At 37.4% G+C, this 71,260-nt stretch overlaps 7 protein-coding genes across 7 annotated transcripts in view; 5 read left to right on the top strand and 2 right to left on the bottom strand.

Annotated features, from left to right (window-relative positions):
- LOC133738968 (probable arabinosyltransferase ARAD1) overlaps positions 1-494 on the bottom strand; it is a 2,904-nt gene extending 2,410 nt beyond the window's left edge. Inside the window, exon 1 of the mRNA XM_062166671.1 lies at positions 1-494. This exon is cut by the window's left edge and continues 265 nt beyond it. Coding sequence (XP_062022655.1) covers positions 1-354 — 354 coding nt within the window. The 5' untranslated portion in view covers positions 355-494.
- A 13,689-nt stretch (positions 495-14,183) lies between these two features.
- LOC133739017 (GDSL esterase/lipase At1g71250-like) lies at positions 14,184-19,603 on the top strand. The gene is made up of 4 exons (XM_062166725.1): positions 14,184-14,634; positions 15,978-16,220; positions 18,759-19,023; positions 19,132-19,603. Exons 1-4 carry the CDS (start codon positions 14,224-14,226, stop codon positions 19,368-19,370), a joined length of 1,158 nt encoding a protein of 385 aa, XP_062022709.1. The 5' UTR covers positions 14,184-14,223; the 3' UTR covers positions 19,371-19,603.
- A 9,814-nt stretch (positions 19,604-29,417) lies between these two features.
- LOC133739638 (GDSL esterase/lipase At4g16230-like) lies at positions 29,418-31,868 on the top strand. The gene is made up of 6 exons (XM_062167422.1): positions 29,418-29,877; positions 30,476-30,709; positions 30,802-31,051; positions 31,153-31,200; positions 31,338-31,495; positions 31,618-31,868. Exons 1-6 carry the CDS (start codon positions 29,470-29,472, stop codon positions 31,660-31,662), a joined length of 1,143 nt encoding a protein of 380 aa, XP_062023406.1. The 5' UTR covers positions 29,418-29,469; the 3' UTR covers positions 31,663-31,868.
- Positions 31,869-32,423: 555 nt separating this feature from the next.
- Positions 32,424-39,968, bottom strand: LOC133738282 (ferrochelatase-1, chloroplastic/mitochondrial-like). The gene is made up of 14 exons (XM_062165788.1): positions 39,718-39,968; positions 38,130-38,235; positions 37,844-38,012; positions 37,650-37,740; positions 35,778-36,044; positions 35,481-35,678; positions 35,006-35,336; positions 34,768-34,911; positions 34,493-34,594; positions 34,254-34,357; positions 34,044-34,170; positions 33,747-33,899; positions 33,485-33,585; positions 32,424-33,365 (listed from the first exon to the last, which is right to left on the bottom strand). The coding sequence occupies exons 6-14, from the start codon at positions 35,567-35,569 to the stop codon at positions 33,053-33,055; spliced, it is 1,464 nt and encodes a 487-aa protein (XP_062021772.1). The 5' UTR covers positions 35,570-35,678; positions 35,778-36,044; positions 37,650-37,740; positions 37,844-38,012; positions 38,130-38,235; positions 39,718-39,968; the 3' UTR covers positions 32,424-33,052.
- A 3,394-nt stretch (positions 39,969-43,362) lies between these two features.
- LOC133737483 (uncharacterized) lies at positions 43,363-44,436 on the top strand. The gene has a single exon (XM_062165023.1). It carries the CDS (start codon positions 43,363-43,365, stop codon positions 44,434-44,436), a length of 1,074 nt encoding a protein of 357 aa, XP_062021007.1.
- A 2,398-nt stretch (positions 44,437-46,834) lies between these two features.
- On the top strand, positions 46,835-47,941 carry LOC133737482 (uncharacterized). The gene has a single exon (XM_062165022.1). The coding sequence runs from the start codon at positions 46,835-46,837 to the stop codon at positions 47,939-47,941; it is 1,107 nt and encodes a 368-aa protein (XP_062021006.1).
- Positions 47,942-62,677: 14,736 nt separating this feature from the next.
- On the top strand, positions 62,678-65,631 carry LOC133738485 (G-type lectin S-receptor-like serine/threonine-protein kinase At1g34300). Its single transcript, XM_062166042.1, has one exon. It carries the CDS (start codon positions 62,862-62,864, stop codon positions 65,358-65,360), a length of 2,499 nt encoding a protein of 832 aa, XP_062022026.1. The 5' UTR covers positions 62,678-62,861; the 3' UTR covers positions 65,361-65,631.
- Positions 65,632-71,260: the final 5,629 nt, after the last annotated feature.

The raw sequence follows: 71,260 nt of genomic DNA, 5'->3' as shown, positions 1-71,260 counted from the left end.
CCAGTACTCGGCGCTGTATTGCTTAATCAATGGATTCTCAGGATAGGACGGAAATTCAAGGTTTCTGGGCAGATGGGTCTTTTGGAAATCGTGGTCAGCGTCGCTAGCGAGGCGGGAATCGGGCCCGGAAGCCCAGTACTTGTGGAGGAGGCCGTAGTTGAGGGATCTCGGGAGGTCTGCGACGTAGACTTTGATGGAATTATGTTGGGAAGAGACGGATGAGGAATAAGGAGAAGGAGGAGGTGGGGGATTGTAGAGGAAGAAGAGAGAGAGAGAGAGAGCGCAGAGGAGAGTGAATGCGAAGAAGAGAGCGGGAACGGAGCACAGTGTTATCGATGTGGTCTTCAGTGCCATGGTGCTTGCTTTGTTTCTCTTATCGATACACGGTGGTGACACCGCTCTCTACATATTAGCCAACATATGATGCCATGGAAAAACCAAGAGAGTAAAGAGCGGCGGTGGATTGTGGAATTGATTATTTCTTATAAAAACGATAAATAATAGTTGGTTATTATTATGTGAGTATCTTTTTTATTGTTGTTTTTATTATAACGAGGTGGATTCATGTGAGATTAAAGTCAGATTAACACCGTGGTGCCAGAGGAGAACCTTCTAGCTCCCACCTCCCCTAGAAGGTTCTACACCGTGTATTGGAAACAATTTCCTTCTTTCCCTCGCCCAAATGGGCCTTTGTTTTTTGTTTCCCACTGGATCTGCTCTCTACAACTTTGGGTCTATCTGTTGAGTTTTCGGTTTCTCTTTCTTCTTTAATTTGCATGGTTACTGTTGTTAACCTTTAGTCTTCTGAGCAATCAATTATCTTGGTCGGATCGAAAGCTGTGTCATTGTGTAAAGTGGACTTTTTCAGTGTTACCTTAGTAATTTGATTCTGAACCTAGCCGTTATTTTGTTCTATTGGAAATTTGTAATATCGCAAAATGGTGGAGTTGGGATTTCTAAGCAGGTAGGGAAAATTTCGGAAATTTTCTCTAATGACAATTTGAAAACATATTGTAATTGTGAAGCACAATAAAAAATGCTAATCAACTTGGCCTGTTACAATTGTGAAGCACAATAAAAAGTGTTTATCAACTTGGCTAGTTCCGTTTTCAGAGACAGTCTAGGCATCTTTGTGCATCTAGTTTTTGCATTATGTCTGGTCTTGTCGACTTAATTCTCAGTGGATCTAATTCTACACCAGTTGAGGTCTAGGCAACTAGATTTATTATTGGTTAAGAGTAGGTTGGGAGGGCAGGATTTTTCTAGCTCCTCCGGCGTAGTACCAAAGGGGGATCCCGCTATGTCTACGTATTGATTGTACAATGAGTTGGTCTATTTTCTATGTACCATTGTGGGTACTACCACTATCTTATTGTCTGTCTAAATGGCAGCGGAAGGCTATGTAATGGTCTATTCTGGCTTTTGATGAATATATATTCGCCCTACTGGCTCCATTATCAAAAAAACATAATATTTGTTTTCACCTCAAACTACGACGTGTTTCTATGTTTATTTTGTGTCAGCATAGGTGTTCTCCATAAGAATCACATACCAATTATTAGTACCGAAAGAAATAAAGTTACTTTTCCTCAATTATCAAGACAACTAAATAAACATGTTTATGGGCAAACCTGGATTTGGATATAATATACATATATGTACTAAAACAAGTTGAAAAATCCAGGTAAGGCAAGTGTATTACCTCACCCATGTGTGGCTCCGCCTCCGCCTCCGCCAGTGTCGCACGCTGACACTCTAACTTCTTGTAGCATTGCCCATCATTTCATTTATCTTGCCATTTGGCGTCCCCTTCTTTCTTCACAACTTCTGAGAAGTCAATTAGTTGCCTATTTATCTTTTCTAGTATCTTCGTTCAGAGTGTTTATTAATGATTCTCGGCTTTCTATGATGGTAGTGCATGTTGGTGAACAAGCTTTACTTTACACTAATGGCACGTTTACTTACTTGGAATGGAAAATAATCATGAATCGGAGACAAGTGGAATGGGAGAAGAAAGGAATCGGTATTGATTCCGGAGGAATGATTCCTAAACCCATCTCCCCCCTTCGTAATCGAATTCCTGAGTATTCAGGAATCGATTCCTGATAAGGAGGTGGGACCTACATCCATTCCGATTCCTTCATGTGTTAGTAAACGCATGAATTCTTTTACCCGGAATCATTCCGATTCCTTTATGTCAACTCTTGATGCACTGTAAAGTAGAGCTTGTTTTACTCTCTCCAGATGGATTCCAATCCAAACTCTTGTCAACTTTCTACCATCTCACCCTTTGCCTGATCGTTCCTTACTGGTCCCTTTCGGTGAAGGATCGAGCAATACAAATTGCCCCGATAGAGTTTATCATATTGCTCCCAACCTTCCTACAACACCACCTTCTCAATTTACCATCAATAGAGGTCCTTATAGTATTCCCTTAACGGCCTCTCCACAAAAGTTTGTGTGATCGATGATATTAATTCTGATGAAGTGCTAGATAATAATCGCCTTTGGCTTGTTGGCCACGTATCCGGTGAAAGGGTCTCTCTCAAAAGTGTCTAGCTGGAGCAGATGTATTAATAGCTGGGTTGGCCTTCTTGGTACATTTCAAATCTATCTGTTTGGTCCAGATTGATTTAAGGTGGTTTTTGTAGAGGAACATCTCATCTATATTCTTAACAATAAGCCTTGGTTAATGCAAGGGCCGATTTTTGAGCTCAAAAGATGTACCCTTAACTTCTGTCCTATTCAACATTCCTTTACTTCATTGGTGGTTTAGGTTCAGTTCCCACTCTTACCTCCCCATTGTTGGAAGGAAGTTGTTGTGGCTAAGATGGCTAATGTTGTTAGTCGCTGCTTGTGGATGGATTAGAGTTCCTTGGATCAGAACTAATCATTCTTTGCGAGAGCCTGTGTGGAGCTAGATCTAATAAAGACTCAGCCTCAAGCCATCTAACTGCATATTTATCATTTTCGTCCAATGTACATCTCATTTATCTCAACTATGAAACTTTGTTTGAATGTTGTTTTCTCTGTGGTAGATTAGACCAGCCTTAAGGTTTCTGTCCAGAGAAGTCTCCAAAGAAACTTATGTTTCCTCGAAATAATAATGAACCAAGTTACTTGCCTACTTTTGCCAATGCTGCTGGTAATTTTCCAAGTCGAATTCATGGGGATACTCTTTTTGTCTATCCATATCTTCGAGGTCCAAATTCTCCTCAACAAGGAAACATGCACCGTAAATCTCCAAATCATGAAGCTGTTTCTTTATCTCAAGCCACCTCTGGTAGACCAGCACCTGAATATGGCCTTGATACTAATCATGCTAAACCAATGAACACTTCATCTACTTGGGGTGTGTTCTTTAGTGATGCTTTAAGATCTATACCTGAAGATGCTAATGTTGTCAGACATGCAGCTGAAGTTGCTGTTCCTTTAGTTGTTGTCCCTCCTATTGAAGAACCCATTCCCCTGTCATACCTCCTGCGTGAGACAATGAAAATTTTCATGTTGTTTCTGATGAGGAAGATGATGTTAATCAAGAAAATGTAGTTGAAAATCAAGACGATGAAGAAGATGAGATGGTTGATATTGGTGGAGTAAGTTACTCTTCTTACTCTTCTCAATTAATTAATCTTCCGACGATATTAGTACGGGATCCTTAAAAAACTCTTCTTCTATTTATTCTGAAGTATCTACCTGATGATGCTATTCCTCTATGGGTTCAGATACTTTTTATGATCCTGCTAAGACTCCATATAATAGCTTCTTAAGAACTCTTAAGAATCCAGTTTATATTGACTTGAATCTCCCTGTGAATACATTGAATCAGGAGAATGATGTCCTTAATTCAGATATTCATGCTAAAGCTCACTCTGCCTCTGATAACGAAGTCTTTGCACCTGCACTTTCTCACTCTACCCTAGTCAAGATATTGGTGATTACTTTGTTATGCATGATGTGACCCTGTTTTTAGAAGCCCCAGAAGAGGTGAAGAGACTCCTTGGAGAATACCAATGAAGAACCTACTACTTCTATGATGTCTAAATAAGTATTTTGTGTTGGAATTGTCAGGGTGTTCTCGACAAGGTTTAATTTTTTTTTTCCCCTCAAGTCACCTTTCTGAGCAATTTGCTCTCTTTTCATGTGTTATGACTTTTGGCTACTAAGATTGATGTTAATGCATCTAGTGATCAAGTTAACAAACTTCCTTTTTATAATTTTAGCTACATACCAACTAATGGACATAGTGTGGTGGCTTGATCCATTTATGGAATAATAATGTTTATAAAATTTCAATTCTTGTTCCATATGCTTGTTTTATTCATTGTTTTTTTTACTCATAATGTGAATGATACTACTTAGTTTATGACCTTCTTATAAACGTATCACCAGAAACAATATCAAGTTAAAGTGGCCCACTAAATGTGTTTTTGGGTTTTAAGTGTTGATGATCAATATGTATGAAATATGGTGCAACTCCTTGTTAGATGTTTAAGGGTTTTAAATATGTTTTGGGTACCGGAGATGGTGCAGCTCCTTGTTAGATGTATGAAAGATATATTTAGGCTTGATGACCTGAATTGTGTTATAAGTTGTGGATAATGGCTTCGGTTTGTACTGTTTCAATCTACTTGTAACACTTCTTGTCATGAATGAATTTCATATTATGATAAAAAGAATGACTAAATTCTGCTTACTGCCATGTACTTTCAAGAGTTCATCAGTTCATTCTCTGCACTTCTAATTTAATCAGAAAAGTCATTGTACTTTCTAATTTCATCAAATCGATCCAATCCGTCACCACTCCGTCAATTTTCGGGAAAATTTTCCAAACTACCCATCTGCATTCACAACACTAACGCGTCGGCAGGCTGCCTAGTGATGGGCAGTTTAGGAATTTTCCTTGTGAGAAGGTCCCACGTCAGCATTTTAACAACGAAAATTGACGGAATAGTGACAGATTGGATCGATTTGATGAAATTGGAGAGTGCAAGGACTTTTCTGATTAAATTAGAAGTGTAGGGACTAAACTGATGAATCCTTAAAAGTACAAGGTAGTAAGTAGAATTTAATCCTAAAAAGAAATAGTAATGGCTCAATACTTGAGGTTGCATTTGGGGTTAAAAAAAAAAATTTAGGTACCGAAAAATACATTTTGCAATAGTTTAAGTACCATTTGGAGTTTTTACCCAAAATCTTAATACAGGCCATGTAAGCGACTTTAATGGGAAATCTAACTGAAATACTATATTTGTTAACAAAGCAATATTTGAGGTACCATTTGGGCTAAAAAAAAAAATCGTATGTACCAAAAAATACCTTTCACAATAGTTCAGGTACTATTTGGAGCTTTTACCTTAAAAATAATTGTTGGGTTTTTGTCCATTTACCTCATTTCTAGGGATTTTTTTCCCACTTACCCTATGAAGTTTTTTTTAACTCTCCCTTACCCAAAACACTCTAAGGGGGGTGTATTGTATATGGAATTAGTGGAACTTTTTAAGAAATCTATGGAATTTAAAAGTTTAGGTGTATTCAATATAGACTTTCAGCAGTCCATGAAAGTCTTGAGGTATTCGATTAGGATTTTTAAAGACTTTATGAATTCCACAAAAATCTAGGGGTATTCAATTAGGACATTTAAAAATGAATAAAAGTTCAGAGGTATTCAAAATTTCATTCATACTCATGGAATTAGAAAATCAAGGATAATCATGGACTTTGTAGTATTAACTATACATACCAAATTCTAATAATTTTCTAGCCACCAGACCAAAGATTTGAAAAAGTCTATCAAAGATTTTTTTTTTTTTTTTTTTTAAATCTATCAAAGTTTTCTCTCTGCGTGCAAAGAGGTTGGTTATCTATCTCTTTCTTGTTTCTTCTTATCTTTTCTCTAATTTTTCATGATATCAATATTTTTTTATACCCAACATGTTCATTGTAGTTGTTGAATGTGATTTTTTTTTTTGTTCAATTGTGATACTTGGAACCCTAATAGCAATAAAAAATGATTTATGAAACCCTAAGACCCAAATATTGTGGTCTACCCCTAAAACCTTGAATAGTGTTGCTATGAAATACTGCGTTTTGTCTTATTAATTATTCTCATAGATTTGAATTTATATGGATTAAATTATGTTTAGTCCATGTATTATGACTTTTTTTTAGTTTCAGTCCCTGACATTTTCAATTAATCTGAAAAGTCCCTAACGTCAAAATTTCCGTCTGATTGGTCCCTCCCGCGTCAAATTAGGAGTTGGCCTTTGGTGAAATGTCCAATATACCCCTCTGTTATTTCTTTTTCCTTTTTAATTTCTTTTTCTCCTTTTTTTTTTCCTTTTTAATTTCTTTTTTTCTTTTTCCTTTTTAATTTCTTTTTTCCCTTTTCTTCTTTTTTTCTTGTTCCTTTTAAATTTTTTTTCCTTTTTAATTTCTTTTTTGTATTTTTCTTCTTTTTTTTCTTGTTCCTTTTTAATTTCTTTTTTTCCTTTTTTTTCTTTTCGTTTTGCCTACTTTCTCCTTCCTCAACCCACCAATCTCATTCCGATCAAACTCCACAACCCATCTATTACTCTCCCCAAATTGAAACCAAACCCAGCAAAGACCTAGCTTGGCGGTGCAAAGATGGACATCGAGCAAAAGCAAGAGGCTAGGAGCTGATCGATCACTTCTTCACCTTCTCTGAAGCCATCTCCCAAACACAAGCAGATCCCAATCAGCTCGGAAATTCGCCTCTAAACCACTCATCTCTTGTTTTCACAGCCTTCTTTTCTCTCTCCCACTTAAATCTCACTTTCTCTCTCCACATCAAGCCTCAATTTGGAAACTTTTCACTGAAAACTACCATTTTTTCAGACCCTGAGGTTTTTGGGTCTTGCTCAAAATGGTGATTTGGATTTTGGGTCTGGTTGAAATGATGGTTTTTGATGGCTAAGTTTACCAAAACCAGAAGTGAAGAAGAAGAACAGTGATGGAAAAGAAAAATGGCCGCCGGTGTGGAGAACAATAATTGGGGTTTCGGGTCGATCTGGATTTGTTCGCTGACGTGGCGCTACCGATGCAGCAGGATATGATGGTCATTAAAAAGGAAAAAGCAAAAAGCAAAAAGGAAAAAGAAAAAAGAAAAAAGAAAAGAAAAAGGAAAGCTTGAACAATTGAATTTCGATTGATTGATTATAGATCAAGACATTGATAAATATTTTTATGATATATGTTAATAGGTGAAAACAAAATTGATGAGAATAATTAACCATAAACATCAAGTGATCTATATTGTATCTTTAAGTTGATTGAGAGATTAGAAATGAGAACAAACTAGCTAGACAGAGTAATAATCATTCATTTGAGTCAAGTTCTACTAGAAGATACTTGACCATTGAAGAGGCAACGAGTTATTATCTTGCTTTGCATTTGGACTGCATTGGTTGTGTTTTTTGTTTTTTACTTTTATTTACTAGAAAATCTATAGAAGTCATTCATAATAAAGTATATAGATTTTCAAGAATCAATAAAAAGTCTGTTGCTAAAATCAATGGTTTTAAGAAATCAATAGCAGTCTATCAACTTTTTAAAGAGTCTGTGGACTTTTCAAAAAGTCTGTCATTTAAAAAAAGTCTACACAAATTCAAATACAATACACCCCCCTAAGGAAGTCTTCCCTAATACCCCATTAATTTTTTTTTTTTGTTTATTTTTGAGACTGTTTTACCCTCACCCCTTTGTTACTTAGAGAGAGAGAAAATGGAAGAGAGAAAAACCATAAGAGACTTCGCCGGAGCCTCGTCACCGACTGCCGGATTCCCGTCAACTTCGCCGGATTCCCGTCAACTTCGCCGGATTCCGGCCAACTTGGCCGGAATTCGGTCACCGGTCTCCACCTGCCGGACTTTTATGAAAACCTCGACAAAGGTCCCCAAAGAGATCGCCGGAAAGGTTTATTGCTCCCAAATAGACGTCTATTCTCCCCAATAGAGGGGCAATAAACCTCTATTGCTCCCCAATAGACGTCTATTTCCCCCCAATAGAAACTTTCGATAGCCGGAATGGGAACTAATCTTCCTAAAATTAGACAAATAAGACTTTGTTTAAAGAAAAAAACGAAGAGATTATATCAATTTAAAAACGTCTATTGCCCTCTAATAGACGTCTATTGCCCCCAATAGACATTCAAAACTTTTTTCTTTCTTTCCTTCTGTCCCATTACTTAAAAAAAAAAATGATATGGGCACCCATGTCCTCTTTCCCTTCTTTCTGGTTGCAGACGGTGGCTAGAGACAGTTGGTGAAGAGAAGCATGTACTGATCGGCGTCAGTCTTGGAGAACACGATGGAGCGCACAGCCGATCTCGTCCACCTCGAGCTGCTGGAAGACATGGATCCATGAGTCCCGGGTGCACAGAAAGAAGCCGACTCGGGAGAGATCCGGATTCGGGCCGGGTTGCTGGGACAGGGCGATCTTGGAGAATTTGAGCTCGAGGCGGCTTTGTGTGTGAACCGGATGATCGGACACCAATCGTCGCGGAGCGGCGAGGTCAGGATCTCGACGGAGGAGAGAGAGGTCCGGCGTGCTGAAGAGAGAGAGAGGAGAGAGAGTTCCGGCGAGAGGAGAGAGAGCTTCAGCGTGCTGGATAGAGAGAGTGGTAGTTATTGTAGTTTTTAAATTTGGTTGAAGGCAAAAATGTTAATTTAGTTTAAATTGGATAAGGGGGAATAAAAATCTGTTGCTGGGGTAAGTGGGATAATTTTAGCCAATTTTAGTGCTTTGGGTCAAAGACCCTAAAAATAAATGTAAGCAAGGTTGTTTGGCTTTGAAATTAGACCTTGAAAAAGCTTATGATTTTCTTAATTGAGATTATTTGTTTGCTTGTCTTCGGGCTTTTGGTTTCCATATTTCTTGAATTCATCTTATCAAAACCTGCATAACCTCTACTTCTTTTTTTATTCTCATTAATAGTACTCTATATGGCAAGTTTAAACCTTCTAGAGATATTTGACAAGGTGATCATCTTTCTTCTTATTTGTTTATTCTAGCTATGGAGCCTTTTACTAGAAAACTTAATATTCTTGCTAACAAATCTAAAACACATATTGGTATGCTATTACTCAATGCATGGTTTTATCCAACTTAGTGAACGCACTCAAGATAAAAATATTCTAAGCATGTGATCTCAAAACGCAAAACGTATTGTGAAAGCACATAACGTGTTTATTTAATGGACGCATAGATCATTAAGAACAATAGAAGTTTGATTGTTGATTAAGTTCATCCTAGTACACAAAGCATGTCTAGTCAATAACTTAAGCACATATTGATTTACTATTGTCCTATAGTAGTTGCTACTTGTGAAATAAGATGTAGAAAGATGCTCTCTTAATTCCAGCTACAGATACATGCAAAACAAAAAACATAAAACAAGTAAGAGTTTTCTATGAAACAAATCAATAAGGCCAATCAGATAGCATAGCGTTGAAATTAAGGAGAAAAATACTCATATTTTGCATATAATTGGAGCTTCAAAACAACCCCTAACTATAAGAAAGTTAGTTACTCATGACTACGAAGTTCACTTATCAAAAACATATTAAAGAATTCAAGTTTTAATGAAGTATGATGAAGGGCAGCCACGGCAGTAGGTCTTCAAAGCTCCAAGGATGTAAGGAGATTTCTAGGTAGCTCACGGTGGTGATTGAAGGGACGACAACTATCCTCCTTTGCTTTGATGAGAAAACGTAGAAATTTAGAACTAAGGGAGTTGTGGACGAATTGTAGAGAGAGAATGGATCGTGGTGTTTCTGAGTTGGGTGTTCAATTTTTTATTCATAGTATAGGTTCAACCCTTCTTTTCTTCTCAAACTATGTTTGCAAATCTTCCCTAGTTGCTTGAGGTTTCCTTTGCTTGGTGCACAAATTAATTAATTACAAACCATTGTAATCTTGCCGTAATCTTGTAGGATTCTTCTAGGACTTCTCCTTGATGATTATGGAGTCATTAACCTTCCAAAACTGCAGAGCAAAGTTGCCACAAAGATTCACTGCTAGACTTCCTTATTTGAATAGGATTCAATTTTTGCTTCTGAAGCTTCCTTCTTGGACTATGATTGCTTGCTATTGCCATGTTTCTGGACAGTTCTCGACTTCTCTATGTTCTATGACATTATATCTTCTAGAATGATAAATAACATTCGAGAAAAACTCCAAGTAAGTTGCCAGAAAAGATTTCCCAGTGCAAAATGCTTTGTGAAAAGCTGCTAGTTCCTGCTTTCTCAGGAAGTTTTCTTCAAGCCTGACTTCCTGCTGACTTATTGACTGTTCTGACCAGTCTTTTGACTCATGTTGCAGTAAAACATCATGTCTTTAAAGAATTTTCTCCCAGAGTCCACTTGGAAGAATGCAAGAAAAGCTCTCCAAAACTCAATCTGAGAAGCTGATTCTGAACTGCAGCTTTCAGCTTTGCACGACAATTTATGTGAGCTTCCTTTGTAATTTCCGGCCATATGAATGATCAAACTTCGTCCTTAACATCAAGATTTCATGGTTAATGCCTTCAGTGCTCCATTTAAGCTCCTATTTCTCTTGAATTGCTTCACAAAGTACCTAAAAAAATAACAAAGTTAAAACAAATTTTTTAAAGGAAATAGCTAAGAAAAATGTAAAGGATTACACGTTATAATTGTCGCATTTTATGCACCTATCAACATGGTTAGTCAGCAGTTTCATCTAGGCATCGCCTCCTAGTATTCCGGTCGACAATACTGTCTGATGCATCATCTGGTCGGTAGTACCCTTTAGATGACATGAGATGGTTAGTCGGCAGCACCCTCTACCCATCGCATCCTAGTTTTTCAGTTGGCAATACCCTCTGATGCATCATATGATCGTTAGTACCCTCCAGATGGCATGAAATGACTAGTCGGCAGTACCCTCTAGTCATTGCCTATTTTGTATGTGTTATTTCAGATGTTTTAGATAGAATGAGAAGTGTATTTCAGTCGGTAGTACCCTCTGATGCGTCATCTAGTAGGCAGTATCCTCTAGATGGTATGAGACGACTAGTTAGTAGTACCATCTAGTCATATCATATTTCTTATGAGTTAGTCAATAGTAGAATGTAGATATATCTTTTTAGGATAGTGATTATATTGTGTAATCCACCCTTTACAACATCTTTCTTTTAGTGGCCGCCTAATGGGTACTACTAGTGAGTTGATTCTAGTGGCCACCTGGTGAGCGCTACTGGTGAGTTGATCCTAGCGGCCGCCTGGTGAGCGTTATTGGTGAAGTGATCCTAGTGGCCGCGGGGTGAATGTTACTGGCGATACGACCCTAGTAACCGCATGGTGAGAGCTATGAGTGAGTTAGTAGTCGTCATTTGCAATATTTTCTGTTAGTGGCCGTATGGTGAGTGCTACGGGTGAGTTAATCCTAATAGCTGCCTGGTGGGTGCTACTAGTGAGATTATCCTAGTGGTCACTTGGTGAGATGATCCTAATAGCCGCTTGGTGAGAGCTACGTTGAAGTGCTAGTAAGTTAATTTGTATTATTGATTTCCGGTTTGAAAACAGATTATCTTGAATAGTAGTATTGAGTTTGCATCATAATGTAGTGATTGAGATCTAAGTTGAATAGTATTCTAGTTGGAAGTTGGTTGTTTTTATGAGAGCAGGTAGACCCTAGAAGTTGAGGTTGGATTTATGTTATTATAAGTGATTAGTTTACTATGAAGGTTTAGGTAGTTCATTTTTAGGGGAAATTCTGTGAAATTTTCAGTAGAATTTCTTTTAAGATGGGCCTCGCATGACCACTTTAGATTTAAGGGTGAAATCTGGGGTAGATCCTATCAACACGTTACCCGTTTTAATGCCCTAGAAGGAAAGAGAAAGGTGCCATAAGTCCCAAATTTTTTATTTCCCAATTAGGATGCCATTTTTTATTTAAAAAAAAATTAATTTCAGTTTACCCCCTTGAGGTTTGGGGGTGTCATCATGTCACCCCCTCTACTCTCAATTTTGAATTTTTACCCCCCAAGCTTTCCAATTTCAGTCAGCCGTGTCCAATTTCAAAATTCAAAATTGAACACGGCTGAGAAATATCCTGAAATTGGAAACCTTAGGAGGTAAAAATTCAAAATTGAGAGTAGAAGGGGTGACATGATGACACCTCCAAACCTCAGGGGGGTAAACTGAAATTAATCAAAAAAAAAAAAATTGTCATTATGGACAAACAATTTTATTGAGAGTCAATAAAATATTTACCCAAAATAAATCTCAAACCTTAATCACTTTACAGACCTACAATAAATACATTATTAACACCCGGTAAAACCCTAAACTCCATACACTTAACCAATAACTTCCATTAAAACCCTTAATATTTTATAGAAGGACAATAAAATGTTATTGTGGGTCAATAAAGTGTTGAGGTTTGAGGTTCAAGGTTTACATTTTTATGGGCGTTAATTACACGTGTGAGGTTTGCTGAGAGTTAGTTACACGTGTTTGGGTTTTAGAATTTGAGGTTTAGGGTTTAGAGTTTTGAGTTTTACTGGGGTCCATGAATTGCTTATTGAGAGTCAATAAAATGTTTATTAAAGGTCAGTAAGGTGTTTGGGTTTAGACTGTAGAAGGTTTACTGAAGGTCAACAAAAGAGTTTATTGTGAGTCATTAGAGTGTTTGAGGTTTAGCGATTATGATTTTAAAAAAAGTGTAATACTGACGGGGAATAAAATCCTCAATTTTGTCTTTGTGGGTCAAGGACCCTTGAAGGAAAGCATAAACGAGTTAGGGTTGATCCTAGTTTCCAAGAGGACCAATCTTCTCAAACTAATGCTCTAATTAATGAGCCCTCAGGAAAATATCTTTGTGCCATGTTCAAAAACAGTTTGGGACTTTGGGTTGAAGCAATAAATTGACCCTCCAACTTTACTTAATGGAGATAACTTTACTTAATGGAGATAAGCCTCCAAATGCAAAGAGCAAACCAAAGGGCTCCAGTGGTGGGACTAGAAAGAAGAAACCTCATAGGTGCTTTTTTCAGTAAAGTGACAATAATAATATTAGAGCCATGAGTTCAAATTTTTTTGGTTTGTAAAGTTCCAGGTGCTTGTACTGGGCTTAATTGCAAATAAATAGAATTTTTAGGTACTGCCGACCTATTATTGTTATGCTCCAAAAACAGGCATCATATTTTCAGTTATTGATTTATTGTCGTCTTTTCATAAAAAAATAATTATAAATACATGACTGAGAAAACAAAACTTGTTACAAAACTAGGCTTCAAGTAACCATGTTTGTTTTTATGTCTAGTCTAGCATTAATTGTCAAGTTACTTGAGTAACTTTGTGTTTACTTAGCTATTTACATATTAAAAAAAGATTTATTTAAGCAATAACTCTTTAGGAAATTTTAGGACAAATACATATATTGCATATACACATTTACAAGTGTGACGACAAATTTGTTATCATTGTGGTAATATGAGTTACACAAAATCTATACTATTATTAAGATAAGAGAGCTTGCTCTTTATAACTGAATTTTTTTACCAATTATCATTTATATAATAAAATACTTTTGAGTTAGAAATAATCAATTGGGATAATAAAGTCAATTTACAAAATAAAAAATAAACTTGATAGTGGTTTTTTTTTTTTTTTTTCGATACAAAATGTGGTGTGGTTTCTATGAGATAGTGAGAGTTTTTTTTAACTACTTCCTCACATACTGACACATTCTTAAAAAAAATATAAAAAATAATAACACACGGTGTGTGTAGGCCCATGCTAGTTTTAGTTTATTAGAGGTGATTACTCCACCTACAACCTTATTATAAATTGTGAACAAATTTGTTTTTAATATATAACGTAGTTCAATTATAAGTAAATAGTATAAAAAGATTATAATAAATTTATTGTCAATTTAATAATATTGATTCCTATAAAATGAGTGTAGAATAAATATCCCAGTACCAATTCAACCTTGTAATTCTTTCTTTTATGTCCAAACGGCTTGATTACTATGTGTATTGTTCCTTAGGTTAATTTTAAAATAAATAATTGTTTTTTACTTGAGATTTTCTAACAGCTAAGTAAGGTGGGATACTAGGCAGCAAGTTTTGACGTCAACAACCGTAGCTAGCAATTATTGTATTACTGGTTTCTAGTATATATAGACAGCTCTAATGATAAAAATGACATACCACCACGGCACAACTTCAACTTAAAAATGGCTGGAGGCTCATCTCTGAGACTTTTCATCTTAGGTGTCTCCCTCCTCTCTTTCTCGTTCCAATGCTTCTGCCATTGTAATGTGAACAGAAAAGGTGAGACTAGAAGTGTTGGGATCAAGGGGATGTTTGTGTTTGGAAGCTCCCTGGTTGACAATGGGAACAATAACTTCCTACAAAACTCACTGGCCAGAGCTGATTACTTGCCATATGGAGTTGATTTTCCTCTTGGCCCTTCTGGGAGATTCACAAATGGGAAGAACGTTCTCGATCTTCTTGGAGAGCAGCTTAAGATACCTTCCTTCATTCCAGTATTCGCTGACCCCCAAACTAAAGGAAGCAAAATTGTTCATGGTGTCAACTTCGCTTCTGGTGCTTCTGGTATACTCGATGATACTGGCTCCTTAGCGGTAACAATACCAACACGTACTTGCTTCATTAATTTCGTCTTTATATATTCATCATCTCAACGGTTTTTAGTTAGTTTTTTTTTTAAGCTTTCAAGCTCTTAAAAAGTTGTAGCTTGTAGTCCTCAGCTCATTCGAAATGCTCATATATAGTCTAGAATTACGAAGGCATATTAGTCAAAAAACGAAAGAAACTAAGATAATTCCTTCATCATCAGCGATACCATTTGTTACCGATTAAGCTAATCATCCAACCAACAATAATCACCTGTATGTAGTAAGTACTCCCATGAAGTTCAATTGTCAACTTTTTAGCAAACAAAAGAAAAAACAAAGTCATTTTCAACAAAAAAAAAAAGAAAAACCAAAGTTTATTGCCTATTACTTGTTATAGTGGGTACCAAAAATACTAATAATTAGGGTATGTACTTTATTAAGTATTAAGAACATCTCTAACACAGTAGTTAAATTCAATTTTTATCTATATATAATTATTTTTAAAGCAAATTAAACTCAACTCCAACAGGTTAGCTATAGCTAAGTTAAATTTAACTTTAGCTAAAATGCCTAGCTATATTTAGCTAGTAAGCATCTTTAGCAGACTCTCAATTTTAGCTCCTTAACTATTTTAGAGAGCATGTTTAGTTTTTTTATCTATTTTAATAGAACTTTTAGCAATCACACTCCTAAATATAGAGAGCGAGATGAGACTCTCTATAATTTAAAAAAATGTCTTTTGAGTTATTTTATATAATTTATAAATATATTTAAACTATTTAATCTTCATTTAAAAAATAATATAAATTCAAAATTAGCTAAAATAGAGAGCATTGATATAGATGTAATTCTAAAGTGGCCAGCCAAAATGACTTTGTAGCTACTTTGGCTAAAATTTGACTCAAAAATGGCTAGCATTGCTAAAGATGCTCTTCATGAATAGCCAAAACAAAAATTATATTTCTCTATCATCTTTTTGTCCATGTGTCAATTTATGATTCAATAAAACATATTATATCACTCACAAATAGCTGCTACTGCTAGACCAAAATTGTTAGTTTAATAGTTATATTTCACAACTTTAGTTAAATTTGTAATTAATATAATAAAATAAGGTGTTGTGAGTAATAAATATAAGGAAAGAAGGGGGGAAAGTGATTCATTTGGAATAAGGAATGAATCATTTTCCTTCCTATTTTCCTTTGCTTCAGGACAGTATTTCATTTCCTTTAATCCTTTTGCGTTCATTTCCTGATGTTTACTTTCCGCGAACCAAACGGTGCCAGAATTAAGTTTAATTAATTCGTACGTTCTAATGCTGGGTTGTTTGCATTATTAATTTCTTACAGGGACGTGTAATGAGTCTAAATGAGCAAATTAGAAACTTCGAGGAGGTAACTTTGCCAGAGTTAAAAACCCAATTAGGGTTGGGGTGCAGTACAAGCTTTGAATCGTCAATTGATAAGTACTTGTTTGTGGTGGGAACTGGTGGAAACGATTACTCCTTCAACTACTTCCTGGCCAACCCCCATAATGTCAGTCTTCAAGTCTTCACCGCCAATCTCACATCATCACTCTCCACAAAACTAAAGGTACATGCTAGTAGCTGCACACGCAATTTTTCATTATCGTTCCGTATTCCATCTACCAATTAATAATTGACTGATCGATGAACGAAAATTCTAAAATATCCAGTACAGAACGGACAGGCTAGGGGTTCTTCAATGAAACACATACATGAATGTAAAATATCCACACCAGTACTAAAGTTGGTCCGAGTTCCAAACAGAACGGACACGATAGGGGCTCTTATTCATAGATTCATAGTGCAGTGATGGAGTAAATTAAATGATAGGATAACTACAGCAGATATACAGTATTAATTATTGCCATGACTGGTATCTGTTGCAATGTCGGGAACAGAGACTGTTTTGATTAATATTTACAACCTGCGCCTCCATCTGTCCTGTATTTTATCTCATGGAAATATTCATTATGTTGTAAGATGTAATTTTCTCTTGCTTATTTTAGCTAGCTAGCTAGCTGACGCTGACTGAAGGGGCGGAACTACCTTATATCATGAAGGGGTCCGAACCCCCCCCCCCCCCCCACCAAAAAAAACCAATGGCAGCCAAGAAGTAACAAAAAAAATAAAGAAATAATTTAAAACTAACAATACTTAATGTGTATTAATTACTCAATTTATGATAAGAAGTATAGAAATGTTGCTTAGGTTTATATATTTTGTAATAAATTATCATTGATGTCTAATTTGTTCAATTGTTTTATTATTATGAAATTTAACAATGTGCGTCGGATTTGCTAAAATTAACATTATTATTCTCTATACCTCATGTTTTATATATGGACCCCCCCAAGATTAGATGAAAATACCTAGCGCTCTGCTAGGGTTGGGAGAGCGCCGCTTTTGGCCTCTCTGTACCTTCCTCCATCATCGGTGGAGCACCTTTCCGGCACTGTCCTCTGCGTCGTTACCTTTGCGCACGACTTCTATCGTGCCTACTTATCAACCGCGGCAAGCATGCTTCCCGGCAAATACTTTTTGCTCCCAACCTCTATCTAATCATGGTTGGAGGAGAGAAGATGGGGTTGTGCCGCCTTGCTGGGTTGGCACGGCACCGGCTGTGAACAGACTCTGACCGTGCCGGGCACGTCTGAAGCTGGGTTTGTTCGATAGATCTGGTCCAGGGGCAGTGAAGCTAGGCGCGATTCGATGCTCGCCCATGATTACAGGTGCTGGGATTCCAACTCTGGATTCGTCAACACCATCTGCCCCGTCTGATATAAAGCCCTCAACCCCGTCTCCGAGGAGTCGCAAGGCGATTGAGGCAGGCAGGCCACTGGGGCTAGCGGCGACGCTTTGATTCGAGAGAACAGGTCTGGGAAGGGGGCTCTCCGGCGAGGACCGACGGCGCAGCGACTGGGATTGACGGCAGAACAGGGCTGGGTGCTCAGAGAAATTTTGGGTGACCAACTGTGGGCCTGGGCTCCTCTCTGTTTGGGCTACTCAAGCTGGGCCTGTGTTTGGGCCTTGTTTTCTGGTTGGATTCGCATTTGGGATCCAGGAGATTTTTTGTGGATTTCTTTTTCTGCTACACTCTGGAATTGGAATTTCGTCTACTTAGGTAGAAGATTGCTCTCTACTCGACGTATTAATTTGCGTGGAGTGGGCAAGGTCGGTCACACTACCGCTGGTTACTTTGATAGAAGGTTACCCTCTATTCGACACATATTTTTGTGTGAAAGCATGGTTGACCATACTATTGGTACCGGTTTACATGGCCCGGGATCTGCCCGGTGTCTCATCAAATGCTTTTTAGCATCCCTTCCTATCCTTACTAGGTTTCACTTCCGATGCCTTAATTGTTGCATCTAGTTTTGTTTCTATTATTTTTGATTTTGATGTAGTCTCTACATCTATAAGTTGTAATCGTTCTTATTCTTATTTTTATTATTAATAAAATGATTGACTATTACTCTAAAAAAAATATATATATATATATGTATATGGACCCCCCGGGCGAGTTTCAAATCCTGATTCCGCCCCTGCTAAGGGTACATATATAGTCATATAGAGATGATGTGGGGTGCCATCGATCAGCTAGCTAGCTAAGTAGATAGTCGGCCATTATTTTCTATTGGCCCCCCAGGCTCTCTAATCAAATAAATGACCCATCTACCTACGTCAGATCGATTAATCAAATCTGTTGGTAGATATATAGACATGCATAAAATGCACCATGAAAACCCAATCTACTCACTTGTATCACGAGAAACACTCATATATGGGCGGGTTAGATGGTTTCATTCCAGCCATTTCCTACTAGACGTTATTCGGTTAAAAAAAGGAAATCATCGAAATGTAGATATGACGATTTTTCTGATTTTAACTGTATTATAAATATACAGTCAGTTTGGTTTAATTCTACCCTATCATTCTAATTTAACACATTCTAATTATTTGTTGAAAAATTATGAGAACTACGAACCTCAGTCACTTTGAGGATCAGTTTAATGTATATGTACTGATATTTTGATCGTTAATTTTAGTTTATTTTTTATTTTACAATTCTATTAATTCTATTGGATGGAACATTTAAAACGTACAGAAGTTGCACAGTTTGGGAGCAAGAAAATTTGTGGTGATGTCAATAAACCCACTTGGGTGCAGTCCTATGGCTATGAACATGATGAAGCTGCCAACCGTGACGCGTAATCGTTGCGTACAAGGTATGAACCGAGCAGTTCACCTTTTCAATTCTCGGTTCAAGTCCATGGTTGATGCCATAAGGGCTGAAATGCCCGGTTCAGCACTTGTATTCGTCAACTCCTACAAGATTATCAGGGATATTATCAAGAGTCCCATCTCCAAAGGTAAAATACATCCATCTCTTCTTGCTTCTACATGGGTTTGAAACTTCAAAAGGCACTTGCCATAATATATAGTCTATACTTATCATCCAAATTTGATGGGGGTTATAGGATTCAAAGATTCGAGCGGTACATGTTGTGAAGTGGCATCAATAAGTGAAGGAGGAAATGGAATCTTATGCAAAAGGGGAGGGCAAGTGTGCCTGAACAGAAGCAGTCATGTCTTCTTTGATGGCTTGCATCCAACGGAAGCTGTGAACGTTCAAATAGCAACCAAGGCATTCGTCTCCACTCTCAAAACTGAAGTTTATCCAACTAATATCCAACAAATGACCCAAATCCAAATATAGGCTGGTGCATGGCAAGTCATCTTTGTTTCTCATATGCCTACACTACCAATAAGTTTCATGGTTCTTTCTTTGTCACCTACAATGGTACTCTAATATATAGTGTGTAGCTATATATTATGGTACTCTAATAGAAGTTTGGTAGGAGTGAATAAGTCCATCAGAGGACATCGTAATATATGTATAGTCGACTGGTATATATGGTATATATTATGGCTTTCTATTAGTTTCTTGAATCGGCTCTTCCCTCTTTTACATGTAACTACCAAGTTGTACGTGCATCTTGCGTGTGCAAATTGTGCATACCAATAACTTTATTCAAAACTCTGGGAGGTGGGAATGAGTTGTGATGGTCAAGAAAGAGGTTCTTTTGGATATTAGTGGAAGCGTAAATATTGAAAACCTTATATTGGTTAGGGAGGTGGGAATGAGTTGTGATGGTCAAGAAAGAGGTTCTTTTGGATATTAGCGGAAGCGTAAATATTGAAAACCTTATATTGGTTAGGGAGATGTGATGCATGAATGACACACATTATGAGAGATGTACTATCCAAAGACATGCATATAGTTCTTAGAGAGACATGAAAGAGAATCTCAAAATAACTGATAATAAGAATTAGACTCTAATAAAACTTCTATAAAAATACTCTTTTACATACCTTACTCAACTAGACTAGCCTACTTATATAGGCCTACATTAGACAATGTCATAAGAGCAAGTTCACTTGTTAGGTCAATAGGTCAAGGTCACTGGGTCAGTATACTAGTCACTGCTACTAGACATCTGTTTCCACCCGTTGTGTCTTGGTCACATGATTAGTTACTGTTCATTGAATATTTTATTAATTTATTTTGGGTGGTGTTATTGACACACCCATTTTCTCTATTCACACACCCTCTTTATTTTTTTATTACTTTAATTCAATTTTTTTTACAAATTAACCTAATTACCCTCCTTTGTGATTCTGGGTTTTTTTTTTTTTTTTTTTTTCTTTTTCTATTTGGTGAGTCAATCATTTCTAGTCTTATTTGCCCGCCTCCAATTGTGAGCTCTGTCATCAAAACTCTTTTTTCCTCTTTTCTTTTCTATCAAAAACTAGTAAAAAAGAAAATCACCATCCAACCGAAAGACAATTCTTCAAAATACAGAGACTCATTTAGAAGCAAAAAAGTACCTAATTTCTCATGAATAAAAGGGTAAAGCTATGGTATGTTAACATTTCTCATACATAAACTATTTTTACCCCTCTAAGGACTCATGTTATCACTTTGAGGACTAATATTACTATTTTCAGGACTCATATGGTAAACTAAGAAAATTTACCACTTTAAGGACTCATGTTACCACTTTGAGGACTAATATTACTATTTTGAGGACTCATGTGGTAACTAAGAAAATTTACCACTTTAAGGACTCATGTTACTACTTTGAGGACTAATATTACTATTTTGAGGACTCATTTTACCACTTTTAAGGCAATTGTATGCATGTCATACGTTAACACATTGTAGAATTTTCCTGAATAAAACACATACAGAAATAAATTAATATGATGAAATTATTCAAGCAGTGATATCAATTATAAGTTAAAACCCAAAATGAACAAACCCATAAAACTACCAAGCCGAAGGAAATCAAAACCTTAATATTAAAATTGTACTTAACAAATACACCAAATAATTTCAATTAGCATCACATTAGAGAGATAAAATGACTATATTAGAGAAGTTTTTGATGGAAAAGAAAAGAGGGAAAAAGCGTTTTGAAGACCGAGCTCACAGAAGGAGGTGGGTAAAGACGCGCGACTCGTATTCATGCACCTTCCTCATCGCGTCTGTGTAGCTTTGCCTCATTTGGGCCATGCTAGAGTCCCAGGTTAGTTTGGGTCAAGACATGGGTCAGTAGCTTTACTTGGGAAGAGGCCTGGGTCTTCTATTGTTGGCTTGCCTCAAGCCCCGTGGAAGCAAGAAAACTACATTTTCTGACAGGACCTGCCCTGAATTTCACCCTGAAATCCGAGGTGCCCTGTGGGGCCCACCTTAGGAATAACTCTACCGAAAATTCAGCAGAGTCACCACTAAAAATGGACTACCCAAAACCTGTTGAAAACACATCCACACTTAATAAACCAACCTTATTCTCCTGGAGCCACCCTGCTCCCCAAGTTCCAACAACTCCACAAAATTTAACTAAAATCTGAAATAACAATCTCAAATACACAAGTAACTCCCAAGCTTTGACAATTGTCCCATAGGTTTTCAGAGCAATCTAAAAGAAGAGAAATAAATCAAAATACAAGTAGGTTAAGTAACCTACAATATAGGAAACAACTGCAGCAGATGCTATGCCCCGAATCCTACTATGCCGAACCAGCTACTCTGCAAACTGGCATTTGAAACTGAAGGGCCCAGAGGGAAAGCACATAAAAATGTTAGCGTGAGTCTACAAAAATAAATAATTGAAAAGAAAAAGAATTTCACACTTTCCCACAAATATTCCTTTATAAAATCCAATGCATGCAACATTTTGAAAACATATTTCTTTAAACTCAAAATCTCGTGAAAACATATCAACCCTGCTAGTTAAGAGACATCGGACTAGCCCTGCTAGTCAAGTAACAGTAAAGTATGGAGAAGAAGTTATCACCATCCACGTAAGGGAGCCTCCCAGACTCTTTGCTCAACTCACCCGCAAACACAGAGTAAGTGGGGAGGAGTACTAATAGGCTAGCTAGCAATAAAATAAACGACCCAGGCATGGTTGAGTAAAATCATACGAAAACCAAAAACCAATAAAATTTCCCCAAAATCTCGCAAAGGAAAGCACGAGTACAGTTCCCAACCGTACTCGGTAAATTTCAAGAGAAAAACACATAAATCACCGGCGTGTTCCACAGGTCAAGATAATACTCTCCAATTCATAACAATTAAACGAGAAATAATAGGTAAACATAATTCCCTCAAAAATCCCATTTTCGAAACCCTTTCAGAAATCTCAAATTTGATGAATAAAAATGTTATTAAATTCCGGAAATCACCTTGGAAATTAACTCGTCAAAAATCATCATACATCATAAATTCAAAATCGAGCATAACAAACTCATATCCGAAATTCGTAACGGAAATCCAATCAATGCCAAAATTATAATCCAAAAACCAAATAATGTGCTCGCTAAATAAAACGATTATTAAATAAATCAGTAATTCAGAAAAAATTTGCATGCATCATTTAAAATCAAAGGTCCACCTACAATATACAGCTACGTGGCACCCAAGCGTATGGATTCTCGTCCAGCGATGGGTCGGTACCTTGTCCTATACAAAATTACAATTTGTAAACAACGATTCGAAAGTTAAGTACGATTCTAAAACGAAACCTCTTGTAAACCAACATTTCCATTTCTTTTTGGATTCAACCCAAACTTCACTACTACGATCGATTCGTCGATTTCAGTATTCTATAATAGAAACGAGGATATCCAACGGTCAGATTCCCATAAATTGACAACCCAAACTCCATACTTTGGAAAATCACAATCAACACTAAACCTCCTCCAATCTTTACAAAACACACACCAACATGCTCCACAAGTTACAAGGAATGCAACCAACAAATTTAGGAGTGCCAAAATCAACCCCCACGCGCCCCCACGCACCACCAACAGTCCACACGCCATTGGCCAACACCCAAATTGGGTGAAACCACTTATGCCAAAATCTTCCTTACAACATCCCCAAAAACTTTCTCAACTACAACATTGATCAATTTTAAGTCTAAAGGCCGGAATTTACCTCGAAAGCAAAAGGGGGGATTTTGAAACCCTAGAATTTCAATCATTCGATTCGTGCTCCACACTTAAAATTGGACCAAGAGATTTTGAGAGATTGTTCTATGATCCAATACCTAAAAGTCCCAACAAGAATCGTCGCTGGAGGTGGCCGGAAACTTGAGTTCCGACCAAAAACTTGGAGCAACGACGCTGCCCTTTTTTCTCCTCCTTGCTGTGCCTTCCATGGCTCAAACCAAGCCACCAAATGCCCCAGACTAGAAGAGAATAAAGAGAGCTTTCCAATGGTACCTGTGGCATCGAAATCTGTCGCCGGATGGAGGAGATATTGTCAGAGGAAGTTGACGGGGTCGGGGAGAGAGAGAGAGAGAGAGAGAGAGAGAGAGAGGAGAGATAAAATCGCGGGTAAGTTTCTGAAAATGAAAACTTACCACAGTAACTCTTCCTTTTATATAAAATTTATCATGAACAGTAACTTTCACATTTTAGACCATAACTTTAGTATACGAACTCCGATTTGAACGTGTCACGTGTCCACGAACTCGGTTTGACGTACTCTACAATTTCCCTGAAGAAAATTTTCTCAAATAACGAACGAAACAAAAGGTCAACTTTTTGGTCCACTAAAAGTACCAAAACAAAGTAAAAAGTCAAAGTAATTGTACGTTGTTTACCGTCCAAATGACTAGTAAACCGGTAAATTGTGATACGGGACATAACATTTTCTCTGACCAAGTGCCATGGCATTATTAGGTCCGGTGGCCGGACTTGCTCTAAGTATGACAATTACAACAGACATAAGTATTAGACCGTTACAATAACAATAAACCTTCCTAACTTCCATAACCTATGAAACTACTAACTCTCACCATTGTAGATTCTCATCATAATTTTCACAATAACTCTCAACATAATTCTAGATTAATTTTATTTCCAACATCCTCCCATAATTTAGAATTATTCTTAACTTCAAGTTCTTCAAAAATTTCATGCCTTCACATCTTCATTGTCACCGTCAATGACTCAATCCCTTTTCTTCTTTTCTTCAACTTGCTTCATTGTTTCTTTGACATGCATCGCCGACATTCTTGTACTTGTCTTCACACAACAAGAAAATTGCCAAAATCTTCTTCACACAATACCAGCACCTTGATTTGCTTGGCTTTAGTGACACTTTTCTAGTCACTTTTGGTCTTGGCACCTTTTCCTCCCTCACTACTTAGAGAACTTTCTTCTCTCCTTTCCATGTGAGATCAATTTATACCTTACAATTGTCTTCGTCTTCATCGACTTCATTGGAAAAACAAGTATCTTCATGTTGTGCCTTGAGGGAAAAAATTTCTTCTGCCTACCTTTGGCCACCAAGGAGTACTTTTCTTTGAAACTTTCAGCCAATCTTTGTTGCACGTTCTGCCTTTAGAGAGTCTTATCTATTTGACACCATTGTGTCATCTTTATCTTCATCTTGGGATCGACTTCTGCCACTTTCAGGGAGTATTTTCCTCTTGGCACCTTTGTGCCTCTTTTTCGTGGCACCATTTGTGCCATGCTTCATTCAGGGACATATAATATTCATTATTTCTTTCAGTGACTTTAACCTGTGATTCCTTCTCAGGGACGTTAACCCTTCACCATCTTTCAAATTTTGACCCGATATGAGAGAGCTTCTTGTCTCTCAATTTTTCACAATTTTCTTCTTCACAAATACTATGGTGGAAATGAACAAGACACCATCTTGTGATTTTTCTTGTTGGACTATTTCTCTCTATTCATTCTCTTTTCTTTTACTTCATCTTTATTAGTTCCTTCCTTCCTTTGCTCATCTCTCTCTCTCTCTCTCTCTCATTTTCCTTTCACCTTTTGCCCATTAGCAACGGTTGATACACAACAATTTTTTTCTCCACCACCTGGCACCAACATGAACAAGTCTTGGTATTGGGGGTTGTCTAGAGTACTTGGATGTTTATCATACACTCATTTACATCTAATTGAACCAAAATTACAACATTAACAACAAAGTTATCACATTTGTTTTACACATGTACATATAATTGAACCAAGTTACTACATCGACAACAATTTGTTCATAAACTTATAAAAATATCGTAGGTGGAGTAATTACCTGTAATAGAACTAAGATTACCCAAAAAATAACTCTATTTACCATAATGACAACAAAATTGTTATCAGATCTGTAAATGAGTGTATCACATACATATAGGTACCGTAGAATTTCCCCTTGGTATTGTTGGTCAGTCTAGCTCTTCAACCTCTTCGCAACCTTTAAATTTCAATGTTGATCTTCATTGAGAATTTTGATTCTCTTTTCTTTCAATAGTTTTTAAAGCAAATATTTTACTCCAACTATCTCACCGAGACATCATCATTTCTCATTGCTTATGATCAGCACCTAAGCCAGCACACTTGATGCCATAATACTATTGCATGAACAATTTTTTACCGTACCCAAAAGATCCAGCCTAGGGCTCTGATACCACTTTGTTGGACATTAGCAGAAGCGTAAATATTAAAAACCTTATTTTGGTTAGGGAGATATGATGCATGAATGACACACATTATGGGAGGTGTACAGTCTAAAGACATGTGCACAGCTCCTAGAGAAATATGGAGGAGACTTTCAAAATAACTGATAGTAAGAATTAGACTCTAATAAAACTTCTACAAAGATACTCCACTACACACCTTACTCAACTAGACTAGCCTACTTATATTGGCCTACATTAGACAATGCCGACAATGCCATAAGTATCACAATTACGACGGACATAAGTATTAGACTATAATAACCATAAACCTTCCTAACTCCCATAACCTATGAAGCCACTAACTCTCACCATTATATATTCTCATCATGATTTTCACCATAACTCTCAACTCTCAACATAATTCTAAATTAATTTTATTTCCAAAATGTTCAGTATTGAGTAAAACAAACAAGTACGTTTAATACATCATTTGTTTTGTATTTATCTCACAAAAATATGTACAATATTGAAAGTACAATCCCGCTCAGGTGGTCAGTTGTTTAAATGTAACATGATGAGTTTTGTGACTCAATAGTACAAAATGAATTGTATGAGTTTTAGTTTCTGAGGGTCAGTAGCCTTAGCTTCATGATTTCACTAACCCTATGTTTATTGTACTCAAACTTGTGTTAGAAGAATAGCTATTGGTCTTGGTTTTCGTAATTGAGAGTTTCGAATTTGTATGATGATGTTGTTGGAGCTTTGTAGAATAGAGAGGCTGATTCATTCTATTTTTTTTTGTGATCTTCACAAATGACATGCTCTATTGGAGAATGTTGTTGTAAGCCGGTATGGTGTTGCTTAGATAGGTCTTAAAATGTTTGGATACATAATGGTCCCGAATTGTATCGAGTTTATATTCCATAATGATTACTTTATTAACATGTCAAGACCATTCTCTGAGTGACATCTTTGAGTTTCTGATATGCAGTGATGACATATGTGCCTTTTTGTATGTGATGGTTGATTTAAGAGGTTTGATATTGTGAATGGTGTAATTGAAGTTAGAGAACCATGTGTATTGCTATTGAGGGTTAGTAACCCTATGTGTATTGCAACCTAATTAATTTGATGTTTATTTATGAGGATCAATAGTTTTAGCTTCATGATTGCATTTGCTTGATTGCATGAGGTATTCAACTCAAATCTATTATCAGTTTAGTTGAGCTTGCAATTTTAGACAGATTTCTTAGCTTTACTTTATGGGAGGGTCATTGAAATTATGTCTACCCATAGGCTCTGTGGATATTTGATCTTATTACTGCTGTTAGTCTTTTTCTTCTTCTTGAAATTCTGGTCATTGATCTGCTGCAATTGTGAGGATGTTTTGATTAGGTCATTTGCATTCTTATAAGCTATAATGGTTTCTTAATCAAATTGAGGATCGATACTCATATATTTTCATTTATCATATACACAGATTAATTGCAAATGGCAAAGAGGAAAGCTGCTGTAATAGACAAAGAGGATGTACCAATTGAGAACATGAGAAGAACCATGGTGGAGAGATTTTTTCACCATGACGAGAGCTGGTATTCGAAAGTAGGTGATAATTGAAGGCAAGCAAAGACCATATTAGGTTGGATTGGATTAGGATTAGGATTTGCATTTGATCAATTTGAATCATTTTATTTTGTTAAGTGAGATTAATAGCGAAAGGTTGATCTTTTGCCGATGTGGATTTGTGTTTATGAGTTGATAGGATTTGGACGAAAGTAAATTGACATAGATACATGCTTTTTTAAGTCTTCTTTATTTTTTTTGAAATAAAGGGCTGGTGCGGCTGCCCTCAAGCCTTGATTAATGAAACTGTCGAATACAAGAGGGGGACATTGAGCCTTAACCCCTGATTACAATAAGCATCTAGAGTATTTCCCGAAATAGTATCAAGAATCTCTACATAACACATGCATGTATTCTAACAAGCACCAACTAGCAAAGAGTGCTCTACTGGTTACTCCATTTGTTTTGACATGACGGTGACATAACAGAAAGATAACTCGATATGTAACCCGATTACAACGTAGCATAATTACCATAAGCACAGTTTTCCTACTATGTTGCCGCCGAAGAATAGATCCGACAACACTTAGTCTCACCCTGCCACTAGGCGGTAGCGACCATTTGACAAAGCAAGGAACTCGCCGCCTACCTAGAGCAGACAAGGCACTTAGAGTGCATACACAGGCACAAAGCCCGACTAGCCCTACATAACTACTGTAGGGACTTATTACTCGCAAAAAGCGCAAATAAACTAAGCAACATAAGTAAATAACAACTAAATATAAAATAAAAACTGAGGCAGGGCCCACAAAGGGAACCCAACCCCAAACTCCAGCCCAGATTGGGCCCATAGGCAGAATCCCAGCCCGAGAAGCCAAACCAGCAAGTGGGTCTTTGCCAACCCTCTCGGCCCAAATCAACATCTGCATCGCCCCGCCCCTCCCGATGGTCGGCCGCGCCAATCGCCGTGATCCTCACCTGACACCAACCGAGCAAGAGAAGATCTGCATCTGGCGACTAATTATCGCCGTCAAACGACACACCAAGCCGTCGATCTACACCAGCCAGCCAACGAACCCAGCTTTCCGACCATGAACAGCCACCAAACGCCGCTCTGACCAGCCCCCGATCCTATCCGACCCCGATCTTGGCCCACCACCAAGACACAGCCGCCCCATTCGACCGAAACAGCAGGAAAAACTCACCACCTCCCGACCCTAGCTCTCAAGATCAAGACACGCCCATGAAACAGGACACCCGTCCGGCCGCACCCATCGTGCTCAGATTAGGCCAGAGGCCATCACCAGCGCAAAGGGGCAGCCGGACAGGGACGAAAGCAGGCGACCGCGTTCTCTACTTTTCCAGTGCGTGGAGCGCGTTCTCTAGGAGATTTTAATATGTTTTTTAATGTTTTAAGTCTTCTTTATTGGTAAATGTTAATGGATCGATTTAATTACTAAGTTTCAACCTGTTAATCATTCAGAATTGCCTCTAGAAACTGGAAAGAACTGCAAGTTGTGTATGTCAGAATGATACTGAAGCTCAGTACATTAAATCTGCAATCCCTCAGAATGATACTGAAGCCTAGTACATTAAGTCTGTAGAGGTTATTTTGGTAATTTACTAGTTAACAGAATCAATTCAAAAAATGGAAGGAAAATGGCCGCATGGGCTTGGACCTTGCGCAAGGTTCAACTACAGTACCGCAAGGGATTTGGAAAAAAAAAAGGCCAGCTATTGGAAAAAAAAAAAAAAAAAACCCTACTATTGGAAATAAATAATCTATTAGTAATTTGCTATTCTTTGTTTTTGTTTGTTTGTTTATATAAAAAAAATGTATAAATATTTTATGTCTTTGTATTGCAAAATTTGGTTGTAGTCTTCTAGATGGCTAAGAATGAACACCGTGCCCAATCCCAAGAACTGTATGAACAAAAAAGTCATAAATAAGTTAAAACAAACAGTACCTGAAGAAGAGGGAATCCTTCCCTCCACTAACTATAAATGCATACCGGTTTTACCCGGAAATAAGCCACATTCGGACATTCCATATCTGTTTCCATCATCCCCAGAATTAAAAATAATTTAAACAGTTAGGCAGACGATGGCAAGCTTATGATCGTTACGCAATTACGCGCTAAGGTTGTTCAGATTGGGTTGCATTGTTTTAGACCGGATTCTTATAAATATCATGTATTTGATCATACATATGCATATATTTCCATTATTATTTCTCCAACAAACTTCTTCTTCTTCTGGGTCAATATGACAAAAGAAGCTTCAAAACTGGTGTGTTTGTATCTCTCTCTGATATTTGCTTCTGTATCTTCAGCTTCCGCAAGCACTGTTACTTGTAGCTTCAAACAAGATGGTAGTGGGAATACGATCCAAGGGATGTTTGTATTCGGAAGCTCTCTGGTGGACAATGGCAACAATAACTTCTTGGAAACCAAGTCCAAAGCCGATTACTTGCCGTATGGAATCGACTTCCCAAATGGAACTTCTGGGAGATTCACAAATGGTAAAAATGTTATTGATCTCCTCGGTGATCAGCTTAAGCTTCCCTTCATTCCACCATTTCAAGACCCCTCCACTAAGGGAAGTAAAATTGTTCGTGGTGTCAATCATGCCTCTGGCTCTTCTGGTATCTTAGATGATACAGGATTAGTTGCGGTACGTATTTCAAAACACCTCATTTTCAGTCATCATCAGCTCATAACACGATTTTCGTCTTCATCCCTATATGTTCCTTTTAATTAGCTAGGTTCATTTCAAAACACGGTTTTGGTTTTGGTTTCTCTTCTCAAATCAGGCGCTTCTTCGATCTTTTTCTTCTTCTTCTTCTTCTTCTTCCCTCTACTATCCCAACTAATCTAGCTTTCTTCTTGTTAATAAATAACTTGTACTTTGTGAATTTTCCGAATCATATATGTTAATATGGAGACGAATAGTGACGGTTTTCACATGAAGCCTGTGCTTGCTTGTGTTCAACAATCACATGCCTGCATGGTGAGCTAGCAGATATATAGCATACATCCATATGACACAATTATGATCTATATATATATCCATAAAAACTAATTAGTTTCATTAACTTTGTTATAAACAATTAAGTATCGTGTCTCACTAGCTTAGATTTGTATCACATCAAGTTTCTTTAATTTTCCACGTAAAAAATTTAAACTAGTTAGTTTTAGCTTGCTCGATTTCCATTCAAATATATATACTTGTGAAATGTCTGACAGGTCTAAAATCCTGAAATAAATTTCAGGGTAATGCAACGAGCTTGAGTCAACAAGTTAAGGACTTTGAGGCGGTGACACTGGCAGGGTTAGAAGCAGAGCTAGGGTGCAGTAGCTCTCAATCGCTACCAAGTTACTTGATTGTTGTAGGAGTTGGTGGGAATGATTACATGCTCAACTATTTCCTTAGGAGATTGTACCTCCGAATCAGTATTGAAACCTTCACTGCAAATCTCATAGCCTCTCTAGCTCAGAAACTCCAGGTAACCACGTACATATTTACATACAGACATATATCAAATGATCGAAACGATCAAAGATAAATTTGGACTTTGTTATCTTGTTGTTGTTGCAGGAATTGTACATTTTGGGAGGTCGTAAATTTGTGTTAACGTCGCTAATGCCATTAGGCTACAGTCCTGTGATTAACAGGCCAAATCTTATTGGCACCCCATCAGCTCTGAATTACGCAGCTCAGCTCTACAACGCTCACTTAAAGACATTGCTCGACTCTCTCAAAACTCACTTATCCGACTTCAATTTCGTTTTGGTTGACCAATATAACATTATATCTAATCTCACTTATTCTCCTCCTTCCACTACAGGTACTTTTAGTATCATTAGTATTAGTTCTTTAAAATTTTGATGCATATGTGCATATTATGTTTTCTAATTTATGTCTTGTGGTGCCTTATATTCATTACAGGCTTTAAAGACATAAGCAACCCTTGTTGTACAGTTTCCCTCTCTCAAGGTGCTTACCTTTCAGTTTTTTTTCCCCCCCTTAAACAAAGACAAAAAATGCCGGGATTCTAGTTTGCCGTAATTTTTTTTTTCTTTCATTATCTCAATCATCGTCGTGGTGATCGTCATCGTCATATGCATATGCAGGTGGAATTGGAATATCATGCGATAGAGGTGGGAAGGCATGTGAAGATAGGACGGCTTATATGTATTTTGATGGGTTACATCCAACAGAAGCTGTGAACGTTCAAATAGCAACCAAGGCATATGCTTCTACTCACCAGGGCGACGCTTACCCAATCAATGTCAGCCAACTTGCCCAGCTTCAAATTTAATCATGCTTCTTATTTCCCCTCTAGTTTTGTAACAGCTTATATATGTAAGAGGCTTCCCTCTAAATTTGTACTTTTCTTGCTGTAATTGCCAGAGAGTTGGAGCTAGAGGTTCAAAAACTGGGATTGGCCGGGTTTGAGGTGCTGAACTTCTGATCAAATAAGAAGCAAATTAAACTTAAGTAGATATTTAAATGAATAACCAATAAGGTATACAATATATGATGTTGATCTTAATTCTTGTCAAACAACTATATAATCAGATGGTTAAATTTAAGATCAACATCATAGAGTTGTAATCAGACTTATATTTAATTGGAGGGATAATTATCTAATTAGCAGAGCTACAGAAGGTCTAGAAAAAATAGTAAGAGAGACTATATATTATGCTTTAATTTGCACCTCATCAAATTAATCACGTTAATTTGGGCCGGCCCTAACATTTTAAGGCTTGTGGAACTTGCAGAGATAGTTGTCAAATTCATGGAGGAAGAAAATGAAGTTCATAGATCTTTTCTCATATCTACCAAATCAATAGAAGAAGAAAAATATAGCCTCCATAGCTTTTTCAGATTAATAGATCTGAGTTTCAATTGTTTTCATAACACATAAACACATATACGAATGCAAGGATTTATTTTTTACTTCCACAAAAACCATAATAATTTGCCATCAAACTCATGAAGCCAGCATTTGCTGCTTGCTGTTGGAAGTGAAGGAAATGAATAAGGAATTGGTTTAATTCTCTACGGCTTGAGAAAAGAAAGATGGAGAGATAAGTTTGAAAAGGATAAGGTTAGTAAGACCTTGTAGGTGCAAGCATAGGATATAGAAAATAAAAAGTTTCTACAATTAGAATGTGAGAAAGAGTAAAGTAAAAATAAAATGTAATCAGAGCAACTATAAAACAGAAGGAAAATCGAATAAAACTTAATTTACAAATGAATGTACAAGTTACATTTATACACAAAAAAAAAAGTTACATTTATACACAAAGTCTCTTCGGCTTCTATGGAACAAAAGCTTAACTTAAAACACAAAAGCTCTAACCAAAATGCGCTGAAACTACATTAACATTCACAACAATAAAAGGAAAAAGACTGCAATGTGATGCGCGTAGCTCCTACAATAACAATCACATTCGCAACAATAAAAGTTTCCTGCATCATGAAATGCCAATTACACATCTATAGAAAATTATATAGATATGGCAAGGACTGTATACACGTATGATTTTCGGAGACTCAGCGAAAGAAGCTAATTTCCACAAAACCAGGCTCAATATTGTCAAGCACCGTCCCTACTAAAATCAGTTTAAAATTATTTGAAAAAGGAAAAAAAAAAAAAAAAAAAAAAAAAACACATTTCCGAAAGAAGGCCTAAATACAAAACTTCTCTCTCTATAACTGCAATCTTGTACCGTGTATGAAGGTCAACCGGTCAACTGAAAAAGGAAGCAGTGTTCTTTAGTGTACTGTAATCCGTAGGAGCAGCTTCAATGACGTGGTAGTAAACCATTGCAATATTCCCTCAAATCAGGTGGTTCCTGAATGCCATTAGCATTTTTGGCGAAAAGAACAAAAAGAATGCTAGAAATGAACCAAAGAACATTTTGATAACCCATGTCATAGGGTCGTGATCAACTGCTGAGGTAATCTTTGGGGTTGAAGTGGCTGCTGCCAGTGGTAGAGCCTCTATAACTGCATCTGCCAGATCTGTTATAAATGAAGGGGTAAGGCCGAGGGCAGGGACTCGGCCCCAATTCTCAATGCCGGATTCGAGGGCCAATTCCTTGTACTCCATATCTATCTCTTCAAGAGTTTCTATGTGCTCACTCACAAAGCTGGTTTAGAAAGAAAGACAGACAATGCAGAATTGTAAGAAACTAGAAACTGTTCTACATACTGCATAGCTCTATAACAGACTTGGACATAGCAGACTTTTTATATGACAGTGAAATACCTGACTGGAACAGCTAGGAGACTTTTTACTCCTTTCTGGCCAAGCTCAACAAGAACTTCATCAGTGTATGGCTTCAACCATTGTACAGGACCAACTCGGCTCTGTTCACCAGCCAAACAGAAATGAAGCAAAAAACATTTCAGAAACCTATTATATAAAAGTCAGAGCCACAAGAACTAAACAGCAACCAAAGTTGGTTCCGGGAGCCAAGAAAAGCAAAAAATTAATAGCTAAAGCTTATAAAGTATAGTTTTTCACTAACCTGGTAGGCAAGAGTATGTTCATTATTGATTCCTCTAGCTTTCAACTCTTTCATTATTAAGAAGATACACTCCTCCATTTGATCTTTGTATGGATCTCCAGAGTCCTTCACATAACTTAGTGGTACCCCGTGGGCACTGAAGAATATCATGACCTAATGTGCATACAATATATATGTCAAGTTCATTGAGTTACCATACCAACAGATTTGAAATTACATATGTATCAGACCAAACAGGACGATTCAAATGCATCAAAATATCATTTCCAGATTAGTCCATGAATTAATCAAACACACCTGTGCAGGCTCAGAAAAACTCTCTAGCTCTTTTGAGATCAAGTCAGCCATTGACTTAATATAACCTTCACGTTGATACCATGAGTTTATAACTGAAACAGGCAACCTTGATAAATATGGATCGTTCCTGCAAGATGCACTCACGTTCAGAACAATTGACCTATGCATACAAAACACAAGCATTTACATGAACTTGCAACAAACTGTAACCTGAAAATCTTCTGGAGCACACGAACGCTTGATCCAGTTGTAGAGATAGAGAATTGAGGATATAGAGGCAGGACAACTAGCCTGGTTATTCTGTCCCTCTTAATCTGGCACAGATAATTGAGAAAAAATAAAAATCAATTATTTGAATCATTCAATTAGACAAAATACACAATGACAGGACCAACCAGTCAACCAACCTAGTCATTACACATCATTTCTACAAGACTTAGAACACTCACTTGATGAACTGCTTCCTCAGTGAACGGGAACCAGTACCGCATTCCCACATAGACATTCACCGGCATGTCCTTCGATTCCAAAGCCATTTTCAGTGCATTTGCCTGTATATCACGTAGTAAACAAACTTTTTAGCACAAAAATTCATGAACAGAATAGAACTTGAATACCAGCAAACACTCTACACAAATAGATTCATTCTTGCAGAACAATACAGACTATGCAAACAAAAGTTAAATAAAGAATTTCAACAAAAATTAAGCTGCATTATATCTACCTGCTCATCTGTCATCTTACGCAAGGGTGAACCACCTCCTATAGAAGCATACCCTTCCTTGCTCTTAGGAGCTCGAAGCACAGAAATCAATTTCGCCAGTGGCTTCTGAAGAAACCGAAACACCCTTGGTAAACGTATGATATCCTATCACACGGCATTGCAATTCATCATCAGGTAACTACACTAAACAACAGAATTTGACATGGCTGAACAGACATAGACAAGGCAGAACGAGTACCGGATCAGCAAATAGATTAAACAGAAACGGTTGAACATCATCAAGCGTCTCGGGTCCTCCAAGATTCAGGAGCAGCACTCCAACCTTCTCTTCCACAGTGTGGGAGTGATGAGACTCCACAGCAGTCCCACCATAAGTGCATACACCCGCAGCAACACACAATGTCTCCCCAACAGGGCTTTTCTTCTCCCAATGTGATGCCCCAAACACCATTTCATTCCTCTCATCATCTCTCGATGCAGCAGAACACAAGAATTCGAGCTTTTTCGGAACAATTTGCAATCCTTTATTGCAAGAGAGAACTTCAATTGACCTCGCGTAAGACCTACCACTAACAACTCAATCAAATCAAAATTCAATTGCTCAAAATTTCAAGAATTTTCACCAATTGAAAATAAAAGAGTGGACCTTTATTACATAAAAGAGTCAGCTTTACTGATCAGAAATTCCAAGATTGATGGATCGGAGGACTTACATCTGGAATTTATGATCAGAGCGGGAGAGGCCGGAGCTGGAGAGCTTCATTTGGGGAAGGACACCGGGGCATGAAACAGCGGCGTCCATGGCGTTTTGGTGTCTGGTTTCGTTTGGAATCAGAAGCGTGAAATGAACACCTCGAGTCTTCTTCAACAACTTTTATACAAAGATTACTAGAAAACTTACCCGCCCTTTGCTGTAGAATATGTTTTTATCAATGAATTAGAACAATGAAATACAAAAGGAAAATTATTACATATTATTGAAACAGTGAAAGAGTTTTTACATATTTTACCTTTTAGTTGAAGTCCATTCAACTGGAGCTGGTGCAAAAATGCTAGCTCTACAAAAGGGTTATAAGTTAATCTAGCAAAAGTTGCTGCTGGAGGTTGTTCAAAATAGTAAGTGCTCCAGTTGTTCAAAAGGTGATTGTTTCAGTTGCAGCTGCGGAAGATGCTGGAGTTGGTTAGCAAAATCCTTAAACTCCCAAACCTCTGCCTCCAGGAGTTTAAAAAACCTGGTCTTCCCAACTTCTTCAATATATGCAACTTTCAAGGCCCAACTACACAAAAAACAACAAATCAGATTGTTGAGGTTCCTAATAGCATCTGAACAAAACAAAACAAACACATAGAACCTAAAACCATTTTACTGAGCAGATTTTTTTGTCGTTTTTAAAGAAGGTATACTTAATGAATTTAAACTCCACAAAGGAAAACAAACGATTATTCACACAAAGAATAAAAGCATTTGAGACATCAATACTAATTTCATCAAGCTTTCTCTGCTATAATTTTTGCTCCGTTCTCACTCCATTATCAAACTCCAAAATTCAATATACAGAATCTAAACAGTTCCATTATAAAATCAGAACCAAACTCTGATTGCAGAAACATTGTTTCCAAAAGTCACTACTACTAACAGATTACAGCAACCCAAAACATAGCTCATGGGCATCAATCTATCATGTCCCTAAATTTCAAATTCGATGTGCATCTATAGAATTTCAGACAAAACAATACGGCAAGTAAAGAATATCAATCCACACGTAGTTGAAATTAATGTCTTCATGATTCTTCAATTGTCATTGCTTGAGATTTCACACTGAAAATAAAAGAAAAGGAATAGGAAAAAAAAACTTATAACTCATAAAAATGGTGCACTTTTGATTGACTAATTATATCGAATTTGCATCCTCTGTTTGGATTTTGTGAATTGCTCGAAGTATTTGATTTTTAATCTTCACCATGCTTTATATATTTTCTGGTTGCAAAATAATTTTTGTAACTCTATAAGACACACAGAATTAACTTTTCCAAGCAGACAAAACATATCCAAATAGATAAGGGTGAACTGCTCATGCTCACCCATTTCTGAATACACAGTACTATTTAGAAATAGTTTATATATGCAAGGCAAGTAGTCATAACTGCATAGATATGTTTGTTTGCTTAACGCAAACTACTCCACTTCTTTTCTCTACTTGACGTGATTTCAAAGTTTGCCTAATATATAAACCAAATGCCTATATATGAATTGCACCGTTGTAGCTGTTTCGCACTTGCCTGGCCACGAACCACATGAAGAAGGCAGACCATAAAGTAAGTGATAGTGAAGCAAATACGTTAGTCCACAGCAGGATTATTGAACACCCAGTCTCTCCTGCTCCGAACAATTGGCTGAGTTATCTAAACATTCCCAAAGATTCTAACTTTACCTAAAATTCTGACAGAAAACCAAACTCTGACCACTTTCAGCAAACAACACCCCAAAACAAACCCAGACCAATTCCTCTAAATCACACTATGCAAATATATACAAATCCAAGTCTCAAATATCTTCCTCAATGATAACACCAGTGAATAAAAAAAATAAGCAAACCTACAAAAAATAAAAATCACACCCAATTAAATTCAAAACTACAAACCAAAATTCATCGACAAAACAACAAAACGAAACCAAACAAAAACCTTCATAATTAGGTTACAGAACTCCGCCTATGCTTATTAAAACCAAAAAGACGATGATCCATTTGGGTGTTTTTCACAAACACATGTAGTGCAGGTTGTAAGAGCAAGCAAAGAAACAGAGGTAAAAGGTGAATAGCTACAGTGAAAGAACATGGCTAATTAGGAAAAGGAAGAAATGAAGGAAACCCAGAAACCACCTTAAGTCTGGAGCTTGACGGCGGCGATTGCTGTGGAAAACGAAGCTAAACGGGTCTCTGCGGCTCCACTCTCTCAATCGTGATCATACAACTGCAGAAAAAAATAGGAAACTGACTGGTTATTATACGGCAGCACATGATATAGCTAGTGCTGTAAAAAAAATTCAAATGAGGGTAAAATCATCTTTTCGTACCTGAATGAACAGTGATAACAGTTACTTCTTTATATATAGTATAATAACTAGGCAACTCGCCCGCACAATTGCTGTGGGTTTATGTTTTTTTTTTCCCTGAAGTATTATAAAAACCAGTACACATATATACTATTGTCTCAATCTCCTCGGGTAAAGGTTAGTGGCAATCCTGTAGTAGGCCAAGCATTCACAACATTCGGTACTTGTAAGGTATAAGGTATACCAAAGATTATAAGAATCTGATACTAATTGATACTCACGATGAACATACAAAACAAAACATCACCTAGAATGAAAGGGCAAGGTCTCTACTTTCCAGTATTTTGCTTTTAAACAGGCTTTCCCTTAATGTCGACTGAGCCGTCTTTTGTTTACAATCCATTACCTTCATCCTGAAGATAACATCATGTAAATAATGGAACAAACGACTGTATAAGAAAAACCAAAATCTTTTTCTAATAACTGAAATTGCATTGTAGACTAAATGGACTGCTACCAGAGTAGTTAGTATTCAAACAAAAACTCAGGAAAGGAAACACACACACAGACAAAGGCAAACCATTTTGGATTGTTTGAAAATATTGTCACTCAAGAGAGTATGCAAATTATTTCTGGTATGTTACTGCAATCAGCCAATCAATGTCTTACATTAAACTAAAATAAAAAAAAACTGGAAAAGAGATCATCCATTATTTACTACATACATATAGCTGCGGAAAAACATGCTTTACACCACAGCATGATCCTATGGTTTGGCTGAAGATAAACTACAGATTCTTGGAAGTAGTATGGCACAATTATATTTTCATGAGAGTTATTAAAGTCAACTTCTAGCAAGTAACTGTAATCATACCTAGTGAACCCAGAGAAATTCTAATGATCTAACTGTAAGCATACACCTGATTCAATAACTTCTCCCCAAAAATACAATTGACTAAAACGCAGTTCAGTTCCAGGTTCCTCAATCTCAATTGCCTCCTGCGGATGAACTCCTACATATTTCCATTTTTATTTGGCATGTTTCAGAAAAATCTTTTGTTCAATTTAAGCATCAAAGACCTGAAAAATCTACAGTAGTAAATCTTGCACAGTAAAAGCTGCTATAGTAATTCACCAAATCATCCAAACAATCAAACAATAGACTATGCAATTAACTAAACCATACCAAAATCACAATAACTAAAGCACAAATCTTGAATTAAAGAATGGGATTTCTAAATTTTACTGAAAACGGTGTTGATAGGGACCTGGTTTTTGGCGCCTCTTCGGAGCCCTCATGGGGTTGAAATAAAGAGAGAGTTTTTCTTATTTGATTGCTTTCTAATGGGGAAGAAACGGTTGTTCAATACAAATCGGGATAAGGTTTCAATTACAAACAATTTTGGGTGAAGTGTGAGAGTGGAGGCAAAATAATAATAATAATGTTAAACCAAAGCTAATATGAATCATAACAGATTGATTGTTTTTTATCAAGGGCTATAGATACCAGGTTGTCTGCAATAGATACTATAGCAATAGAACCCACATGAGTGAATAAACAATAAATACTACAGCAATACCAGGTTGGCTACAGATACCAGGTTGTCTGCAATAGAATAGAACCCACAACCCCATTGGTTAAATTCTCTAGATACTAAACCAGACTCACTCAGACCACTTTGATTGAACAACGTACACCCCAAAACAAACCCAGAGCAATTCCTCCAAATCACCCACCCCACGCAAATCCAAGTCTCAAATGTCTTCCTAAATGATTACATGAGTGAATAAACAAACCCAGAAGCAAGCAATCCAAAAGACCCAACGAAAACTGCAACCACAAAATCACACATCGAAAAAACAAGCATAGAATACACAACCGAGAAACCTCTCACCTGAAATTAGAGGAATCCAAATTCACAGATCAATCTCGCTTATACATACGGCTGTAGAAGAAGATATCCAAGAATTGGTGCTGGCTTATTATATAGTAAATTCTTCAACAACTTCCTGTAGTACGTAGTTGGACACTGGACCAAGTACTAATAGTTAGTTACTGGCTCCTCTATTCCTAATTAATATGGTGCTTCCTTTTTCTTCTGAAAGAGAACGACTACGTGTACAGTTTCAGAGAAAGGGAGGTTCGGTTGCCATCGTTTTACCAACTTTTGCGGACGTTGGCAGTCAGGTGCCATCACATTGGGCTTATTGAGGATTGGCGTGGAAGTAGCTAGCCCGAAATGTGTGGACTCGGCCCAAAGAAATATAACGGATCCGAGACTCATGAGTAGCAAACAATGAATTTGAGTCGGGGAAAGGAAACTGGTTTCTTACGTTTCGGGGAATATCCATCGACATATATGTTAGGGAGAATTCCACAAATGGTCACTCAACTATGACTCATTCGACATTTTGGTCACTCAAGTTTCAAATATATCACTTTTGTCACTCAATTATTACATTGTCAATCACATTAGTCACCCAAGGGGCATTTTATCTCACTTTGATCACTTCTCACAATCATTCTAATACATATTTATCAATTTTTCACAATTGGTTTGACGAAAATATCATTAATATTGTGGCAAATAATTTTTTTTTTTGGAAAATTACTGGTCCCCCCTTTAACTTTTGGTGCGTCGACAGTTCAGTCCCTGTTATTTCAATTTTAACAGATAACTCCCCAAACATTCAAATTTCACACAATTTGATCCAAAATTACCATTTTACCCCTCACTTATTTTTTTTTTGTTTTTTTTTTATTCTTCTCTCTCTCTCTTTTATACATATGTATATATGTGTGTGTGTGTGTGTGTGTGTGTGTATATTTTTTATTCTTCTCTCTCTCTTTATATATATACATATATATATATAAAGAGAGAGAAGAATAAAAAATATATATACATACACACACACACACACACACATATGTATATATATATGTGTGTGTGTGTGTGTGTGTGTGTGTGTGTGAGTATATATGTATGTATATGTGTGTATATTTTTATTCTTCTCTCTCTCTTTTTATATATATATTTATATGTATATATGTGTGTGTACATATACATATGCAGATATATACATATGTATATATGTGTGTGTGTGTGTGTATGTATATATATTTTTTATTCTTCTCTCTCTTTATATATACTAGTATTTCTCTACACATGCTCTGCATGTGCAAGTTATTATTATTTTTTTCAGAAAAAAGATCGGAGTTAGTTATTGTAGAGAAAAGATAATGGGGAGAGAAAAGTGGGTTGTGGATACTTTTATTTATTTATTTTTTTAATAAAAATATATTTTGTAAATGTCTTAATTATCCTTCTGATTTAATTAATTCTCAAAGTTTATTAATCTTTTAAGGTCATTTATGTCAAAATTCTAGATTTTGGCAAACAAACCCTCTTCTCTTAATAATAGTATAGATATATATATATATATAAAGAGAGAGAAGAATAAAAAATATATATACATACACACACACACACACATATATATATATATAAAGAGAGAGAAGAATAAAAAATATATATACATACACACACACACACACATATGTATATATATATATATATACATATGTGTGTGTGTGTGTGTGTGTGAGTATATATGTATGTATATGTGTGTATATTTTTATTCTTCTCTCTCTCTTTTTATATATATATTTATATGTATATATGTGTGTGTGTACATATACATATGCAGATATATACATATATATATATATATATATATATATATATATAAGTTTGCTCAGGTGCGGATATCCGCACCGAAGAAAAAGGTGCGGATTTCCAGTTTTGACCCACTTTCCGATCACATTTTTACATCTTAGCCGTTCAGTTTTTAGATCCTAATGTATAGATCATCTCTGCAAAATTTAAGCCAATTTGATGATCGTTAAGGCATCCAAAATTGCAATTTACACGAACGGACCGAATCTGTCGAACCGGAACCGTTCGTATTTATAATGGTAAATTGCAGTTTTGGATGCCTTAACGATCACCAAATTAGCTGAAATTTTGTAGAGGTGATCTATACATTATGACCTAAAAACTGAACGGCTAAGATGTGAAAATGTGATCGGAAAGTGGGTCAAAACCGGAAATCCGCACCTAAGCAAAAAGTGCGGACGTCCGCACCGGAGAAGCGCTGTATATATATATATATATATATATATGTATGTATGTATGTATATGTATGTATACATATATATCTAATGTGTTTATGTATTTGGTAAGTCTATATACTATGTTTATGTTTCATATTATAAAAAAAATTCACAACTTTTATATATCTAATGTGTGTGTGTATATCTATATATATATATGTATGTATATGTAGATATATAAATATATGTATAATTTTATACATATGTGTGTGTATATATATAATGTATATGTGTATGTGTGTGTGTGTGTGTGTATATATATATATATGTATGTATGTATGTATATGTATATATGTGTGTGTGTGTATATTAGATATATAAAAAAGAAGAAGTGAGGGGTAAAATGGTCATTTTGGACCAAATTGTGTGAAATTTGAATGTGTGGGGAGTTATCTGTTAAAATTGGAATAGCAGGGACTGAACTGTCGAATCCTAAAAAGTTAAAGGGGGGACCAGTAATTTCCCCTTTTTTTTTATGAAAAAAATTAAAGAAGTGAATAATAGAGACTGTGAGGGAGAGGAATGAGTTAGTAGAGACTGTTAATTCATCAATGGAGGTGGAATTGGATGGGGGAAAGGGATTATTTCTCCTACCTCCTGATGCCAAGAGGCTGAGAGTATTGAAAGAATTGGGGAACTCTGATAGCTTGTCTATTGTTTCCAACGATGAGATGATGGTGGATAGAGGGAGCGGGGGAGTCTCTTCAGAGGGAGGGGACTTGGGGGAAGGGAATGGAGTTCTTGAACCAACGAAATTGGTTGGTGACATGGTGCTACAGGGGGTAGAAGAGAGGATTTCAAAAGTAGTGGAAGGGAAAGGGAAAAGCAAAATTATTGAAGGGAAGAAGGGGAGTCAGCATTCGGCTGTAGGTGCAGGAAAGGCTGGCAATTCACCACAGAAGGGGGGGAGAGGCAAGGGTTTTCGGTTGACTTGTTCACCAAGTAAGAAAGTTGTAATCAAGTCGCCAAAGAAATATTCAAAGAGGGTTGGTCGTGGTAATGGAGCTAGGTCGGGCACTTCGACCAAAGTGGTGTGATCCGTGGATCGGACCCACCACGAACAATGAGTACCTTGAGATGGAATGTGCGCGGGCTTGGGAACCAGTCCACATTCAATGCCCTGAAGAAGTTGATCAGGGCCCAAAATCCCGATCTAGTCTTTCTAATGGAGACTAAGAAGAAGGCAGAGAAGATGGAAAAGATTTGTGGTAATCTTGGTTACCCAAAGTGTCGGGTAGTAGAGAGAATGGGCAAATAGGGAGGGGGTTTGGCTTTTTGTTGGAGAGAGGGGGTGGAAGTGAATGTGGTGGATGCTTCTGCCGGTTTTATTGATGTTATTGCAATTATACATGGTCAGAGGGTAAGAATGACAGGATTTTATGGTCATCGACCCACTACGAGTGAACGTCATCATTCATGGGAGTTACTACGGAGATTGGTCCATATGTACCCTAACTTGCCATGGTTAATTTTTGGGGACTTTAACGAGATTTTGAGGGATGAGGAGAAAAGTGAAGGGAGATTGAGGCCGCTCTGTCAGATTCAAAGGTTTAGCAGTGTAGTGGCAGATTGTGCACTAAAGGAAGTGGAGTTTCGTGGACCTTTGTTTACTTGGAGCAATGGTACAGTTTCTGAACGATTGGATCGAGGGTTTTTGAATCCGGAAGGGGCTTCGCTCTTTCCGAACGCACTCGTTCAACATTTAGATGTGGGAGCTAGTGATCATTTACCACTCTTGCATAATTTGCAAGGTGAAGTTAGTGGCCGTAAAGAGCGAGTGCATCGGAGATTCTTATTTGAGAGTTTCTGGACAAAGGACGAGCAATGTACGAAGATTGTGACTAATACCTGGGGAAATGATTCTTTAGTCTCTGTACAAGAAAAGATTAAGGATTGTGCGGAAAACCTGCAACAGTGGAATAAGGAGGTTATTGGATGTGTGCCTAAGAAGATTAATGCTCTTAAAGAGTCACTACAAAAGTTCCCTATCGGAGTTGCGACAGAGGCAGAGAAACAACAAAGGGAAGCCATTAAAGAGGAATTGGAGAAGCTATATAGTTATGAGGAGACTATATGGAAAGTTCGTTCACGGTTGAATTGGCTTCAGGAAGGTGATAACAATACTAAATTTTTTCATGCATATGCAAAAGGGCGGGGAAGGCAAAATAAGGTGGAAGGTGTGTTTAATGAAAATGGGGTTTGGTGCGATTCAATGTCGGAGGTTCAACAAGCCTTTGTGGAGTATTTCTCAAACATTTATCGATCAGAAGGTTGTGTGGATATGGAGTTGGTTCTTAACTCTATTCCGTGCAAAGTAACGGAGGTGGTGGGGGATTCAGTGAGTGAATTTTGTCTGAAGGTGCTGAATGAAGGTGAGGATTTGACAAATGTGAACCACATTTTCATTTCTATGATTCCAAAGGTTACCAAGCCAAAATAGGTGACGGAGTTTTGGCCGATCAGCCTTTGTACTATCTTGTATAAGCTCATCTCTAAGGCTATTGCAAACAGACTGAAAAAGTTCTTGCATAGTATCATTACACCGAACTAGAGGTGGCAGAGGTGGCAAACGGCCCGGCCCGGCCCGGCCCATTTTAAGCGGGCCTAGTCGTGCTTCGTGCCGTGCTTGGGTAGGCCCATTTATTATCGTGCCGGGCTCGTGCCGGCCCATTTACTTAAACATTAAGCCCGGCCCGGCCCATGGCCCGAGCCCATATCGTGCCGGGCCGTGCTCGTGCCGGGTCAATAACGGGCCGTGCTCGTGCCTACCCACTATAAAGTACGATTTTAAAATCTTAATTTGAACAAATAAAAATTATTTTTATTTAACTATTTAGAAAATTAAAATAAATTAAGTTCTGCAACGTTTTTCTTAATCTTAGCTTTTTAAGATTAGATTTCTAATAATTTTTTATATTCCACTATAAGAAAGAAAGACAAAAAAAACTCAAAATATATTGTTTTTAGTATATTATTGTGAGATTAATCTTTATTAATATAATGAAGATTTAGTATCTATTATTTTTTCCTTCATTCTATAGTTGTATTATTATGAGATTAGTCTTTATTAATAAACATATATTTAGTATTTAGAAAAAATACTTATGTCAAAACAAGGATATAATGTTTTGTTTCATTATTTTGACAATATAAAAGAAAGCATTGGTGAAATTGTCATGAGATTTTAAATAAAAATGTCTCATATTCAAATCTCATCATTGTAGTTTTTTAATATTTTTAAAAACAAAATGAAATTTTGTGTTTGTAACGGGCCGGCCCACAATATGTCGTGCTCGGGCCGTGTCGGGCCCATTACGGGCTCGGGCCTGGCCGGGCTAATGGGCCAATATTCTTAGGCCCAGCCCGACCCGTTATTCTAACGTGCTTGGGTCGTGCCGGGCCCGTGTCGTGCTCGTGCTTAGTGGCCCATTTGCCACCTCTACACCGAACCAAAGTGCTTTTGTTCCGGGAAGATGTATTCATGATAATGTTATTGCTGCATTCGAAACGGTGCATTCCATTCGTATACAGAAAGCTCCTTCCACTCCAAAAATGGTGCTGAAACTGGACATTAGTAAGGCGTATGATAGAGTGGAATGGGATTTTCTTGAGCAAATAATGTTGAAATTGGGATTTGTGGAGGGTTGGGTGAGTTTAATAATGCGGTGTATCAAATCAGTGACGTTTTCTGCTTTGTGGAAAGGCCAGCCGATTGGTAACATCTTGCCTACTAGGGGGATCAGACAAGGGGATCCTTTGTCTCCTTATCTATTTCTGCTAGTATCGGAAGGAATATCGGAGTTGTTTCATAAGGCTGAAGCGGGTGGTTTGATTACAGGAGTGCGTGTTACCCCTATGGCACCACCAATCTCTCATCTGCTCTTTGCAGATGATAGTCTATTATTTGTGAATGCTGATATTAAAGAGTGTGTACAACTAAAACAATGTCTCCTCATCTATGAACGTGCAGCTGGGCAGAGGGTTAACTTTGCGAAGTTAGCGATTTCTTTTGGTCCCAAGGTGAGTGAACAGTTGAAGCTTGGAATCCAAGAGATCCTGAATGTTCCAGAAGTGGAGTTCCATGAGAAGTATCTGGGTTTACCAACCACAATAGGAAGAAACAAGAATGAAGTGTTTAGAAAGCTAGATGAGCGGTTGGACGTTCACCTTCAAGGATGGCAAGGAAAATTTCTTTCAAAAGCTAGAAAACTTGTTCTGATCAAAGCAGTAGCACAGGCTGTTCCTACATACTCAATGAGCGTATTCAAACTGCCGGTGAGTATCTGTAAAAGCTTTCAATCGAAGATTTGCAGATTTTGGTGGGGGAAAGGGGGAGGAGTACGTCGAATACACTGGTGTAAATGGGAGGAGTTATGTAAGAAGAAAGCAGAGAGGGGTTTGGGGTTGAGGGACTTGAGAGCTTTTAATCAAGCAATGCTTGCCAAATCAGTTTGGAGAATTTTCCGGAGTCCTCGATCTTTGGTGAGTACACTGCTTCAGGCAAAGTATTTTCCTGAAACGTGGTTTTTGGATGCGAAGCTGGGCTCTTCTCCTTCTGACATTTGGAGAGCAATGATCTGGGGCAAGGAGTTAATTGAGGTTGGAACAAGGTGGAGGGTTGGAAATGGGAAAATTATTTAAGTTAAAACTGATCGTTGGATGCCTACTCCTTCAACTTTTAAAGTTGTTTCTCCATTGCGAGTTCGCATGAATATGAGAGTGGAGGAGTTGATGACCACTGGAGGTATCTGGAATGTCCTCTTAATTCAAGAGGTCTTTCTTCCTCATGAAGCAGAAGCAATTCTTTCTATGTCGTTGGGGCTGCGAACTAAGATGACATGTTAGTCTGGCACTTTACTAAAAATGGACAGTATAATGTGAAGTCCGGGTATTGGGTGGCAGTGGAGCTTCAAAACAGAAATCGTGTAGAACAGGGAGGCACTAGTATGGACAGAACATCAGGTTTGACTGCCCGGATATGGAAGAGCGTTTGGGGCTTGGCTATACCTCATAAAGTTAAAGTTTTCTTGTGGCGAGCTTGTCGGGATTTTCTCCCGTGTGCATATAAACTGGTACTGCGTAAGATCTCGAATGATTCCTCTTGTTGGCAGTGTAGATGTCGTGTGGAATCAGTATTACATGTACTCTGGGAATATCCCTATGCACGTCGTGTGTGGAAGCTTTCTTTCCTAAGTGAAGTGTGCAAAGTGTGGAAGGAACCTTCTTTCATTGATCTGTTTTCACATGTCAATTCAATTACATGTGGTACTGATCTTGAAGAGTTTGGTTTCCTAGCGTGGTGGTTATGGAGAAATCGAAACTTACATAGACATGGAGAGAAGTATTTGACTCCGAGTGAGCTAGTGATGGCAGCTAGAAGTTGGAAGACTAAATTTGAGCTTGCAAATAGGAGGATAGATGGTGCCTCTCAGTCTGGTCAGTGCAACCAAGTGGATTGGCAGCCACCAAAACAAAGTTTCATTAAACTCAATTTTGATGCTGCTTGTGATGAAAAGAGAGGCTGCGTAGGACTGGGAGTGGTGTTTCGAGATGAGGTCGGAAGCCTAAGAGGAGCTTTAGATGTACCACAAGTTGGTAGACTAAAGCCAAGAGCAGCAGAAGCACTTGCTTTATTGCACGGGTTAAAGTTTGTAGTTCATGTCGGATTCAATAAGTTAAAAATTGAGGGAGATGTCCTCACTATTATTAATACTCTTCATGACAGTTCAGAGGATTTGAGTGAGGAAGGGAATGTGCTAGAGGAAGCTAAAGAGGTTATGAGGCAGCTAACTCAATATAGTTGGGGTCATGTTCGGCGGGATTGCAATAGGGTGGCGCACAAGGTTGCAAAGGAAGCTCTTCAACTTGGTGAACCTATGCTCTGTCTACAATCTGGGCCTTCATGGCTTCATAATTATGTTGAAATGGATGTATCTCATAACTAGTATTTGTGGGTGTGGTACCTTTTCCGAGTCCCTTTGGGAAAGGTTTTGATGAGGCCACTAGATACCCATTATCGTTGTAAGTTCGTTGTTTTAATGAATTGCATCTTTGATCAAAAAAAGAAGAAGTGAATAATAGAGTTAAAGTTGAGCAACCAAAGTGATATATTTAAAAGGTGAGTGACAAAAGTGTCAAATAGGTAAAAGTTGAGTGACAATTTGTGATATTCTCTCTATATCTTACTTTATTCAAAAGTGCATTTTTATGAGTGCGCCTCCTAATTTAATTTATGAACCTCCTCTTCTTTAGGGGTGTGAAAAATACGGTACAAACCGGTCAAAACCGACGGATAAATATGGTTTAGTTAAGGTTTTTTAATTTTAAAAATTGAAAACCGGTTCAATACCGAACCAAACCATTTATGAATTGGGTTGGTTTGGTTTCTCTTTTGCTTAAACTGCGGAACCCGAACCGACCGGTATGTTTGAAATATAATAAGAAAAAGTTATATATATATATATATATATATATATATATATATATATATTCATTTGTCCAGTTGTTCTAAGTAAGTTCTAAATATCCAATTATAACTTTATTCTCAAATGAAATACTACCATATCGAATTCAATGCCCAAAGTTTTAGAAGTCTAATATATAATCGCTACGATTAATTTGATCCTCTCATATCACATATCTCAATCTCTCATTCTCTAACCTCTAATACTACCATATTAAGCTAGTATTTATAGCTAAGCCATCAAATAATTCAATCACTTTGAATCTATTCTAGATTTTGGTTTTTGAATATTGGTTTTGGATTTGATTATTATATTTTAAATTTAGATTATGCTTATTTAATATAATTTTTATTATTTAGATTGAATTTTACTAGAAGTTTTTTTTCATAAATAGTATGTTAATATAATATAGGTTAAAAAATAGCTACAATTTTCCATAAAAAATATCGCTGGTCGTTTTGTTTAAAAATCTAAGTTGAAAATTTCATGAACTTCTTATCATGTATCTCATTAAAGCTTTGCTACAAACCAGGAAAGGCTCCAGTTTCTTCTCGTATCAAAAGTGTCTATACGCGATGCAATTAATTAATTAATTGTTTGTACTCAAAAAAAAAAAAAGGTCTTCGCTATATCTTTTAAAAAATCAAAATAGGTAAACTTTTCCATAAGAAATATCACTGGTCGTTTTGTTTAAAAATCTAAGTTGAAAATTTCATGAACTTCTTATCATGTATCTCATTAGTAACTAGGAAAGGCTCCAGTTTCTTCTCATATCAAAAGTGTCTGTAGGCGGTGCAATTAATTGTTTGTACTAAAAAAAAAAAAAAGTCTTCACTATATCTTTTGAAAAATCAAAGCTTATCCTATATCTCTCTTGAAAAACCAAAGCTTATGATCATTACGCAATTACGCGCTAAGGTTGTTCAGATTGGGTTGCAATATTGTTTTAGCCCTGATTCTTATAAATATCATTTGAAAAATCAAAGCTTATGCTATATCTGTTGAAAAATAAAAGCTTATGATCATTACGCAATTAGGCGCTAATTAAGGTTGTTCAGATTGGGTTGCAATATTGTTTTAGACCTGATTCTTATAAATATCATTTGAAAAATCAAAGCTTACGCTATATCTTTTGAAAAATCAAAGCTTATGATCATTACGCAATTACGTGCTAAGGTTGTTCATATTGGGTTGCATTGTTTTAGACCTGATTCTTATAAATATCAGTTGAAAAATCAAAGCTTATGCTATATCTTTTGAAAAATCAAGGCTTATGATCATTACGCAATTACGTACTAAGGTTGTTCAGATTGGGTTGCATTGTTTTAGACCTGATTCTTATAAATATATATCAGTTGAAAAATCAAAGCTTATGCTATATCTTTTGAAAAATCAAGGCTTATGATCATTACGCAATTACGTGCTAAGGTTGTTCAGATTGGGTTGCATTGTTTTAGACCTGATTCTTATAAAGGGCAATGATATAGGGCCTCAATGAGGCCTAAGATTTGTGGCCTCAATCCTAGGTGTCAAGCCATGTCACCTATACACCTCAATAATTTGTCAAATCATGTCATGTCATTCTTGAATAAAAAGACTATCTTATCCTTTCAAAATCTAATAGCTCTAAATTATTTTAGTTTTCTTCTAGAAAAAATATATTATTTTATTTTTTTCTTTTTCTTTTTTTATTATATATATAATTAGTCTAAAAAAATTTATATTTATATATTTTTGTGAATATATATATATTGTTGAATATATAACGGCTCTAAATTATTTTGACTTTCTTCTAAAAAAAATATTGTTTGGTTTTTTTCCTTTCTTTCTTTTTCATTATTTTGGATTTTTTTTCATTATACATATTCAAAAAAAAGTATGGATATATATATATATATATAATATCGTAATTATAATCCATGAAATCTGGTAAATTGAAGTAATATTTAAATCTTTTAATAAATAAATTTAATAAAATTAATGGAAGATTAGTTACCTTACATTAACAAGTTAATTTGAAAAGTCAAAAATTAAATTGGATTCACAAAAATGGAAAGAAAATGTATTTAAATCGTAATTTTAACTCATAAAATCTAGTGATTGAAAACCTAGATATCTGAAAAGAAATTGCTTAATATGGAATACAATATATTGCACATGAGGAAATTAATTTTTGAAAGTATACTTGTTTTGTTGATCCCAAATTTTTCAATAGACAATAATGATTTTTAAATGTGAATGATAGCTTCTATTTTAGTGTAAATATGTCATTAGAAAAAGTTCCCAGTGAACTCTACTTGTTCATTATTAGCTACTTAGTACTTTTTTGTTCGTATAAGACATGTTAGTACTTAGCTGACTTTCAATTTCAATGTGAATGATATATGGCTTCAATTTTAGTGTGAATATGTTATTAGGGAAAGATTCCCCATTGAACTTTACTATTGGCTACTTAGTACTTACTTGTTCGTGCAAGACACACTAGCTTATTTTAAGTTTCAATGGATGATGGCTTCTATTTTAGTGTGAATATGCCATTCGGGAAAGGTCTCCAGCAAACTTTACTGGCTCATTATTAGCTACTTAGTACTTATTGTTCATGTAAGACATGCTAGCTAACTTTAAATTTCAGTGTGGATGATGACTTCTATTTTAGTGTAATTATGTCATTAGGAAAAGATCCCCAGTGAACTTTACTAGCTCATTATTGGCTACTTAGTACTTATTTGTTACTGTAAGACAATGTGGATAATGACTTCTATTTTAATGTAATTATGCCATTAGGAAAAGATCCTCAATAAACTTACTAGCTCATTATTGGCTACTTAATACTTACTTGTTCGTGCAAGACATGTTAGCTCTTTCAGTTTCAGTAGATGATGGCTTCTATTTAAGTGTGAATATGCCATTAGGTAAAGGTCTCCAGTGAACTCTTGTGATGCCCTGGAAATTCGTAATTAATTTCGGAGGATTTTCCGGAATTTTATGGTTATTGGACGATTTCGTGGCTCGTGGATGGAGCGGAAGTGTTTCGGTTGAATAAGTATTCAGGATGCGCCATTTAGGGAGGGGCGCAAGGGTTGACTTTTTATTTGTTGGGATTCTCGGAAAACTTCCTTCACAAAATTTGTAGAGCGCGTCGATACGAGTTCGTGGACATGCGGAACGCGGAAGTCGGAGCTCGTACGAGGAAGTTATGGCTATTGGAAGAAATTTCCATTTTAGTATAAATAGGAGTTTCCCAAGTGGGAAACTTACTATTTCCATTTCTTCCATTTCCGGAAACTCTCTCCCTCTCTCTTCTCTCTCGGCTGCACCTTCAGAAACAAAAATTCCTGACTGACCCGACCCGAACCCGATCGACCTGACAAGGATTTTCCGGCTGACTGCGGCGGTCTCCAGCGACGAAACTTTCTAGATAGGATCGTCTCCTCCGTCTGGTCGTCCCTGTGGTGTCCTCTAGCACCGATTCTCGGTGGTGGCGGCCGTAGAAGACGGCGCAGTTGGGTGTTTTCGGACCCGACCGGTTCTCCGATCTCCGACGTCGGCGGGGCTTCGAGCTGGGCTTAGGGAGCTCAGAGCTGCCTCCTTGATCGATCCTTGGTGGTTGTTTGGATCGATTCACGTAAAACTTGGTTCAACTCAGTTGGGATTACTGTTCACGGCTTGTGAGGTAGTTTTCGACCCTTTATGCTTGTTTTCTGACTTCAAGCTAGTTATGAAAATTCACAAGCATGCTTAGATGAAGCTTTTTGATGTTGGGAGTTTTGGGAAATATTGAGTTTTGACCGGCGGAGGTGCGCCACCGCCTGTGGCAGTGTTCCGGCGGTGTTCCAGCCATTTAAGGAACCGTTTTTGGTGTTATATATGTTCTACTCGTTGATACGAGCGTTTCGATATATAATATGCAAATTTTGGAGTTTGTATGATTTTGTTGTGATTTTTACGGTTTCATACCGATCGATTTATTCGATTCGTGAGGATTTGAGCGTCCGATCGACTTGAGGTTTGGTCATATCGATCGTGGACGTATTCCGGAGACTTTGGGAGGTCTCGGATGTGGTTTTGCCTCAATTGACGCCACTTTGGGGATTTTAGTTCAAAACAGGGGTTTCGGACTTAAATCGTTTGTGAATTGTTTCTAAGTTGAAACCGTATGTGTTTAGGTGCTTGACGAAGTATCCTTGGACGGTTGTTTTGTGGTTTGGCTATTTTGTTCTGCATTGAAGACGCAGCGGGAGTTTCGAGGTGAGTAATCTCACAAGGTTCATTATGAACGGAATTACCATTATGGTTTTGGTGTTAATTAATTAACTGCAAACTATAGTTGGTATTAGTAGGCATTCCTGAGCGAATGACTACGTATATATATATATATTTACGTGAAATATATATATTCTTGTGAATGATGGGTAATGAATAATATGCATGATGGTGTCATATTATTGTTGAATACGACTTTTCATAGAAACAATATGATGGAAAAAGATGTTTTCTATTGTTCGAAAAGTATTGAGTTTGATGTTACATTTTTGAGTCAAGCGTGACTCATCTGAAATGTATTGGTCCTTGTACCAAGGGTCACAGATGGTGAGCAGGGATGGGGAGAGCCGAAACTAGATGTTTGTAACGTTTTAGGTCAGGTGTGACTTACTTAACATTTGACCTTGAGACTAGACGGGATCTGACGATTTTATGTCACAGATGGTGACAGGTTGCATAGGGTGACCTTGATGTTTGATTTTATGGCCAGAAGGGGTCTGAAATCATATGTCACAGACGGTGACAGGTCACGGATGGTGACCAGAGAAAGAAGTAGGTAATCACGTCCTTGGCCGGACGAGTGATTACGATTAGCTAGAGCGCTAGTCTGTCTGCCATTATAGCTTATGGGGGTAACGGTCGAGGTTGCTGGAGACTCGTAAGGGCGTAGTTTAAAAGAGAATTATAGTATTCTTCTTTTATTGTCTAGATGAGATTTGAATTTCTTCTTGATGGTTAAGTTAGCAAATAGAGCATTGTCACAGCGGTGACTTATGTTGTCCTTTCGGTGGAAAGGATGTGGAAGGTTAGAAGGAATCATGGTTGCATGGTTTCCTTAAGCTGATGTGTGTGAGTTGTTGATTGATGTTCATGAGTTACTCATTCGAGCTTTCATAAGCTTACTGAGTTTTGTTGTGTGGAAACCCGGTGCACCATTTATATGGTGTAGGGGTTAATCCTGTAGGTCAAGGAAATCGTGGCTGAGCTGAGGTAGCTTGTTGGCAGCAGGACGGGTAGGAAGCAAATTTTGTTGGCTTTGCCAGTGTATGACTTCCGCTATGTAGTAAGCTCTGAGGAGCATTTACGTTTTATTTTGTGATGACAATTTAATTCGTAAGTTTGTTTAATATATAACTCTGTGGAGTGAGTGTATATTAACTTGGAGGGTTCAGGGCATCAGTATGTACTCGTTTTAAGGGAAAGATGTTCCAGGTATTTTATATTGATGACTGAACGATCGCGCTTGTATAATTATGGGATTATATATCGATTTTTATTTGTGTAAAAATCAGGGGCGTGACAGTTTGGTATAAGAGCGTAAGGTACATATTTGGTGACAATCAATACTCCTCGAGTGATGGCCCGTCTGCAGCGGATCCCCATCTGATGCTCTTCGGTATTGATATAGTCATTGGGTATGTAGTGAGCGTTAGGATGCGAGTCGTCAGGGTAGTGTCGGCTCAGAGAATGAAGTGTAGGAGCTAGATGTAGCTTCTATGAGTTAAAGACTTTTGAGGAATGATGACCTTTAGTTTTAACTCAAGATTGACGTAGGGGATGGAATTGTATTCTTTGACGTAGTGTTGTGGTTGATCGAGTCATAGCGTTGACTTATACTCGTGATTGAGAGTTATAGAGGTATTAACCACATGTTGCTATGCTAAGGGTGATGGATTCTCAAGGAGGTAGAGCTAGGGGTCGAGGTAGGCCCAGAGGCAGGGGTAGAGCCCGAGGTAGGGGCACGATTCCTCCTCCTGTTGAAGAGATGTTCGAGAATGTAAAGAATTCAGAAAAGATATTGAAGATCTCCTGAACAAGAGATTAATTCAACCTTCCACTAGCCCTCATCATGCTCCAGCATTCTACGTGAGAAATCATGCAGAAAATCTAAGAGGAAAAGCTAGAATGGTGATTGACTACAGAGATGTCAACAAAAAGACTGTCAAAGACGGTTATCAAATTGCTCAAGTATGAGTATTGATCAACCAGCTCAGAGGAGCCAAGGTCTTTTCGAAATTCGATGCAAAGTCGGGTTTCTAGCAAGTCAAGATGCATCCTGAGAGTATACCTCTCACTGCATTTGGAACACCACAAGGACATTACAAATGGCTAGTAATGCCTTTTGGTCTAAAGCAAGCTCCCTCAATCTTCCAGAGAAAGATGGACAACATCTTCAAACATGTTGCTGAGTTCTGCGTCGTCTACATAGATGACATTCTGGTCTTCTCCAAAAACAGAGAAGAACACATGAAACACCTCCATGAGGTTGTAAAGCTGATAGTTCAGCATGGGATTATCCTAGGAGAAAAGAAAATCTTCTTTATCCTCGATGAAGAATTGATTTCCTAGGAATAAATATCAAAAATGGAGTGATAAAACTTCAACCTCATATCCTTGAGAAGATCTGGAAATTCCCAGATAGAATTCCTGATGCTAAGAGTCTAGAGAGATTCCTTGGTGTCATAAATTATGGGAGAGATTTCATTCCCAAAATCTCAGGGTTAACAGCGATGTTATCTCCTAAGACAAGTTCCAAAAGAAAATGGAACTTCACTGAAGATGATGAAAAAATAGTGAAGCAGATAAAAAATCTCTGCAAAAATCTCCCTCCTCTACAGCAACCAGAGAAAAATGATGAGATTATCCTCCAAACAGATGCGAGTGATAATTATTGGTCCGGTGTTGTTCTGGCAAAAACGCCTGAAACCAACATTGAAAAGATCTGCAAATTTTGTAGTGGCAAGTTCAGCCCTGCAGAACTGAATTATCCCACAGGGGAAAAAGAAATTTTGGCTGTCAAGAAAACAATTTTAAATTCTCCAGCTTTTCTTGGAAAACCCTTTACTGTCCGCACCGATTGTGCTAGAGTAAAGAATTTCAAAAATTTTAAGGAGCTATCTGATGCTCATGAGTACGTGTTTTTAAAAGAGAGTTTCGGGGATTCTTTCTTTTAAATGTCCTGGGAGGACTTGTGAATCATATGCTATTGTTAGGTTAACGATAGGTATGATTGATGTGCTTATGTGTTTTATCCAGGTTGGATCGATTAATCATATTTGAATTGTTAGGTTAACAATTTATATGATTTTGTCACGGTGTGACTTTTGTGATTTCCTTTTTGGAAAAGAGTATTGTTTTGGGAAGCATGGTATGTTTTCCTTATTTACGAGTCGAAAGGTTTTCCTCGTGTTTGGCGTGAGTTGTGCGGGCTTTTATCCCGTAATTTGGTGTGAGTTGTTTTGAGTTACTCATACGGGCTTGCAAAAGCTTACCGGGTTTGTTGTGTGACAACCCGGTGCACTATTCAAACGGTGTAGGGGTTAATCTTGCAGGTCAGGGAAATCGTGGCTGAAGCTGAGGTATCTTGTTGGCAGCAGAACTGGTAGGAAGCAATTTTGATTGGCTTTGCCATTGTTATGACTTCCGCTTTGTAGTAAACTCTGAGGAGCTTTTACGTTTTATCTTGTTGTTGACAATTTAATTCGTAAGCTTATGTAATATATGACTCTGTGGGCGGGTCAATATTGACATAGTGGGTTCAGGTCATCAACATGTATATTGTATAAAGGGAAAAAGTTTTCCAGGTATTTGGTATTGATGGCTGAACGTTCACGCATGTATAATTATGGGGTTATATATCGATTTTTAATTGTGTTAAAAATCAGGGGCGTGACAAAAAAGGTCTTATAAAGGGTTGTAATGGGGCCAATGCTCAAGGTTTTAAGAAATGAAAGGTAAGGAATTTAACAAAGTGTCCTAAAAACCTAGCATAGCTCATGTAGATGTAGAGACTTCTAGAAATCCACCAAGGCATATAAAACGTCACATCCCATAGAGGTAAAATAAAAGGCCTAATGTCTTCATGTTGGGCCCAACCTTCATTCTAAACTTCCCTTGGATTCTTGTGAACTGGACAAAGACCAAATTTTTCAATAGTGGGCCTTCAATTCAAAACAAACTGCAAATCCACCAAGTATGGGGGACTAAAATCCATAAACTTTTTTTTTTTCTTTTCTAGCCGTACACATTTTTTTTTTTTCACATATTTTTTTCTGTATAGACAAGTCTACCCCCACACTTGAACTTTCACCTCTTCTCAATCTTCATTCTTGCGCCAAATCCATGTAGTAAGTCTTCAAAAGATAGCTCTACCAGTTTTTAGAACAAAGGGTAAAGTTGTGACTATACTAAGGTTCAGGGGTTAAGGATTTTAAGGGTGATGAAAGAAAATACTTAATGTAGGCTCAAAGGGGTTTATCTAGGGGAGTCCCACGACGGGCACAAATGGGGACACATGCTATATTTGGCTATGGTGGTAATTCCTAGGGTGCCTCTATCCTTTCCAGAATCAGCGCCATGTATTGATAAAACGTCTCAACAAGCACAAGAGCGAATTCTAGCATTCTCTAGTCCATTAAACTTAATCTATGGCAAGCAATCAAACAAATGAAAGAATAATGAGATCATCAAAACATCGCCAAGAAATTAAGAATATATTTTTTTTCATTTCACTCCAAGAAAAGGGACATGGCTCAAATATCTCACATGGGCTTTTATGAATCAAAACTCATCTTAACATGCTCATATTCTGTACCAAGGTCACGAAATCCATATCCACTACACATGCACACATTTTTCATATATCTCAATTAACCAAAGAATACAATTTAAAATCATCTCAATATTGTGATCCTCTTTTAGCCATAATTTCAGAGATATAAAATCATCCTAGACAGTTGAAATGACATCCTATGACTCAAAAACCAAAAACAAATACTTTTTTTTTTTTGACATATTTTGATTTTTTGTATTTTTCAATATATATGACTCAAGATAAAAGTATAAATCCCTTCCCCCACACTTAAATATTGCATTGTCCTCAATGTAATCAATCATAAGCATGCAATGAAACAATTAAGCATATAGAGATGGAATTTACGAAAACAAAAACAAAAGAGAAAAATTGAAAAATAAAAGAAATAGGGAAGGAGAAAGCAAATCTGCATTTGTAGACTCATTCACGGCTACTTCTGAATTGGGTTGCCTCCCAAGCAGCGCTTGAGTTTAACGTCTTTCAGCCAGACGATACCTCCATTAAAAAGTTAGTGACTATAATTAACAAAGAAATACAAAATATAAACAAGTAACTATGAATTACGAAATACAAGTATAATTAACAAGTTAAGTACACAAGTTAACAAGTTAACACAAGTGAGTAGAAAAAAACATGAAAAATATTTACACAAATGTTTTTTTTTTTTACCTTAGCGTATCACAACATTTTCTTTTGTTATAAATATTATTGATATCGAATTTAATTCCAAGCGGTAAATCAAGTGGACGTGCGGCCCAAGTATAGTCGCCTAGACACAAACTCCCTTTCACATCCTTTGGGCAACCTTACTGAAATGGCCAGGTGGGGGAGGGCGAACACGAGAGACAAAATCCATTTTGGCATGAGCTACTCCCACATAGTGGTTTAGGCCCATTTGCAAGCACTTCTGGATTCAAAAACCCGTCATGAACGTTGTCCCCTTTCTAGACACCGTTCCACATAGACTATACTTAGTAAGATGAAAAAGTTCATAAGTGTGAAGACAGTTCAACAAGTGTTAATAAAGGCCGCCCTCAACTTTAAGGGACCTGAACTAGGTACTAGTAAGGGGTTTAGGCCAACATTAACAAAAGAGACTTCACCTATTCCATTCAATTTACAACTTACAATTAAAACTCATATTCAATAATATAAAAAAAACAACCTAGTTAATTTAAACTAAATTTTAAACAAATTATATACAACAACTATAAACAAAAACAAGTGATTTTTCAATCCCCGGCAACGGAGCCAAAAATTGATACTCTAAAAGTAAGCGCGCAATTTAACCCTGCATGTAGTTGTTAGTATAGAATAAGTAAGGATCGTTCTAACCGGGGATTGAGGGTACACCTGTAATTGCAAAAACAAATTAATAAAAGTAAAAAGTATTATTTACAAAAATAAAACAAAGAATAAAAATATATACAAGTACACACAAATAAGGGGGTTTAGAATTATAAAATAGAAAATTAAAATAAATAAAATAAAGAAAACGTAAAAACATATATACAAGGGTGGAACGCAAGGAACAAAGATCAAAACCAATTCCATGTAATCAAATTCGATTCAAACCCTATAATTCTTCTTCCAAGTCATAAGAAAGAAGTTGATCATGTGAAACATTCGAAGCAAATGATTTCCCATATTTTACTTTCCTTTACTAATTAACCTAAGTGAAAGCACCTAGATCAATCCTATTAAACATGCAATCAAAGTCTAGAAAGCTAGCTAATCAAAACATGTTCAACGCAAGAAGCATAGAGAAAGGTTATCAACTTAAGTGCACAACCTAGTATGAATAAGTTCACCTATTTGCAATCCTCTTCAATTGAATTCGACCTTTGTCCAAAGCCTTTACTACTTGTGATTTAGGTTCACAAAACTATTAGGTGAATCGTTTGCCTAAATCTAGCACCAATTACATGCAAATCCTATAAGTGTCGACCCAAATAAGATAAACATATAAAAGTTTTCTGTAAAGCAAATTCAATCGAACAAACTCACATAAGCAACTTAGAATCACAATCATAGAATTTGAAAACTTTATTTAAACATAGAAATTGGGCTTAAACTTTGCCCTAAACGTTATTGTTAACTAGAAACAAGTTCATACAAAATCAAACAAGGAAACCAAAAAGGTTACAAGGAAAAGGAACGAATTACACCGTGAGTGGAGATGGAGATGGAGAGCTTGATGGTTGGATCTTGAATCTTGGAAGCAAGCCTTCAAGGTGGATGATGGAGGATATGATCTTCACGGCTCCTTCTTCTTCTTCTTCCTCTCCTTGCTTGAAAACGCAGAACTTTGCAACTAGAGAATGGAGAGAATTTTTCTGAATGAAGAGGTGTTGTTGTGTTGTTTTGGTGTGTTGTGGTGTAGAGAATGCTCCTATTTATAGGAGGATGGAAACTTAGTCTCCAAGTCTTCAAGATTGATCCACACAGCTTCAGCCAATCAAATAATGCCACGTCAGCTCTGCTTTGTCATCCAACCAATCAAAAAGCTCCAAAATCAATCCCTAATATTTTGTTGCTGAATTTTCCATGATTTAATCTGATTTTATTCACAATTTTCGGCCAAATGTCTAGGCATGAACCTAGACAATGTATCCGGACGCATTTTGGATCTTTTCTCCCATGAATTAATTGCAGGAAACAAGAATTATCTTCCAGACGCCTTAACAAGGGAATTAGCCATGTTCAGTCAAAGAGATGACGACGAAGGTCGTAACCCTAGAAGCAGAAGATCTGGGAAAGAACATGAACCGGCTGAGGAATCTAAAGAAAAAATCCTCAAAAGATTCCTGCTAAGTCCAAAAGGCTTAGCCACAACTGATCAATCCTGGGGTAAAGGATTGGCTAGCCCGTCTCAAACGGCAGACGGTAAAGGCTCATCAAGACCGTTGACGGCTGTTGCTTTGCCAAAAAGCAAACCTACTCCAACTGGAGTAATAAATGTTTTCAACTATGAACTTCGAACTTTTGATACTCATGTGTTCAGAACTGGCAAGAGACTAGCTTACCACCAGAAGGCAATTCTGGATAACCTTTTATTTGCCTTTCAGGAAAGAAGCAGTGGTCTGATGTTTCCAGCTCTCTTTGCATTAGCTGAAGAACTTTATGAAAATGCAAGGCCACAGTTTGAAGAACTACAGCAGAGTGCTGTCAAGAAAGAAAAAATTTACTTCCTAGAAGATCCAGAAAGTGTTAGGGTCCCTATCATAGCACTCAAAGAATCAGACTGGCATGAATTCCATTGTCTGATAGGAAGTCATAATTCTGAAGATTGTATTCCTCCAACCCTCTTCATCATTGCAGGACCCTATGTTGGAAGATACCTGGTAAATGTTCAAAGTGAACATCCTCAAGAACACAAGCTTTGGCTTGTTGAAAACGGTTTTATCCATAATCTATGGACTAAAAAAAATGATGATCTCAAAGGCTTGCCCCCTATCATTGTCAACACAGTCAAAAATATTAGAAAAAATGACTGTACGCTTCGTCTGAAGTGATCCACTCCCCCAGAATGGATCCAGAAGGCAAATGGTAAGGTTGAGTACATTTCTCCATATCACTATGTGAGAATTATTCAAAGAAAATATCTACAACCTGCCTGTGTCGGGTACAATGGCCAACCAAATTCAAGCATCCCATGGATGAAAGCCATGGCTCTAGAATACATCAAGAAGATCATCTCTGAAGATATCAGCAATACCTTCCTGGCAGCAGGAGAAAAAACTATTATCACTGCTTACGATCATCCTGACGTAGTCAGCAGTGACCTATTTTTATCTTTCACCAGAAAAGAGATAGATTCGACAATGGCATGCATGCAGTGGGTGGAAAAGCTTGAAAATGACAACCACTTCAAGATGTATGTTGATACAGATGTCGAAGACAATGCAACAACAGTCAGAATGGCCCAGACAGACAACAACTCCTTTGTCTTTGGCCACCATTAAGAAACATATGAGAATATGTGAAGTAGTCACGGGTGAAGAAGAATAGCACCAAATTAGCAACTGTTGTCTTTAAGACTTTTGCTTAAAGCAACCTTTTGCTTTTTCAAAAAGGGAAGTAAAAAACATTTCACCTCTCACCTACCTAGACTTTTGGCTTTTCCCTATACGACCTCCACCAGCAGGAGCACTCAGAAAAGCAGAAGTTCACGGAGTTGTTTTGTACATTTTTATGTTTTGAATTCTCGTTTGAGTTCCGCCTATATAAGGAGCTTTAGTTTCAGTTGTAAAGCATTCGAAAATTTCCATATCAGTTCTAGATTCAAAAATTGAGCAGAAGAGTCTTCTCTCAAATAGTATAGCAGTGTGCTTCCTTTCCAGTTTAGAAGTGTGAAATAAGTGCTTTCATTACAAGTAAGTATCTGTTTTCATTCTTCTGGATAGCTAAACAGTCTTTAGCTGTTTACCTAAGAATGAGGCTTTGAATGTTTAACATGTATGTATATTTGAATAAATAAATTCATATGGTTGCTCACCCACTTCTTCAAATTTTCTTTTTATTTTCCTTAAATATGTTGGTCATTCGGTCATTCTGTTTTGTTATGTTTCACTAAGATGCATGCATCCCGTAGAAATCCAAGGTTCTAATTGTACTATCACTTGAAAAAATCAGTTTTAAAACAAAAAATTAGGACAAGCAGCAATGATTCCGCCTATTAAAGTAACCGTTAGGTGAAAAACTTAGGCACGTTGAAGGCTAGTCTTGTTTTTGTTTTTGTCGTTTAAAATAAAGTTTTTTCAAAATACTACTGTTAAAATCACGGGTCAACATAGGATACAAAAGACATTTCTAAATGGACTTATCCTTATTAGTCATTCCCTAAAAGAAATAGTATAATACAAGAGTGTTGGGCAGTTGGGCAGAATACAGTGACTTTTTGGGTATACGGGAAAAGACCCTAAATATAAATCGAAAGACGATGGCCTTGTCTAATGTCTCTCGTGAGATGAAAAAGCCCGATTGATTGTCCATGTCAAAGTATTGAGAAATTCATTAAAATAACATCTCATAATCAAATAAATCCATCGATCATCAAAATTCATTCTCACCCCCACCTCTTTCAAGTAAATTTATTCTACACGATCATACTCTTTACTTGTATCCAACTTGAGTACTACTTTCTCTAAATTCCGGCTTGGGATGGGATGAATCGTCTCAAATGCTACATTTGAGATTTTATGATTCTTTTTTTTTTTTGATAATTCATGCTTGGATAATTTTCTAGACCAAAAAAGATGATTTTCTAGAAAGTTAGAAGTCAGAGAGAAACTTCGGAAGAAAACAGAAAACAGAGACAAAGAACAAAGAAAGACATATTCAAACATAGGCAGAGTCAGAAATTAGAATGCGTGCGGTATATCGGTTCTATAGTCCATTCTTTAATGCGGGTCAAGGCCGTAGAGTGACCCAACCAGTCAGTCAGTCACAGCCTCCCATTTCTCAGTCAAAGTCTCCCCTCCCTCCCTCCTTAAACCAAAACCGGAGCTTCATCATTCTCCATACTTCACCGGAGCACCCAAAATGCCGATCAAATTCCGGCTTGTGCTCCTCCCTCTCTTCTGTCTTTTGTCCCAAACCATCTGGGCCGCCACAATTCCACCCGGCTCTTCTCTCCTTGCTTCTAATCCTAACCAAACCTGGTCTTCCCCAGACAGCACCTTCTCTTTTGGCTTCATTCCCTCTGACCCACCCACCTCACCCCCTTCTTTCACCGCCGCCATAACCTACTCCGGCGGCGTCCCCATCTGGTCTCCCGGCCGCAGCGTTGACTCCGCCGGGGCCCTCCACTTCCTCTCATCCGGCGCCCTCCGCCTCGTCGACGGCTCCAACAAAACCATATGGGACTCCGACACCGCCAGCCGCGGCGTCTCCTCCGCTGAGCTCGAAGGTTCCGGCAACCTGGTGCTCCGGAACGGCACCGGTGCTGCGGTCTGGTCCAGCTTCGACAACCCGACGGACACGATCGTGCCGTCGCAGAACTTCACTGTGGGTAAGGTTTTGCGATCTGGTATGTACTCGTTTGAGCTCGTCAAGAATGGGAATCTGACTCTGTTGTGGAACGATAGTATTGTGTATTGGAATCAAGGGTTGAACTCGTCTGTTACTAACAACAACCCCAATTTGACTTCACCTACTTTAGGATTGCAGTCTATTGGTATTCTGACCATTTCTGATCCAAAGTTGCCCACTGCTGCTATTGTTGCTTATAGTAATGATTATGCTGAGGCTGGTGATATTTTGAGGTTCTTGAAGCTAGAGAGTGATGGGAATGTGAGGATTTATAGCACTAGTAAAGGTAGCGGGGGTAAAATTGAGAGATGGGCAGCTGTTACTGATCAGTGTCAGGTGTTTGGCTACTGTGGGAACATGGGAATTTGCAGTTATAATGATTCCAATCCCATATGCGGCTGCCCTTCTCTTAATTTCGAGCCAGTTGATCCCAAAGATAGCAAGCAAGGGTGTAGGAGGAAGATGGAGATTAAGGACTGTCCTCAGAGTGTGACTATGTTGGATTTGGGTCATACTAGGTTCTTGACCTACCCTCCTGAGACGGATTCACAGATTTTCTTTGTGGGTATATCAGCCTGTAGGTTAAACTGTCTTGTTAATGATCCTTGTGATGCTTCAACATCTTTGTCTGATGGCACAGGGCTCTGTTACTACAAGACACCCGGTTTTCTCAGCGGGTATCACACTCCAGCTCTGACTAGCAGTTCATATATCAAGGTTTGTGGACCGGTGATTCCAAATCCGCCCTCTTCGTTGGATAGTGCTGGCAAGAAAAAGGATTGGAAAATGAGGGCTTGGATAGTGGTTCTTGTGGTTGTCGCTTCCCTTTTGGGTTTGATGGCACTGGAGGGTGGTCTGTGGTGGTGGTTTTGCAGGAACAGTCCAAGCTTTGGTGCATTGTCTGCTCAGTATGCTCTTCTTGAGTATGCTTCTGGTGCGCCAGTTCAGTTTTCGTACAAAGAACTCCAGCGCTCTACCAAGGGATTCAAGGAGAAGCTCGGAGCCGGAGGATTTGGAGCTGTTTATAAGGGCATTCTTGCTAATAGAACTGTTGTTGCAGTGAAGCAACTCGAGGGGATTGAGCAAGGAGAAAAGCAGTTTAGGATGGAGGTTGCAACAATTAGTAGCACCCATCATTTAAATCTAGTGAGGCTGATTGGTTTCTGCTCTGAGGGCCGTCATAGGCTTTTAGTATATGAGTTCATGAAAAATGGGTCCCTTGATGATTTCCTTTTTGCCACAGAAGAGCAGTCAGGAAAATTCTTAAGTTGGGAGAATCGATTCAAGATTGCCCTTGGCACTGCAAGGGGGATCACATACCTTCACGAGGAGTGCCGAGACTGCATTGTGCATTGTGATATAAAACCAGAGAACATTCTCTTGGATGAGAATTACAATTCCAAAGTATCTGATTTTGGCCTTGCTAAGCTTGTTAATCCAAAGGACCACAGGTACCGAACTTTGACCAGTGTTAGAGGGACTAGAGGTTATTTGGCACCAGAATGGTTGGCAAATCTGCCAATAACTTCCAAATCTGATATTTATAGTTATGGTATGGTTCTGTTAGAGATAGTTAGTGGGAGAAGGAATTTTGAAGTTTCTGAAGAGACAGATAGGAAAAAGTTCTCCATATGGGCCTTTGGCGAATTTGAGAAGGGTAATATCAAGGGAATCATTGATAAAAGGCTAGCTGACCAAGATGTTGATATGGATCAAGTGATGAGAGCAATTCAGGTGACGTTCTGGTGCATACAAGAGCAGCCATCTCATAGGCCAATGATGGGAAAAGTTGTACAAATGCTGGAAGGAATTACAGAGATGGGGAAACCCCCATCTCCAAGGGCTATCATTGAAGGGCCTATAATTGAAAGGCCTGTTAGTGGAACCAGCACTAGTCTTGTAGCCCCCTCCTCATTTTCATCATTTCAAATTTCAGAAGTATCGCCTTCTGCACCAGCTAGGAACATGGAGACAGCGACTGCATCCCTTATACAGTCAGACCTGAGTTGAATCTCATTTCTACGTGATCTGCATACAAGAACCATTTTTGGATTTGAATCCATTTCAGTACAGCAGCAAAGACAGATTGTACTGTGTTCCCCCCATCTATGAATAAGGCGTGATTTTTCACGTGCTGTCTTGTAAAAATTGTTTATAACTATAGTAAAGCGGTGTGTCCAAATTTCTTTTGCACTAATTACATTTGTAGAAGATCAGATTGAGCTCAGTCAAGAAATATGTAATTATGCACAATGAGTGAAACTGATTTTCGTTGTTATCATTCTTACAAACCTTAAATCCCCGATTATTCTTGTAGAATCTGCATGTCCTACTTGCTTCCCTTGAGTATGTGATGGATTACACTGATGGAAGTGCTGGATTGAAGGAGATGGATTTTGCCGGTAAGATGTTGATGATGTTTCGTCTTATATACTCGAAATATCGACGAAGTTATGACTTATATTTCTGTACATGTCGGTTTGTTTTTGTTTTGCAGAGGTTATGGTTTTGTGTGTTTTATTGCGGGTCCGTAGGTCTTGCATTTTGGTTTTTTTTTTTTTCTGTTTATTTGTCTAAGAGTCTGGTACAATGATACAGTTTTTTATGTTATTTCATTTTATTTTTATTTTTATGATACTAGAAAAAAAGTACAAAATAAACAATATGCTAACTGTTATAAAGTAGGAAGAAGATGAAGAGAGAATAATTGGGAGGAAGTAGAAATATATCATTCAGTCTCATTAGCATATTTTATAGGGAAATTCGTCCAAATAGTGTCTGAACTTTTCCAGACTATTAATTTTCATACCTATACTTTGAAAAATGTCATAATGGTACCTGAAGTTTTGGCCCTGACCCAATTTTCGTACCTAGCAACAGTAAAGTCGTCAATGGCGTTAAATTTTCAGGGATATTTTCGTCATTTTACTATTCATCCTCTCTCACCACTCGTCTCCATCCTCTTCTTCTCCTCCACCGAAACCATGACATTCCCAGAAAACCCTCTGTGCTCAAATCTCTCTCTCTCTCTCTCTCTCTCTCTCTCTCTCTCTTTCTGAGGATGGAAATAGACGGCTTTGATCGGCTCCCGGACCCTGTGATCCTCCAGATCTTCGACCTGGTCTCGGACACCAAGACCCTCATTCGCTGCCTCGCCATTTCAAAACCCTTTAACTCCCTCGTCCCCCACATCGACTCCCTAGTCCTCATCGTCAACCCCCTCATCTCCTCCGACTCCGACGACGACGTTTCCAACCTCCTTGCCTCTGCACTTTCCGTCGGTGTCGGTGATGCGATCGATACAGGGTTCGGGAAACGATGTGTCGTTGTCCCAGACGAGCTCGTCGTTGATGACAATGTGTTTGCCGATGCTGCTTAGTCTTTCGCCCATGATTTCCGGGGCACGCTGGGATGCAGGGTGGAGTGGGTTGCAGTGTTCAGAGCGTCGTCTCCTCCGACTCCTACTCCGAACGACTGGCGACGGTGGCAGAGTGAAGCCCGAAAGCTTCTCGGGTTTTCCGATGTAGTTTCTGAAGAGAGAAGAGAGAGAGACAGGGCTGGCCTCGGCACAAAACCGAGGCATTTTGTTCAAAACCATCTACCGAGGCAAATACACCATGAAAGCTGACGAGTTTGAGGTTTGATCTCCAGATATATTAACAGATATGGAGGAGAAGAAAGGAGATGAAGAAAATAGAGAAAAAGAAAGAAGAAATAGAAGAATTGGAGAAGGAACAATTGAGATTTTGGGCTACTGGTATTTGCAACTTAAGAAGAAAAATTAATAGTAAGAAACTTTGTCGCTGGGAATCTGGAATGAAGGAGGAGGAGAGAGAGAGATACTTGCAGAGGCTGCAACACGAGAAGGAAGATGACAGAATGGTCAAAGAAAAAGTGTTTTTAAACTAAATGATATATATAATTTTTGTTTACCAGATACTAACGACAGGCAAGCATCCTAGTGGTTGGGGCGTTCATTCCCATATGTGTTAGGATGGGTTGGGGTTCGAGTCTCCCCAACGTTAAAGTTTGGGGATTATTTTGGATTTTCATTGTTTTAAAATTAATTTACTGTACCAAAATACATGAAGTACCGCTTTTACCCCTGAAAATTTAACGCCGTTGACGACTTTACTGTTGCTAGGTACGAAAATTGGGTCGGGGCCAAAACTTCAGGTACCATTATGACATTTTTCAAAGTATAAGTATGAAAATTAATAGTCTGGAAAAGTTCAGACACTGTTTGGACGAATTTCCCTATTTTATATAGAGGTAGTGTTTACATCAAAGTACATAACTAATGAGTATTTACATGGACATCCACATAGATAATAATATTTACAACACTCCTCCTTGGATGTCCACCAATGAATGATGGTATTGGACGCGCTTATTGTTGCCTCGTTAAAAACCTTGCCAGGTAACAAAAACCCAGTGGGACAAAAATAACCCTGGTCGAAGGACAAAAAGAGCACAACACGCATATGTCCTAGGTAGCATGCTTCTGGATGCTCCCCCTGATTGTTGCAAGCCTCATTTATGTATGTGATAAGCTACATGTACCATGTATAGTAGTTTGATGTGTCTATCACCGAAGTGAGACCAAGTGTGCTTTGCATATAAGGGCTCATCACAAATTTTCATACCTGCAAAGTTTAAGCAATAGCAACAAAACTAGACGATTTTCAATAAGCCTTACCTCATATGATAAGGTTAGAAACAATCTCATATGCTCAAATTCATACACAAAGTAATAGCTAAACAATATAAAGAAATTGACACATTTAACTTTGTATAGTTTAAAACATTGAAAAATCATCGTGGCATACCTAGCCATACACATCAATATCTTTGTGTATTAATATGTCTCATATAAGCTCTTCAAGAGCTCTAAATAATTCATAACTTTGCGAAAGTTAGAATATGTTGCAACATTATAATCATAATTCGAATTCGATAGTAGTCTCGTCATAGTACTCATTAAGGCAATTTAGATCTCGTTGACTAGAACGAAATGAGTACATATGAGCTAGCTTTAGACTCTTTGATTCCATGAGTGAGCTTCAGGCTCTTTCAACCTTTCATGGACTTGCATTTGAATCATTCATGTATTTGAATCCCTTGAGGATTTGATAAGCAATGCGATAAAATGACACTTTGCTTTTGAGATTTTGCTTTTAGTAATGTGTCTTTAAGATCTTCATAATATACGATAACAAGGTGCCATAAATCTCTCGTCAATATAACAGCTATATGTAACACTGTACTTATAGAAAATTGTCATTCATATAAGAGAAGATATTCATAATCTCAATTCTCTATAAATAGACATTGTGTCATAGTGATTTATCTTCACTTTTGATAAATACCCTTTTGTAACTTGTAGGGTTAAAAGGTCTAAGTATTTCATCACGTTTCAAATATTCAATTTCATTGGAATTGCCTCTTTCCAATTTGGCCAATAATATACTTTGTCGACATTCATAATGAAACGTGGTATAGCATCAGTACAACCCTTAATGATTTTTGGTAGCTACCATATGTAAATTATCATCGATGATCATTAATCATAGATCCCACACATTCTTATATTCATGCACTAGCTGTAATAAGCTTATTGATATTAGGTACCCATGCCACTTCTGGGGCATATATTGTCACTTCTAGGACAATCATCTCTCATAGATGGATTATGTCGAGAATGTGGATCTTTTTACTTATAATCTCCTATAGAGCATTATAGGGCTTGTATAAACTTCCCTCTTTTAGAAGCTTATAACCTTAGTCCTGGTGGATACGTTCCACACAAATTCACGCCGTTATTTAAATGACAGTAGTCTTTCCTCCCCCTAACGGCGGGAAGACTGTCTTATTTTGACCATGCTCAGAAAGATGCATTCAAAAATCTATCACTTTCTTTAGTGTGAAGATGTTCATTGGCTGGTGGCGAACCCAAACCAAGTTTTAGGTCAAAAATGCTTTGTCTATTAGCATCAACCATATTGATTTATTATTGTATCACTAAGACATCATTTCATAATGGCGTACTTACACCCTTTGTATGTGTAGCCATATTAGGAGCTGTGATATTGTTTAATGACATTCTCTTCAGGAGAACCATGTCAACTGGATACACTTGCATCCCACAAATCAAATGGAGTCTACATTGTTTGTATTAATATGGTTGGTCTCAGGGACATTAACCCAAGTAGATGCCTCCGTATTTAGCATATAATTTCGTCACTATCTGTTATCAAATCACTAGCTTAGATATTTCTCACGATCAAATTGAGATGGTGGATAAATATCTCACACCAATTCATGTCGTTCTTCAAGAAAAATCTTTCTCCCCCTCATGGCAGGAGGATTGTCTCATTAAAGTGACAACTCGCAAATATGCGGTAAATAAACAATTTGATTGTGAGTAAGGTTAGTAGTCATCAAAACTTGTAAGTGATTCCATGCGACATGGTAGACAAAGATGACATAACCGGTCAAGCTAAAATAGTGTATTTGGTTCAATGAACTTCTGGTTCATAACATTATATGCCTTTATTTACTGTAGAAATTTGACACAGTATATATGACATGGCAAAAAGTCTTCTCCAACTATCTTGAAGGTACTTAGTGCGTCAATATTTCAAATTTGGTAACATGATAGTAGCTCATTTGGAGCCATAAATCAAGAGCTACAACTCATCATATGAGTGTTACCTTAGCTTGAGTAAACATTAATTGTGAAATATTGACAATTGGAATGGACCAAATTCATTTTGAACTGCTGGCCAGAATGATATACTCAAAATTTTGAGTTAAAGACTACAATCCATAATAAAAAGTGACTTTATCATGTGGAGATCCTCAAGTTCTGCGTCACATATAAATCTGTAGTCATAACAAGGAGGGACTTCAGGCCCTCATATAATTGGAGATCCAAGAAACTTGAGGTTTCAATTTTTCAATTTATAACAACCTCTTAAGGAACATCAGGTTCCTAGATAATCGGATTCAGAAACATTTAGTTTCAATAAAAACTCAAGAGGTTACAATAAATCTGAGGAATAACACAATAGTTCTTTCAAGTTGCTTATTGTAAACAAAAGACGTCAGGTATGTGAGATGAATCTCAATGTTCTTATTAGTCAATGCAATTTAATTTGACTAGTGCCATTTTGAAAATGGCTTGATAAAGACTCATATAGTGTGCAATAGACACACGCCCAATTTGTAATTTCCTCATATGTGTGGATGTTAGGACAATATTTACATTGACTCCTGATTTCTCTCTTGCCATGATCCACTTCTGGTGGCATTTCATGGTGTAGCCATGTCAATCGACTTTCTTGCTATACAATGAGATCCATGAGACGGAGAGGTTATACATCTCTAGTAATATTGGAGGCATAGGATGCAAGAGACAATAATATGTGCTATTCTGGAGCCATCAATCAGATATGTAAGATCTGAGATGATTGTTATATTATCTTCATGACCATAACTTAGAAATGAGGGACTTTATATTGTCATCTAGTGAGTATGATCATTGAGGAACTTCAAGTCCTCATGTAATTAAGGATCAAGGAACTACAGGTTCTGATCTCTTTTAATTACAAAATCCACAATCACAAATTTGGGGTATACTCATACTCATTCGTCATAAACCAACGGTTAAATATCTGCTTACTTTTAAATTGGTGTCAAAATAATCCCCTCAAAGCTTCAGGTTTGAGGTTAACCCAGATTAAAACGTTATGATAAATTGTCTATATATTCACTCAAAACTTATGGCTCGAGTCTGCACAATTAGAACTTCAGGTTCTAAGGTGGAATGCTTTAAGCAAGCATAAAGAAGAATGTATCAATCGACATATGAAAATTTACTCGAAACTTCTAGTTCAAGTTGACATAAA

The sequence above is a fragment of the Rosa rugosa genome, chromosome 3 (genome assembly GCF_958449725.1).
Source record: "Rosa rugosa chromosome 3, drRosRugo1.1, whole genome shotgun sequence".
NCBI lineage: Eukaryota > Viridiplantae > Streptophyta > Magnoliopsida > Rosales > Rosaceae > Rosa > Rosa rugosa.
Note: the sequence above shows the minus strand (reverse complement) of the source record. Positions and strands in the feature narration are given on the sequence as shown.

What these genes read in the sequence shown, in the direction of transcription:
- LOC133739017 (XM_062166725.1), top strand. Translation starts at nt 14,224, where the DNA reads ATGGCTGGAGGCTCATCTCTGAGACTTTTCATCTTAGGTGTCTCCCTC. An exon ending in ATGATACTGGCTCCTTAGCG is followed by an intron (nt 14,635 to 15,977) that starts GTAACAATACCA and finishes AATTTCTTACAG; the next exon opens with GGACGTGTAATGAGTCTAAA. An exon ending in CACTCTCCACAAAACTAAAG is followed by an intron (nt 16,221 to 18,758) that starts GTACATGCTAGT and finishes TAAAACGTACAG; the next exon opens with AAGTTGCACAGTTTGGGAGC.
- LOC133739638 (XM_062167422.1), top strand. Translation starts at nt 29,470, where the DNA reads ATGACAAAAGAAGCTTCAAAACTGGTGTGTTTGTATCTCTCTCTGATA. An exon ending in ATGATACAGGATTAGTTGCG is followed by an intron (nt 29,878 to 30,475) that starts GTACGTATTTCA and finishes AATAAATTTCAG; the next exon opens with GGTAATGCAACGAGCTTGAG. An exon ending in TACAGTTTCCCTCTCTCAAG is followed by an intron (nt 31,201 to 31,337) that starts GTGCTTACCTTT and finishes ATGCATATGCAG; the next exon opens with GTGGAATTGGAATATCATGC.
- LOC133738282 (XM_062165788.1), bottom strand. Translation starts at nt 35,569, where the DNA reads ATGGACGCCGCTGTTTCATGCCCCGGTGTCCTTCCCCAAATGAAGCTC. An exon ending in TCTGATCATAAATTCCAGAT is followed by an intron (nt 35,337 to 35,480) that starts GTAAGTCCTCCG and finishes TTGAGTTGTTAG; the next exon opens with TGGTAGGTCTTACGCGAGGT. An exon ending in GTGCTCCAGAAGATTTTCAG is followed by an intron (nt 34,171 to 34,253) that starts GTTACAGTTTGT and finishes TGCATCTTGCAG; the next exon opens with GAACGATCCATATTTATCAA.
- LOC133737483 (XM_062165023.1), top strand. Translation starts at nt 43,363, where the DNA reads ATGACAGGATTTTATGGTCATCGACCCACTACGAGTGAACGTCATCAT.
- LOC133737482 (XM_062165022.1), top strand. Translation starts at nt 46,835, where the DNA reads ATGTTAGTCTGGCACTTTACTAAAAATGGACAGTATAATGTGAAGTCC.
- LOC133738485 (XM_062166042.1), top strand. Translation starts at nt 62,862, where the DNA reads ATGCCGATCAAATTCCGGCTTGTGCTCCTCCCTCTCTTCTGTCTTTTG.